Below are 72,089 nucleotides of genomic sequence, written 5' to 3'. Positions count from 1 at the left end.
GCTCTTTTCTGCCTTTTGCCAAGACATGTCTCCAACATCACTTCGGACTAAAAATCAGTCCCATGTTAAGGCCAATGCATAGAGAAGGTACAGTAAACTTTTACCCTACAGGTTGTCAGCATGTGTTGGAAACAGAGCGTGTTGACTACACAAGCACAGCTTAGACTTGTTGCTAAGCCTGCAGTCCCATGTTTGTCAGCCATCTTGGCTTCTTTGTCCAAACCGTCGGCAGTAACAGAGCCAGAGTCGAAATAGGTTCCCACAGAGAGGAGAGGGGGACAAAGTGAAAGAAGTATGGGTTTCAATACTGCAGCTGTCCTCCAGAACTGATGAATTCCCTTCTGGTATCCTGCATGGAGGCCTCGGTACTATCCTTCCTCCCTTGGGACAGGCCACATCTGGACGGTGACAGCAGGGCAGAAGGCTGGATGGAATGATCTATGTGAAATGGCCACTTTCCATTAGCTTGTAGCTGCAAAGTTAGAACTAAGAGGCTCTTGTCCATATTTGCATGCAATTTTCTGAGTTTGCTTTAATGGATATGACATTTCATTAATTCTGATTCATTGTGTACTCAAGCCAAAACACATGCAGTTTAGTTCCACTTACTGACAGAAAATAGAAACTGAAAAATTCCAAGTCAGAGTAATCGCTGAAGGTGTGTAATTACTCATTACCCAATCAGCTACCAGGTTCAAGGGGGCAAGAATGGTTTGGAGATAAATTGCAACTTTTGTGAGTGAATCTGACAGGCTGGGTCAGTAGGGATGTTTCTTTTGATTAATGACACAGGGAAGAAAAGGTTAGAAAAGGTGTTTCCTCTGGTTCTGCTACTTCTAGGCTGACCCTTAAAATGTTTCTACCAGTTACCAAGGAAAACATAAATTATTGTGAGCAAAGAGTGAGTTTCATAAAAACAAAAAACATAAAAAAATGTTATGTCCATAGTTTCCCTGCTCTAATTTAAAAAATATATATTCAAGATGATAAGTCCTAGGAAATATCAGTATGGGTCATTCAGCAACAAATCTCATCAACTTTCTCAAAAAATACACTCATTAAAATAAAATTTAAAAAAAGAGTTGGGGTTATTTATCATAGTAAACTAACATAAAAGGTTGAATATAAAAAAAAAGGTTGAATAAAGCACAGTCACTACATGGGTTTTGATGTCCTTCAACATTTTTCCGACGAATTAGATTTCTGGGGGTAGAGCCAACATGTGCAGACATACTCATGAAATGTGTCCAGAAGAACCCTTTCTAGGCCCTTGCCCTCGATGAGTTTTCTGCTTAGAAGCTATAGTAAGATACCCTCCTGGCCAACTACCACCACCACCACACAAACACACACACACACACACACACACACACACACACACACTAAAGACAGAATTGGAGGGTACCCAGTGAACTGACACAGGAAGGGCACAGACAGTGCTGATGCAGGGAAGAACAATCTAACCCAGAGATTGTTTGGGGAAATTTCACGAAGGAGGTGAGGCTTGCGTTGGGCCATGAGGATGAGCTAGGATGGGTTGCAGAGAGAGAACAGTTCGAACAAAACAATCTTGAATTGGGGCAGAGGGATTATGTCAGTGAAGTGACAATCAAAGGATTTATTCATAAAGGTCAGGTGGGGCCCCATTGGGGGGTAGAGGGAGGGGTGGAAGGAGTTCTGAATGTGAAGACATTTGTTGAATGCAGAGCTCTGGGAGGTTGGCCCCAGGTATTGATACCCTGCGTGGTTCCTCAGGAACATTGGTCCCGGGGACTCTCCATAGGGACGGGCATGGGAAAAGAATAGAGCAATGTGTGTGATAGTAGGGAGGGGATGAGAACCTGAACTAGAGGATCAGCCACAGCAAGAGAGAAATGGAAGCGAGAATAATAAATAAGAGACTTGTTAAGATGCGGGGACTAGATAGGTACTTAAGGTGAAGACGGGAAATTCTATAGATGACTTCAAATTTTTCAGCCTGCCTGGGAAGTCAGGAGAAAGAACCAGATTTCAGGAAAGGTAACAAATTCTTTGCAGGGAGATGTGCTCTAGAATGGAAGTGCGGGGCAGGCGCTCCAGCAGAAACCAGAAGCAGGAAGCTGTGGATGTAGGACTGGAGCAGAAGTGAGCACCTAGCTCTAGATCTGGGGTATAGAGCACAATTAGCTCAGCAAGGTTAAAGTCCTGCACCACGTATTCCCCCCCCCCCCCCGGTACTGTTACTGAAATAAATCTTGTGCATATTCTGCATGTGCGGGAGCTCCATCCCCAACCTTCCCTTACTATGAACCCTCCTCTTGGCCAAACATAGGACACGTGAGCTGGAAAGATGTCAGCACTTGTTTTTGCAGGGCGAGAGGAGCTACGTGTGGAGGAAAAGTGTCTCAGTCTGCCCAGGATTCTGATAGAACATATAGAAATTCATAACTGAGAAATGTCATAATAGAAATGTCATAAACTGAGTAGTTTGTAAATAACAAATAGTCATTTCTCACAGTCTGGAAGCTGAGGATTTCAGGATCACTGTGCCGGTGGATTCGGTGTCTGTGAGAACCACCTTCTCCCTGAAGAGGCAACTCTCTGGGATTCCTTTTTAAAAGCACCAGTTCCATTCATCATGGCAAAGTCCCAAAGGCTCCACCTCCTTACAGCATCACTTTGGGGGTTAAGTTTGAACATGTGCGCTTTGGGGGACACAAACACCCCATCTATGCCAGAAAGAGTTCTGAGAATACGTTCTACTGGGAAGGTCCAGCAGAAGTCCTGGGAAGCCAAGCTGTTGTCACAACAGTTGATTGTGACGAATGTAATCACGGGATCTGAGAGTCAAAGGACTTGTGACAAAGCATTCAATAGGGTGTTTTTAAAAAAAAACAAAAAAAAAAAACATTTTAGCCACGAAAGTCTTTTATTTTTAAATAAAAACATACAGAAATGTAAACAACTAAGCTGTTTGCATTGGGGTTTGGAGTGTTGGCTGGAGCCCAAGAGATACCTTCAAAAAGTACAGTGCGCTCTAGTCCAGCTGCCACATTGTCTACCCTGGCTGCTGAAGCCCAGACAGGAGAGCCCAGAAAACACCGCTAAGGCGGGACTGTCATTTCAGGTTGCAGGTTCCCAGCCGGGATGACCACATTGCTCTGGGGGAAGAGGGAGGAGCCCCAACCCTGCTCTATATTACATCATCCACGATGAATATATAATAGAATATTGTTGAAGTTCCCTTAGAATATCAATAAAAACATTTGTTTTGAGCAAAGAGGGAGGGGCTCATTCTCAGAGATGGGGCAGAAGCTGGAGGAGGGAGCTTCAGGTTAGGGGAGAGGCTCTGGCGTTGAAGCCCATGTCTAACGCCAGATCAGAGGTCAAAGCTGACACCCAGAGAATCCTCAGGCTGCCCCAGGGCAGGGGCCATGCCTTGTCTTGTTCCCATAACTGCACCAGATTGTTCTTAGCAACCAGCCTCCAAGCAGCCTTTGCACACTTTGTGGGAGATCCCTTCCTGCAGAACCCTGCTCCAAATTTCCCTCCCACAAAGGGCTCTGCAGAGCTGGCTCCGAACCGAACCACCGTGGCTTCAGGGGAGGTTGCCGGGGACTTTCTCCCAATTTAAGAAGAAAGCAAGAGTCTAATTTGTTGTGAACTGTCATGAACAATAAAACGTTCATTAACTTTAATTGCAAACACTTTAAGTCTCAATCATTGTAATGAACAAATAAATAGAAAATAAAGAGTTAGTACCTTTTAAAAATTTCATCTCTTCTGCCTTTACCAGGCCTCTTTGCCAGACAAAGTCAGATGGAACAACACACACTACCTGCCCCCAAGGCTATCAGACGAAACCTCACCCATTTTTCAAGGTCCAGCTCAAATAGCTTCTCTGAACCCCCTGAGCTGCCGAGAGTCTGCCCGCTCATGGTACCCCAAAGCTACTTCTTAGAATGGCACTAGTGTTTATAATGTTTTACTTGTCCTCAATAAACCGAGTTACTTGCCAAATGGAAGTGCATCTTAAGCATCTCAATGACTTCAGCCCCATCAATAGTGTCTCCGGCCCAGCAACTAACTGCTCCAAGGTAATCATTGCTGGATGGAATGAATGTTTAAATCTTTTTGAAAAGCTAGTAAAAATTCATTATGAGAGAATCAAAGACACTTTAGTTTGTTTAGCCTGTGTATGTGACTGGATTGTACATCATACTGAAGAATTCTAATGGCACATCATTTTGCTAGGCAATCTCACACCAAACGCTGCCTAATTATCTATATATTTACTAGCTATAATATTTACATACTCAAGTCGAGTACCTGGTTTAAGATGCCCCATTTTATATTTTAATTTAAATTCTTCCTTGTCTTTGCCTTCTAGGATAATACTATAGTGCTTTGTATAGTAAACTTAAGGGAAAGTCATTCTCTATGCCTTCTGAGGAAAGAAAAAGACTTGAGACAAAGGTTTAAAATCTATGTTTCTATCTCAAAAGTATGCATGCAGGTTGTCAGAAAAGAAATTCATTTCAGTCTCTTTCCATGAGCAAAGTTAAGTGGGAATGAATCCAGGAGCTGGGATCTTAGCCTCTCAGCCAAATCAAATGGCACAAGTCACATTTTTCCTGCTTTCTTCTTAGTGTGCTTAGAATAGTACTTGAGAACTGTCTCTTCATAGGTTGTGGTGCCTTCATTTGTGTAAATGATGACTTTGACATTTTTGTTCTGAAACTATGAAGGTTAATTGTATACAATGTCTAGACTAAATGACCCCCAACAAACCAGCTCACTATTATGCTCATGTATCTAGGCCTCTAACAGCGGAGTTGTTTTAAGAATGAAAGTTTGGCTGCTTAGAAAAAAAGGAAGGTGTGATGGTTTTGTGATGTGCCAACTTCGGCGGCCAGAGTTACATTTCCCAGGTTCCTCAGGGAGAGTTCAGAAGGAGGGTAGAAGAGAGACCAGTCATTTTGTAGCATACAGATGTTGTTACTGATATGCTGATCCACTTCAGTGATATGAAGCAGCATCAGGACCAGGTAAGCGCATTCAGGTCCATGCTGAAGGGTTTCACCTTCTGCAGGATACCCTTGTGCCAAAAGGTGGAGACAACAAAAACAAACACAGGTTTCAGGCCATCATAGTGGGATCTATCTAGCTCATGTTTGCAGGGCTTATGCTTGTGCTTATGGGATGTCACCTGTTGGTGAGCTTCCCTCCTGACTCTCTGCCCTATGGACTTCAAGATCCAGCTTTAGATGTGTAGACAGCCCCGCAGGGACTGCTTGACCAGCCTCCACTATTGTATACATCAATTCCCTATATTAAAGCTATAGGTTGATGATATGTAGATGACAAATGGGTGGGTAGATGGATAGACAGATGATCGATAGATGATAGATAGGTAGATAGATAGATAGATAGATAGATAGATAGATAGATAGATTATAGATAGAGAGATACATAAACATATGATAGATAGAAGATAGATAGATAGATAGATGATAGATAAAAGATAGATAGATAGATAGATGATAGATAGATAATAAATAAATTTGCTCTGTTTATACTCATTCTGCTTCCACTTCTCTGGTTGAAACCTGGCTGATACAGAAGCTTTCTTCAGAATCCCACACTCACAATGACCACATGGGGCTGTGTCTGTATAGTTGGTGCTGGCTTTTTCTCTCTCTCTCTCTCTCTCTTTTTAAAATAAAATCAACATATGAGACTGTGTAATCAGAGAGAGAAAAAACTGTTTAAATTCTACTTTCCTGATTGATTTCTAAATTCTACTTTATTAATGGACCCCGAAGTCAGTTCTGAATTCAAGCTCTGATTCTGCAATTGTTTAAATCTATATAACCTTATAGTCCATGCCGCTTAACTTTTAATGTTCAGGTTTCTACCAGTAAGGTGAAGGTAACCATTTTCTGCCTTATAGAACTAATACAAAGGTTATGTGCCATAATACGTATAAAATTTCAAGTGCACCACCAGCATAGCTGATGCCACCCTGACCTCCCTTTCACATCTCTCAATGTTGTCCCATTTTCTGCATAAAGCCATTCCCAACAAACCCAGCATCCAATGGCCTCCCACCTCCTTTCCTTCTAGTCTACTGTGCTGCCAATGTTAGCATCTTTATGTTGTATACTCTATGCACCCCATCTGCTAGATTATATGTTTTTAGATCAAGAAGAAAGTGCTGGCCCTGGCCGGTTGGCTCAGTGGTAGAGCGTCGGCCTGGCGTGCAGGGGACCCGGGTTCAATTCCTGGCCAGGGCACACAGGAGAAGCGCCCATTTGCTTCTCCACCCCCCCTCCTTCCTCTCTGTCTCTCTCTTCCCCTCCCGCAGCCAAGGTTCCATTGGAGCAAAGATGGCCCGGGCACTGGGAATGGCTTCTTGGCCTCTGCCCCAGGCGCTAGAGTGGCTCTGGTCACGGCAGAGCATCGCCCCCTGGTGGGCATGCCGGGTGGATCCCGGTCGGGCGCATGCGGGAGTCTGTCTGACTGTCTCTCCCCGTTTCCAGCTTCAGGAAAAAAAAAAGAAAAAAAGAAGGTGCTGTGCTTCTCTATTAATAAAAAAGAACTTCATTTTCTCAGCAGTTCGCCCTTCACCATGCACTATGACATACGTTTCCTCGTTGCATCTGCACTGCAAGCACAGTTAACACTTGTAGAAGCAGTAGACTGGCCACAGTCCATGATCTAGCCGCACTTTAAAAAGCATTAATCTTCCATTGCTTGTAGTCAGGAGCAAATTGAATGGCCATGAACAAGGTAAAACTACTAACAGATGGGCTGGTTATTAAATAAGAAATTCAGGTGATTCAGCCAGTACAAAAATTGGCCCCAGAAGTTAGCATTCATCCAGATTTTGGAAGAAAACAAATAATTAAAGGGTGTTGTAGAGAGCAGTTGGTGTAAGGCTATTGTTGAATTGCCACGGGACCTGCAGCTGCCACAGGAAAAATCCTGGGAGATGTAGAGTGCAGTGCTATTCTCCACTGACTGCATCACCAACGTGGCATCCACCCCACTGACCCGGTATTTGTTACCAACTACTGCGGCCAGAACAAACCCTTAAATAAAGATACTATGGTCATTTCAAGGCAAAGATACCAATGGTTCTGGGGAATGGACCCCTTTAAAATGCCCACTCTAGGCCCTGGCCGGTTGGCTCAGCGGTAGAGCGTTGGCCTGGCGTGCGGGGGACCCGGGTTCAATTCCCAGCCAGGGCACACAGGAGAAGCGCCCATTTGCTTCTCCACCTCCCCCCCCTCCTTCCTCTCTGTCTTTCTCTTCCCCTCCCGCAGCCAAGGCTCCATTGGAGCAAAGATGGCCCGGGCGCTGGGGATGGCTCCTTGGCCTCTGCCCCAGGCGCTAGAGTGGCTCTGGTCGCGGCAGAGCGACACCCCAGATGGGCAGAGCATCACCCCCTGGTGGGCAGAGCATCGCCCCTGGTGGGCGTGCCGGGTGGATCCCGGTCGGGCGCATGCGGGAGTCTGACTGTCTCTCCCTGTTTCCAGCTTCAGAAAAATACAAAAAATAAAAATAAAAAATAAAATAAAATGCCCTCTCTATAAAGACTTCACACCTGAGTTTTAATGTTCACTGATGTACACATTCTATTTAAACAAATCCTATGGATATCACAATTCTTTTCAAATCATTTGGATTTTAGTAATCACAAAGCCATCAACATTTACTTTTAATATCATAGTATGTGGATGTAAAAGACAAATATGTATTTCCCATCTGTAGAAAACGTCAGAGGGCACATGGATTTATAGATTCCTCACTAAATTGCCTGTGTCCTTCTGGGGGTCCTCAGCACCCACGCTGGAAACCAGTGTTCCAAAGCAAATTATCCTGACCTAAGGTGACTAAAAGGAATGATTGGAAATACACTTTTTAAGCCACTTAGAAATGTTCACATTAAAGGCCATTGAAAATGGATTAACCTCCCTGGTTTGAAAGAATTGTTTGTCAGGGATCAAAAATTGGTTTTAAGACCGAAACACAGAGTAAGGATAGATGGGCAATTCTCTCTGCATGTAGGTGTAAAGAGTAACATAGCCAAGAGACCTGTACTAGATGCAAATCTTATTTACTATTCTATGAGTGGTAATGAAAGAAGAAATTCTGCGTGAGCCTCCTATTTCAATTGGCTAGAAGTCCTTCGGTGTTAAAGTCAAATTGATAGAAAATATTTAGAGGTTTCAGGAGTGTGAACTAAAAATTCTGGAGTACAGTCAAGAAGGTGGCATAGGTAAAGGCGGTACTCGGAACCTCCCACAACCACATCAAAGTTACAACTAAATTACAGAACAACCATCATTCAGGATGCAGGAAATCTAGCTGAACAGTAAGAGGGCAGAGACACAGAATAGGCTGCTCCCATACCCACCTGTGGCAGTGAATAATCAGGGTGGGGATACATTGGTTGCAGATGGACCTACAGTCCTGTCCCATATCAGAACCCCTCGCCCAGATTCCAGTGCTAGGAAGAGAAGTCCCCATAGCTTCTGGCTATAAAAACCAGCGAGCTTGTGGCTGAGTGAGGAGGAATGCTGGAGTCCCAGGTGTTCCTCTTAAAGGGCCTGTGCCCAGACTTACTTGGACTCACTCACTCTGAGCTCCAGCGTTGGGCAGCAGCCACTCAAAAGGCACCAGAATGGGAAGGACCATAACCATCTGGCTTCAGAACGAGGGCTAAAGGGGCAGCTTTCTCTCAGACGGAAATACTGGCAGAGGTCACTGTTTCTTTGCTGAGCCCTCTTCCCACAGAACCGGCAGGGGGACATCATAACTGAGTTTCTATCTACCTGGTTCACACTGTTCCCCTTCCCTATTGATTCCAAGACCCCACCTCACCCAACTTGAGAGTCCAACCAAACCAGTTTCCAGTGACTTTTCCACACAAGCGATCTGTCTTTTCTCATGTTGCAGACTTTCCTAAAATCTCTCAAGGTTCACAAACCCCAAACTCGCAGCATCTAGCCTTGGCGTGCTCAATCCTCTTGCTAAGTGGCCCCAGGCCCAGCACTAGCAGCAGCTGGTTTCAGATCCTAGTTTGGCCTCTCCTGGACACCTCCAAGCTCAGCACAATTAGCAGCCATCTGCAGAGTGCTCTGTAGCTAATGTCAGGTGGCCCTGGGCAGGGCACAGGCAGCAGCTCATCTTGGCCATCAGCTTTTAGGAGGCCTCAGAGCCAGTGTACCTGGTGGTAGCTTCAGACCATGCCAAATACCACCTTCACACATGACATGCTGAAGGGGCAGACTCATTGGGCATCAGAGCCCAGCTGAAGTGGGTCCTGCTCTGTGGGGTCTGCCCCTACACAGCAGCCCTCCCTTGTAGTTGCAGCTTGTCCTCACAGCCAATCAACCTGGGGGTCAGTTTCTCCCAGTGACATGCCAACAGCAATCAAGACTCAACTACAACAGAGCAATGCACATAGCCAACAAAGAGGACATCAGAACTTCCAGCTTGAGTGCCTGAGGAGTCTGTGCTCCTGGGCCCCACAGGATACCTACTGCATAAGGATACCCACTACAGGGTACCTACTACATAAGGATATCTACTACAGGGTACCTACTACATAAGCATAGGCTACTCTCCCAGGTACGGAAGGTACAGCAACTCTTCCTAATAAACAGAAACTAACACAGGGAGGCAGCCAAAATTGGAGACAGACAAACATGTCTCAAATGAAAAAACAGAACTCTCCAGAAAAATAACTAAATAAAATGAAGACAAAGAAATCTACCATGTGCAGAGTTCAAAACAATAAATATAAAGATGCTCAAGGAACTTAGTGAGATCTTCAATGGCACAAGAAAAAGGACATGGAAACCACAAAAAAATAAGTAGAAAAGAAAGCTGTGATGTTGGAAGACTTGACTGGGGGTATGAACACACATACAACTTACAGGTGATGTATATACACCTAAAACCTGAATAATTTTATTAACCAATGTCACCCCAATAAATTCAGTAATTTTTTTAAAAAAAGACTATATTGGCCTTGGCCAGTTGGCTCAGTGGTAGAGCGTTGGCCTGGCGTGTGGAAGTCCCCAGATTGATTCCTGGCCAGGGCACACAGGAGAAGTGCCCATCTGCTTCTCCACCCCTCCCCCTCTCCTTTATCTCTGTTTCTCTCTTCCCCTCCTGCAGCCAAGGCTCCATTGAAGCAAAAGATGGCCCGGGCACTGGGGATGGCTCCATGGCCTCTGTCTCAGGCACTAGAGTGGCTCTGGTCGCAATAGAGCGACGCCCCAGAGGGGCAGAGCATCGCCCCCTGGTGGGCATGCCGGGTGGATCCCAGTCGGGTGCATGCAGGAGTCTGTCTGACTGCCTCCCCATTTCCAGCTTCAGAAAAATACAAATAAATAAATAAATAAATATAAATAAAAATAAAAAAGACTATATTACAGGAAATCAACAGTACTGTAGATGAAGCAGAGAATCTAATCAGTGATTTGGGATATAAGAAAGCAGAAAACATCCAATCAGAACAGTAAAAAGAAAAAATCATTTTTAAAAAATGAAGATAGTGTAAGGAGCCTCTGAGACAACTTCAAGCATACCAACATTTGTATTATGAAATGCCGGAAAGAAAAGAGAAAGACCAAGAAATTGAAAACCTATTTAAAAAAATAATGATGTAAAACTTCCCTAACCTAGTGAAGTAAATAGACATACAAGTCCAGGAAGCGCAGAGAGTCCAGAACAAGATGAACCCAAAGAGGCCCACACACAACATTATGAAAATGCCAAAGGTTAAAGACAAAGATAGAATCTTAAAAGCAGCAAGAGAAAAGCAGTTAGTTGCCTATAAGAAAGTTTCCATAGACTGTCAGCTTATTTCTCTAATTTGCAGACCGGAAGGGATTGGCAAGAAATATTCAAAGTGATGAAAAGCAAGGACCTACAACAAAGACTACTCTACACAGCAAAGTTATCATTTTAAATTGAAGAGCAGGTAAAGAGCTTTCCAGACATGAAAAAGCTAAAGGAGTTCATCAGCATCAAACTAATAAAAAATGATAAAGGGTCTTTAAAAAGAAGGGAAAAAATGATCAAAATATGAATAATAAAATGACAATAAATATATATTTATCAATAAGTACTTTAAATACAAATAGATTAAATGTTCCAATCAAAGACATAGAGTGACTTAATGGATTTTAAAAAAACAAATCCCTTATATATACTCTCTACAGGAGACTCGCTTCAGATCAAAGACTCCCACAGACTGAAAGTAAAGGAGTAAAAAAATTAATTCATGACGATGAAAATAATACAAAACAAAAAAGCTGGAGTAGCAACTCTTATACTAGACAAAATAAAATTTATAACAAGAAACAAAGAAGGACCCAGCAGCCTCACTTCTAGGTATTTCTCCAAAGAAACCCAAAACACTAAATCAAAAAGACATATACATCCATATGTTTATTGTAGCATTATTTACAATAGCCAGGATATGGAAGCAACCTAAGTGTTCATCAGCAAATAAACGAATACAGAAGAACCTGTGTGTATATACAATGGAATATGGTTCAACCATAAAAAATAACGAAACGTTGTCATGTGCAACAGCATGGATGAACCTAGAGGATAGTGTGCTGAGTGAAGTAAGTCAGATAGAGAAAGGCAAATGTCAGGTGACTTCACTTGCATGTGGAATCTAAAAAACAAAATAAACAATCAAGCAGACAGAACTGGACTCATAGATACAGAGAATATTTTGAGGGTTGCCAGATGAGAGAGGGGTTGGGGGGACGGGTGAAAAAAATGAAGCAATTTAGAAACACAAATTGGTAGTTACGAAACAGCGGTGGGGATGTGAAGTACCGCGTAGGGAATACAGCCAACAATTCTGTAAGAACAATGTATGGTGTCAGATGGGTATTAGATTTATCAGGGTGATCATGTCATAAGCTACATAAAAGTCTAATCACAGGGTCGTACTCCTGAAACTGATATAATATTGTATGTCAACTGTAATTTGAAAAGAAAAAAAACCTAAAACTTCTAGAACTAGATTAGGACAGAGAAAAAAATCCTAAAAATTTCAGTAAACTGGAAAATATCATATATACTCGCCCTTTCTCTCATCAGTGTAATATGTTGCCATGACTTCACCATCATATCAGTAGAAATATGTGTGAACTAAAGAACCAACCAGCCAAGGATGCATTTATCAAAGAGTGGCAAAAGACCTTAAATAAATTATTTGCATTTGGGCCCTTCTATTTAACATACAGGATTGGTTTTTAGCCCCCAGAGAAGACTAGACTGAAGACTAGACTATCCACTAAAACTCAGCTAAGGAAGGCAGGTCTCAGTTCTCTCCCACAGAAAGATCTGCATCGGAAAGATTATTTATAATTCCCCTGAATCTCAACTTTTTCTTTGACAAACACCCCTCACCACAGGCCATTGTTTGCATGGGAAGTACATTGTGTCTTATGGCAGACAGAGAATAAAGCCTATTCAGATATGGAAAACAATGTATATTCAAATTCCCATTGACTATAATCAGGAGGGCTTGTTTCATATTATAGGCTGATGAACCAACTCTAAGATCTCTGGCCTTCTCAAGGCATGTGTGATCTTGAGAGAGTTCATTAGATTACCCAACTTGACCTCTCAACTGTCTCAGTGCATACTCAGGCATAACATTCAATGTGACTTCTTTTTAATGCCTGCTGTTCTCTGACTGACCCGAGATAGTCATTGTAAATGTGACATTGTGTGCCAGTGACACGTTTGGCTATTCAAATCTCACACTATGGCTAAAAAAAAAAAAAAATACATTCACTGACAAAGAAATTAGGAGCTGCTGTAATTCAGACTCTGTATTTAGCACTATGCCAGGGATTAGAAAGTTTAGAGAGGAAATAGGGTGAGTGAAGATAAATATAAAACAATTAGCCATAAACTTTATATCTCTATGCCTGTGAACAGCAGGCCTCTCCACAGATTTCTGGAAGGCCCAAGAGTTGTCTAAGAGTCTAAGAAGTCTTCTCGTGTATTTTCTTAGGCATTTTCACCAGCGTCAACTATTAGCCATTTAAATGCAAAGTTCAGGGCCAGAGCCCATCAACCGAGGAGCCTGCTATCTAAGTCATGCTCAGAGAAGAAGTGACTATAAGAAGACCACCTTGCAGAATTAGAGCTCAGGAAGTCCTGGTGGTAGAAATTCAAAAGGAACTGCAAATAGTTTGATGATTCTTGCTAAGGTTTGTGTTTTCTTTTGAAAAGAACTTTCAGGAGAAAATAAAAGGGTGGGTCACCCATCTGAACAAGCACACTTGTCCCACCCGTGATTTCAGGACGATGTACTCTTGAAGGACAAGAGAAGTTAATAAAGTAGGGCCAGAAATAGCCATGGGAAGGGGTGCAGGCTTCCCTGTTCTGCCTTGGTAATGGTGAAAAGAGTAGAAATGTAAATCATTCAGAGTCTTGCCCAGCAATAAATGACACACTCAAAATGGGTAAAGGAGCAGTAAATAAAAAAGGAACTATGCACAGAAGTGCAGGCAGAGTGTAGGTAAAACACACAGGCTGGTGCAGTTCATTGGGGCGAATGGCAATGCATCTTCCCACCCCTCCATCCAGAGAAACAAAGGGACAGAGCAAGTCCTGAAACCTGGAGAAAGAGAGGCTATATGGAGAGAAAAGTCAGACGGGAGCTGTGACCTTCCCTTCCAAGACCAAGCCACCTCAGATGACCCTACAGGGCAGATGGGGAATAATATCCACATACTCTCTATCCCCTCGCAGATGCCTTCTAAGGTCCCCAGTGGCTGAACCCAACCCGAAGCTAGAGCGTGTGAAAGCCGATGGAGGGAGTCCACATAAGACAGTGTCCTACAAGCCCAGAGCAGGAACAAAGAGGATTGATATTCAACCTGGAGACTATGAAAGGACCATTTGTAAAATCCTCAGATAATAATAATCATCATATGGTTATGATGATACTTTGAGACTTGCACATGCATTAGTTTATCTAATCAAATCCATTTTTTTTTTTAGCTCAGCTGTCTGGGTAGCCACCTTCTCCCTAGCTGACTCTTTCCCTGAAGTAGCTCAGAGCCCTCAGTGCATGGGACCACATGTTTATCAGGGAGAGGCAGCTACAAATCAGAGGTGCCATCACACAGCCAGGAATGCCTACAGAAACCCAGTCTGCAATAACCATGATCCAAAGCATCTGTCATAATGCAGAGACACAGCTCTGTAAGGGAAAAGTGGTTTAAAACCTCCAAACAGCTGCTACCACTGTGAGAGAGTATTTGCTCACTTTAGCCTAAGAAAGCTGTCCTAGACCAGTCCTTTTTCATAGTCACTATTTTAAACAGTATATTCTGTGCTACAGAGCTCCAGAGAGCAGTGACAGGTTGGTTGGCCATGTCATGGGATCTTGGCTCCTGTGAAGGACACAACAGTCGTAAGCACCAAGTGCAATGCACTGTGGGAATGTTAGTCCTAGAGCCAGATCGTAGGCCCCCAGCAATGGAATCCTGATAGTTTATAGCGAGGATTGGAATAAAGTAGCAGCCCCCTTTATATCCATGCACAGTGCCCAGGACACCTCAAAGGAAGACAAGAATGACCACCACTCTGTTCCAGGCAAAGACAGAGACTCCACTTTTTGTGTAATCTGAAAAGGAAGGTCTTGGAGTGATTTAAGTAAGATTGTGCAGAAAGTCAAAGAAATGGGCCTCATAAGCCCAAGATTGCCTGTGTATTTCCTTTTTCCATGAACACATTACATTTTGGGCCCCTGCAATGGGACAGGAATGGTACCTATTATCGTGAGTAAAGATATGGATAGTATTAGCCACAGTATCTACAGCCAGAGAGAAGCACCTTACAGTCTCGACAAAAAACCCTGGGCCAGTTTGGACCTATGTTCACACTTTTAATGGCCTGCATAATCACTGAACTACAGAATATTATAAATTTCTTTTCAAACGAGAAAGGATCATAATGCATCTCAAAAGCAAATATTCAATTCTGAAATTAGACTCACTTGACAACTTATATGGATTTTCTTCATTGCTTTATGCTTTCCGTTTCCATGAAAAACTTTCTGATTCAATCTCCAGAGATTCCAGCTTTCACTATATTGCCCCCCAAATTATTAACATTTTAATCTGGCTTTAATTAACTCTTGTTCCAATGGGATGAAACTGACAAGATCTGAGTTTGCAAACTAGAAGCTGAAAATCTGGAATACTTTATTAACAGCTCCCAACAACAGCGAGGACCAGCTTCCCAGCAAATACAATGACAGTGGAAGATGTTGGAAAATCCTGTCTGTTTTCCTCCCACAGTCTCCCGACCACCACCTCCTCGAGTTCTGTCCTGCATCACTACCTATGCGAGGGCAGCCAGGATCCCAGAGTCAGAAGTCAGAAGACTTTGACCTGACCAGAGAAGAGCATCAAGATGTTACCTATCATTCAGAAGCAGAAGAGGCTAACACAGTTCTTTAAAAAAAAAAAAAAAAGTCAGTATTAAAAAATTGACACTCCAACCTCCACTCGGGTCCCAGGACACTGCATACACTTGTTTCCTACTTCACGATTTTTCCCTCTTTGTCTCCTTTGCTGGTTCTTTCAATCCTCCCTGGAGTCTTAGCTCTTAATGTTTATGTGTTCGAGGGTTCATTCCTTGGTTTTCTCATTTCTCTCTGTATAGTCACTCCCTTGGTGATCTCAATAGTCTGTGGCTTTAAATAGCATCTTTTTATCAATGATTTCTGAATTTATAGCTTCAGCCTTTACATTTCTCCTGAACTTCAGACCAATCTATCAAACTGTCTACTCAAAGACTATACCTGAGTCTCTAAGAGACATCTCAACATCCCACCTATCAGAGGCTCGTGACTTCCCTCTCCTCCACCTTGCTCCCACTGTTGTTTTTACCATCTCAGTGGACCCTTCTGGTTGCCCAGGCCTGAAAAAAAATTAGAATCATCCTGGACCTCTCACTTTCCTTCAATTTAAATTGTGTATTTAATTTTGGCTGCAAAATATATGCAGAATCTGATTACTTCTCATTGACTTCACTGCTACCAGGCAGTGCAAGCCCTTGTTGTCTCCTGCCTGGACTTCCATCACCTTCTAACTGGTCTCCCTCTTCCCATCCTGCTCTTCTGTTATCTATTCTTCAAATAGCGACCAAAGTGATTCTTTTGAGAGGTAACTTGGAGCATACCATTCCTTTGCTGAAAATCACTTAATGGATCCCCATTTTACGTAGCCAAAGTCCTCACAATGGATTCCAAAGGCCTATTCAATTTGGTTCCTCATTCATTGCCTCTTCAGCCTCTTTTTCTCTGTTCTTTCACTTACTCCATTCTAGCTACATTTCTGCTTCATATTCTATACACTGGCTGTTTCCTCCACCTGGAACACTTCCCTACTCAGATAGCTCCTATATTGATCTTTAATTTCCTTCACATTTTTTATTTATTGGAGTCTGCTCTGGCTACTTAATTTAAAATTGTATTTCCCTACTCTCCTCCCAAAGATCAGAAATAAGACAAGGATGTCCCATCACACCACTTCTATTCCAAATTGTACTTGATGTTCTTGACAGTAAAATAAGGCAAAAACAACAACAACAAAAATAACACCCATGCATACTAGAAAAGAAATAGTGTCTCTATTTGCAGGTGATATGACCTTGTATATAAAAAAACCTAGATAATTCACAAAAGAGCTTTTGGAGCTAAAAATGAGTTCAATTCTACATCTATACACTAACAATAAATGATCCAAAAACAAATTAGAAAAACAATTTCAATTGCAGTAGCATAACAAAGAGTAAAATACATAACACTAAATTTGAATTTTAAAGAAATACAAAACTTGTACACTGAAACAAAGAATGTCACTGAAAAAAATTAAAGGAGACTTAAATAAATGAAAAGTTATTCAATGTTTACGGATTGGAAAACTTGATATTGCTAAAGTGGCTGCACTCCCCAAATTGCTGCACAGATTCAACTCAATTCTATTAAAATCAAGGTCGTCCCCCTTTTTTTGAAGAAATTGGCAAGCTGGTCATAAAATGCATATAGATAAGCAATGAACTTGTGATAGCCAAAATAATCTAGAAAAGAAGAACACTTCTTAATTTCAAAATAAATTACAAAGCTATAGTAATAAAAACAGTGTAGTTCTGGCATAAGAATAGATATATAGATCAATTAAATCAATCAAGAGTCCAGAAATAAACCTGTATACCAATGGCCAATGAATTTTCAATGGAAGTGCCAAAACAACTAAATGGGGAAGGAATAGTCTTTGAAAAATGTGTCAGGACAGCAGGATATTCACAGATTCAAAAATTAACTCAGAATAAATTGAAGACCTAAATGCCACAGGTAAAACTATAAAACTCTTTGAAGAAAACATATATATTTATATAAATCTTTATGACCTTGGATTAGACAATGATCTCTTAGATATGATGCCAAAAGCACAAACAACAAAAGAAAAGAATGGATGAAGTGGACTTAATTAAATTAAAAAGTCTGTGCTTCAAAAAACACTGTCGAGAAAGTGAAAATATAACACTCCCTAAAAATGGGAGAAAATATTTGCAAGCTATATTATATCTGATAAGGAATTAGTATCTATTAAAGAACTAACTCTTACAACTCAAAAGTAAAACCATAAGCAGCAAAGGATAAAATAATCATAGTTTTTAAGTGGATAAAGGAGATGAAAAGAAATTTTTCCAAAGATATACAAATGCCAATAAGCACATGAAAAGATGTTCATCATTAGCAGTTGTCAGGGAAGTACAAATTATAATAAAATACCACTAAGATGGTTACAATAAAAAAGACAAACAATAACAAGTACTGATGAGACAAGACATCTGAACCCTTAGGCACTGCTTTTAGGAATGGAAAAGCTGTTTTCAAAAGAAGTTTGACAGTTACACAGAAAGTTAAACATAAAGTTACCATCTGATCCAGAATGCTACTGCTAGGTATATACCCAAGAAAACTGAAAATACATGGCCGTATTTCATGTTGAAATACAACACAGTTCCTTTTAAGTCTCTACCTGATTTTATTGTTGGTAAAAATAGTGCAAGACACTTATAATCCTAATATTAAACTAAACATCATGAGAGACAATGAACACATACTACAACTTGCTGATAACTGGCTAAAATTATAATAGCAATTAATATAGAAGAAACAACTGCACTTGAAAAATTTAAAAAGTAAACAAAAAACTCTACTCTTATATATGTGTGTGTATATATATTTACATGAACAGAGGTTAATCATCTATGACCTTGCCAGGAGAAGTGTTTGTTTGTTTTAATTAAAAAAAAAAAAAAAAAAAAAAAAAAAAAAGCTGTACCGCAGCTCTTTACCCACTCGCCCGCTGCTGGGCACCTGGGCTGCTTCCATATCCTGCCTGTTGTAAATAACGCTGCAGTGAACATAGGGTGCATATATTCTTTTGAATTAGTCTTTCGGTTTCTTAGAATACATTCCCAGAAGAGGAATTTCTGGGTCTAAGGCAGTTCCATTTTTAATTTCTTTCTTCTTTTTTTTTTTTTTTTTTTTTGCATTTTTCCGAAGCTGGAAACGGGGAGGCAGTCAAACAGACTCCCGCATGCGCCCGACTGGGATCCACCCGGCACGCCCACCAGGGGGTGATGCTCTGCCCATCTGGGGCGCTGCTCTGTTGCAACCAGAGCCATCCTAGCGCCTGAGGCAGAGGCCACAGAGCCATCCTCAGCGCCTGGGCCATCTTTGCTCCAATGGAGCCTTGGCTGCTGGAGGAGAAGAGAGAGACAGAGAGGAAGGAGAGGGGGAGGGGTGGAGAAGCAGATGGGTGCTTCTCCTGTGTGCCCTGGCTGGGAATCGAACCCGGAACTTAATTTTTATTTTTTTGAGGTAACTCCACACTGCTTTCCACAGTGGCTGCACCAGCCTGTATTCCCAAGCATCAGTGCACAAGTGTTCCCTTTTCTCCACACCCTTGCCAGCACTTGTTGTTTGTGGACTTATTGATGAGCGCTGTTCTGACAGGGGTGAGGAAATATCTCATTGTAGTTTTAATTTGCATGTTTCTGATGATTAGTGACATTGAACATCTTTTCATATGTCTATACTACTCAGCCATAAAAAAGAAGAAAACCTACCTTTTACAACAGCATGGATGGACCTGGAGAGTATTACGCTAAGTGGAAGACAAGTACTATATGATTTTACATATATGTGGAATCTAATGAACAAAATGCACTAAAAACCAAAATAAAAACAGACTCATAGATACAGAGAACAGACTAAGAGCTGTCAGAGGGGAAAGGAGTTTGGTTGAGGGGCTGGGTAAAAAAGGGGTAGGGATTAAGCAAAGGGAAAAAAACTCATAGAGACAGACAACAGTGTGGTGATTATAGGCGGCAAAGGGGATAGGGAAGGTAGAAGAGGGTAGGGGGATAAATGGTGATGGCAGGAGACTCACTTGGGGTGGTGTGTGTGGTACAGTGCACAGAGGATGTGTTATGAAATGGTACACCTGAAACCTATGTAATTTTATTAACCAATGTCACCCCAATAAACTCAATTTCATATATATATGGTCATACATGTATATCAATACAATGGACTATTATACAGCCATAAACATTTACAACATAGATTAACCTTGAAAGCTTTAAAAGTGAAAGAAGTCATATATAACAGGACACATATGATTCCATTAATAGGAACCGCCTGGCAACGGCAAATTCAGGAAACACATAGAGTGTGTTACTGTTTCAAGAAACTGGAGGAAACAGAGAGAATGGGTAGTGACTACTCGTGGACACTGAGTTTTCTGAGGGTATGATGAAAATTCTCTGGTATTGGATAGTGGGCGTGAATTATATACATTATTTAAAAGGGAAAACTTTATAGCATATGAATTCACTGTTGTACATTCTCTGCCTAGAGCAGTGCCTGGCATATAAGAACATCAGAAACATTTAATGAGCATATGAACTTTGTTAAGGCCTTAACAAGCAAACTTGGGTTCACTCAAAGAAGTATAGTGATCACATCCCATCACACAAAGGAGTGGAAAAAATCTCAGCTACAGAAACATGAAAGTTGAGCTCATGAATTGTTTGTACATTTTTGAATTTATATCTTAGGGGAGTTCTGAGAAATCCAGGGCACACTGCCCACTCTCCTCTGACCACACAGGCCTCAACCATCAGGCAATTACCTGAATCAGCAGTCTGGTCTGCCGTGTGCTGACTCCTGGGGATGAAGAGATGACTTCCAAACCAGAATGCCAGTGGTCATTGTGACTTAAATCACCAGTCCAGACTTTTCCCTACTTTATAAGTCTCCTCCACCTTCCTCTCTGCCTACGCTATCCATTCTTCCAAGCCTAGCCCATTGCTGCCTTTTCCAAGAAGTCCTCCTAGCTACTCAAAGCCACATTAATCCATCTCTCTCTTATCTGAAGACCAGGAGGTGTTAATGTGACCCACAGCACCTGACACCAATGTGTGCATGTGTGTGTGTGTGTATGTGTGTGTGTGTGTGCGCGCGCGTGCGCGCGCCCCGGACTCTCAGTGATTTAATAACCCCCACTAACCAACAGAGAGCTGGCATACAGTAGGTTTCTAACAGAGATGGACAGGTGAAAAGGCAGCTGAAGGTGATTCGTAAGTTTTGTGTTCAGACAACGTTGGAAATCAGTCTTTTAACAGCAGCTGAAAAAAGTACAGAAAATAAAAAGAATCTTCGTGGTCTGCATAAAAGTGTGACTATTACAGGTGGCCCAATTCCCAGTTACTTTGTTACTGACACCAGAGACCTGTTTTTCAATCAAAATTGTGGCAGCTGAGAAGCTCTGAGGCTGGGCTGGCACCTGGGTCAGAGGTTTCCCATTAGTGCTGGCAGATTTTTCATAATCAAGACACTTCTGAAATGCTGAACCCTACTCAATGTCAAAGGTTAACGATTCTGTGAGCAGGGATTGCAGCCCAAAGCAGGCAGCAGACAGCTCAGAGAGAGAAGCCACCAGTGGACCTGCCCAGGCTGCTCTCATTAGAGTCTTGCATCTATTGGACAGTTGCCTTTTTGCTGAGGAGTCATTCGCGGGAGAACATTCATTAAGCAGACTGCATCAATCCTGTTTATCTAACCCTGGTTCATGTTTACACATTGACAGTCAACGTTTTTGAGTGGTCCCTCTGTTCACCATTAAGTCTGGTCATGCACAACTAAAGAGAATTGGCAAGTGAAGGGGTCACCTGCTGGGTTCAGTATAGACAGGCAATCTGGATAATTTTGTATAACAATTATAACTTGCTTTCAGTTGCAAAATATTTGTAGTATACAAGAGGCTTCATTTCCACAGCATTCCCATGGGTTTGGATTATTTCGGATCCTAATAATTGAGCAAAATAAACTAAAGTTAATTTTGGATTAAAATCTGCTGACATTCTTTTTAAAAAAATGACAATAACTTGCAGTCTCAGAGATGAAGACAACTGTTTTAAACAGCCAACGTGTCTACAACTCATTAGACTTCTCAGTCTTACTGATTTTTCTCTCTTCGTGGAACATCCCTGAGGACATCCACTGGCTCTTGGATACCTTGCTGTGGTTTCAAACTCAACGTATTCTAAGAGGACTAACTGATTTCCTCCTTCCTCTGTTCTGTCCCATTCCCAGATGTCTATGTTTTCTCATTCATGTCAGTAATTCTTTCCATTATCCAAAAAGCCTGTTTCCTTCACCCATCTTACCAGCTCTGCCTTTTATCTAATCAACATGGGGAGGGGTGGGGGAAGGGTATAAAGAGAGACAAATACAAGGTGACAGAAAATGATTTGACTTTGGGTGATGGGTATACAACGTAATCAATGGTTCAAATGCTATAGAAATGCTTACCTGAAACCCATGTAATCTTATTGATCAATGTCACCTGTTAAATTTAATTTTCTAAAAATGTTCTCTATACTATGTGTATTAGTCAGGGTTCTTCAGAGAAAGAGAAGTGTGTGTGTGTGTGTGTGTGTGTGTGTAGAGAGAGAGAGAGAGAGAGAGAGAGAGAGAGAAATCTGTATTACCCAGTCTATCAATTTAAATGTTAATCTCATTCATAAACACCCTCATAGATACACTCAAAATAATGTTTGGCCAAATATCTGGGTACCTATGCTAGTCACAAATTGACACAAAAAAAATAAACATAAGAGCATGTGTCCAAGGACTGATCTTTCCACCCCTGCTTCCAGGTGACTCAGAGTCTCTCCTACACGACTGGAAGTGCTCCCAGCTGCTGCTCACCTCCCATCCCTCTTCCTCCCTAGTCTGCAGAACACTTCCAGACCACACTCACTCAGCCCACTTAACGACCTCGGCAGGACCTCACTGCCCACCAGATCAATCACACGGACTTTAGACATGTTTTCACCATCCTCTGCTTCAGTTTCTTGTCCTTGGGGCCCTCCCTCATTTTAGTCTACCCTGTGTTTTTCCTCTTCCCTGAAGTTTGATAACTTCTTGAAACTGTGCTAGGAACCAGGCCTTTCTTGAATTCCAATATGACCAACCTGTACATTTTGTTTTCCAAGATAAAAGCAATCTTCACTCATTGCAGCTTTGTGCATTTCTATAGAGAGAGGCTATTTCTCCCTTTTCTGTGCCCAGTCATTCACATACAGGGAGATACATCAATAGAGAGTCTGGAAACAAACAGAGAGCACTCACGTGAGAACAAGTGAAGGCCATGTGGGTCTGGCTATGGCGAAAAAGTCAGCCAGTATTTGAGCATCACAGAAACGTGAAGGCAGTCAGGTTAGTGTGAACACTGAATATGAAGGGGAAAACGAAGGTGCATGCATGCCCTTCTGTGAGGCTGCTAGCCTGGGAGAATTGGAAGCACATGAACTAAAAGTAGAACTTCCCGTGTGATTGGTTAGAGAGTAGATCTTGCTTTCTCTGGTTTGCTAAATTGGGAAAGGGGCAAAAATTAGAGTAACTGTCAGATATCAAGTCCTGGCTGTTCTAAGCCAATTGCTGCAGAAGTCATGGTTGTCTTCCTGAGCTGGCGGCTGCTGAGGGTCAGAGCTCTATCTTTTATAGATGATCTGGCCATTGTCCATTTGTACAACCAGCATCTCAAGATAGAGACAGAGACAGAGGCAGAAAAATTCTGATGAGATTAAGATGGCATTAGATCAAGACCTAAAATCACCTAATTTTGTCCTACACCACTACAATGTGAAAGGTCTCCAAGAGAATAACTACATCCAGATGACAAGTGTTGGTAGATAATAATGTTTTTAGCTGATGTTGGGTGTCAAGCCCTAATCTATGACTCTAACAAGTGAGAAGAGAATTCTTCTTACTAGGCTTGGGGGACCTGCGCTGTAAACCAAAGGCCCAACCCTCTCCGTTTCCCCTACACCCAAACTGGGAGCTTGCCTCTTACCCCTACAATACAAGGAAGAGGCTCCAACACCCTCCTCCAGCTACACACACCAGAGGAAAGGACTATGAGAAAAAGATAGTAGAAGAGACTATTTGCTCCAAACACTGTAGCCTCTGCCTTCCATGTCCACTTTCTCAGCTCTTCCCACCTCTGAGAGGAGAAAAAGGGAGTCAGCCAAAGACAAAAAGTGTCATTATGATTCAAAAGCAGGAGAAGAGTCACTCCCATTTATAATTTTATATGAGTGATTCTGCCTGCTAATATATTACTCAAGAAAAATGCCCTGATTTTACTATTGTATTCATCATTCTGCCAGAGAGTATGGGGTGGGTTTAAACTTCCCCCAGAGCCAATATACAAATTACTTTAGTGGTCTTTTCTGCCCTTTATTAACAGCACACATTTTCTCCATGTTGTTTTTCTTCAAAAAGACCATTTGTTAAAGTTTTACAGGAATATAGCATAGGGCTAAACCAAAATTGACTTAAGTAATCCGCTATTATGAACATCTTTGTTGCTTCTAACTTTCACTATAAAAATAATGCTTTGCTGAGCATCTTTATACAACAATCATTACACAAGCCTCTGATTACATCCAGGAGAAAAATTTCTAGAAATAAAATTACTTACTGAAAGGTTCTAGACATTTAGAGAAAGCATATCTTAGACTCTTAATATGTGTTTACAAATTTCCTGTAAAAATGATTATACCAATTTACATCCTGGACAGTAGAGCAGCAGAGAGGCCAATTTAACACAACCTCTACATAATATTTCTCTTTGCAAAGTTAATAAATGTAAAACATGTTGTGTTTAGTTTTGTGTTTTTGATATTTGGTAAAGTTGAACATTGCTCACATTCCTATTGGTCAATTACATTTCTTTCATTAATGATTCTTAAACTATATTTTTTCTCCTGAGGGACTTATCTTTTTCTGTTGACTTATAAGAGGACATTTAATTTAATTGAGATGAAACTAATTGTGTTATATTACACCTGGTAAAAATTTAATCTATGTATTTTTCCAAAGATTAATCAATTATTCTGATTCTAATGATTGAATAATTTTCCTCAGGAATCTGAAATACTATCAATAGCATATCATGAATTTATATGTGCTATATGTGTTTTTTTGTGTGTGTTTTTCATTTGTTCTTCTCTTTTGTCATCAGTGTCCTTTTTTCTTCTTGAAATGTAACCCTCTGCATTTTTTTAGTTTTGCACATTTTTATAAATGGTAATGCATGTGACACATGTAGTTTTTTTCACAATAGTATTAAATAATTGTCCTTCATAATTCTGCTAAATAGGCTTTAGAATAGTTTTATTCATTTTTAAAATAAACAAACATTGTGACTTTTGTAATTATTAAAACTCGAAAGTAATTTGCAGAAAACTAACATCATTACAAATCACTGTTTCTTATTTATGAATCAAGTGACTTCATTTATATGATACATTTTAGGTTGCTCATTCACATTTTGTAGTTTTCTTATAGAACTTTTGATTTCGTAATAAGGTTTCATTTCATTGCTAATGTAAATTATATCATCATCTTATTTTTTTCAAATTGGTTAATGATAAAATATGGGAGACTTTTAAAATTTTTGTTTTATATCTTAGCAACTTGCTAAGCATTCCTATCAGTTATATTTTAGGGTCACTAGGCAAAAAATATATCATCAGAAAATAATGATATTTTTTTGCTAATCTGTTTCACTAGTTCTGTCTTTCTTTTTTTGTCTTGCTTTATATCATTAGTTAAAAACTAGAGAACAAAGTTTTAATAATAGTGAACATGCTTGTCATGTTCCTGTTTTAAATGAAATGCACCTAGTGTATAATCCTTGTGTATCTTAGAAAAGATCTGTCTGCCACAGATTTGCAGGACTTCCCTTTGTTTCATATTTGTATCATTTGTTTAATAACCTCAGGAATGGAAATTTGTGTGACCAGTAAGCCAGAAGGATGGATTCTCTGTCCACATAGTTGCTGTAGGGATTTTTCATTCACATTTTATGCTTACTAGTTTATTAATATACATGTAGCCTCCAATGGAGTGGTTCTTAATCCTAGCAGCAAAGTGGATTTATTGGGCAGCTTTTAAACTTGCTGATCCCTGGGACCTCTACCTGACCAATTAAATGGAAATTTCTAGAAGGAGGGGCAAGATATCAGGTTTGTTTTTAAAGCTCTCCAGGTAATTCAAATAGGTAGCTAGGGCTGCCATCCATTAATGTTAGTTTTTAGACTTCAGTTAGCATCAAAAACAGCCTGAAAGCTTGTTAAAAATGCAGATTCTCAAGATCCAAGCCCAGCCTCTTCCAGAGGTTGTGATTTGGTATGTCTTGGGTGAGGGTCCATTATCTGTATTTTTAACAAGCATTTTGAGAAACACTGCTTGGTTGTTGTCTTTCTAGAGTAGACACTGGTGTGAAAAATTATGTGATTCTCTGATCTAAAGGAAAATTTATTCCTGGGTAACCTGAAATAGTGCATGGCAACCCTAGCTACATATCAGACTCACCTGGAGAACCTTAGTCAACTCCTGCCTCCTGAGGCCTCTCTTCTAGTCATTCGTATTCAATAGCTCATCAAAAACTCCCGCTCCTAAGTGCACCCCCTTTGCCATGACACCTCCTCGAATGTTTCACTCATTTCAAAGCCCCTCTCTCAGTCTGCTGCTGCATCTAAACTATAAAATAGAAGTGGCATTTATATGCTATGACCAGATGGAGAAAAATAGGTCCTGATCAAGAGAAATAACCATTCTCAGTCCTTTAGAAAGCAGTTTGCTATGGTTTCCACTTGCTGCAGTCTTCTTCCTCAGCATGTCTCTCTCCCAACCTCACTTCTGAGCCATCAGGGTGCCATCTGTCCTTCCAGTGGCAAAGGCACCCACTCTAGCTGGTGATCAGAATTTCCATTTAGATGTTATTTTTGTCATAATTAATGTAAATCCATCTCAGATGCCATCATGACACATCTAGGCTGTTAGGACTTTTTAACATTTTTTCATAATGCATAGATATTTTACCAGACCACCCTGCGCCTGAATCACTGACTTTTCACCCAACATCACATATAAGGGAAAACCAGCCTGACTGGGCAGTGGCGCAGTGGATAGAGTGCCGGACTGGGATGCAGAGGACTCAGGTTCGAGACCCCAAGGTCGCCAGATTGAGCATGGGCTCATCTGGTTTGAGCAAAGCTCACCAGCTTGGACCCAAGGTCGCTGGCTCGAGCAAGGGGTTACTCAGCCTGCTATAACCTCACAGTCAAGGCACATGTGAGAAAGCAATCAATGAACAACTAAGGTGTCGCAACGAAAAAACTGATGATTGATGCTTCTCGTCTCTCTCCATACCTGTCTGTCTGTCCCTCTCTCTGACTCTCTGTCTCTGAAAGAAAAAGGGGGGGAAGGATCACAATTTATTTTTGTAAAAACTATTTATTGAGGAGTAAGAACTCTGTGCCAGATACTGTGGTATTTCATCATTAACATTATTTCTCACCAATGAATCCTGTATTGTTATTAATAGGTAAATTAGAAAGCCAGGACTAGACCAAACCCTCCTATTCCAGTCCAACAGTCACATGCCTCTGTGGCTCAGTGCAGAATGTACAAATGGGCCAGGGTCCCTCATCCTGTGGTTCGACTGTACGTGGAAAATCTTACCTGCCTGCTGAGCTAAATGGAGTGAAGAAGAAACCTATCTGAGCAATTCAGACAAAGTGAAATTTGTTTTGCTGCAAATGATTCAAATCATTAAATTCAACAAATATCCATTAAGCCTCTATTATGTGCAAAGCTCCACAACCCTTTGCAAGCGCCTATGATAAATTAGATTTGCTTAATGTGAAATCCTCCCCTGTTATTGCTAGTCTGTCGTAGCATATTTTTACTTCTGCTCCACTTACTCAATCTTTTAAAAGAGAGATAGACATTTCTAATCCACGTCAGGGTGAGACACCCCCGATGAACCAACTGCTATTTCAGGAAGAAAGAATAAGGGCTAAGTGCTGGTTTCATGAAGCTGGAGAAGGCTCCTCAGTAATGATTCCTCCTTTCTTCCCTCATCCTTTTCTAAGCATCCATCAGTTGACTGGATGGAAACCCTCCTAAGATCTTCACTATCTGGAAGTGCTAACTTCTCATTAGCCTGCAGTGGAGTAGACTCCATCCCTTCTGTTCAACCTCAGTGTTTTTCATTTCTACTTCAATTTAAAGGTTTAAAAATTCAGAGAAAGTCCTCCTGCACCTTTGAAGCCAGCACAAGGCCTCCTGGTTATTGTGCCCTGTTTAGCAGACCAAGCCACATACATAGCTCCAAAAAAACATGCCCTACTGCTGGCACTGGTCAGCGCTTGCCTGCCAATGTGCTAATACTGAGATTAGAGTTTAATCAGAGCTGATCTGAATTCCTCTCTTGATCTCCCTTTTGAATATGCTCCATTGAGACCTTGGTTTTATGACTTAATATGTAGGAAGATAATAAGGAGCTTATGATAGATACATATCTAAGTCCCCTCTGAAATTGGGAAATCAAAATTGCATCAAATGCCTCCCAACCCTAGGGAGTCTGAGGTCAATGGAGCCAGACCATGGAGGATGATTTGTTCTGCGTTCTCTCAGATGCCCTGTGCAGGCTGTAAATAATAAGAACTTGCCTTCTACCCCCCACCATGTCCTGAGAGGAAGGAGATAGACCGGAAGGAGGTGGCCCAGGGCAGTGCATTGTCACCTAGATCCCAGCTCACTTTATCCAGGCATCAGAAATCATATACGTGAATTTTCACTCTGAGAGACATGAATTGCCAGGGAAGAAAATAGAAGCCCTAGGCTCTGTTCATTTATTTATTTAATAGTTATTTCTTGACTGTCTACCCTCTGTTCTATTGTATGCTAAGGCTAAGTCAGAGAACCTTCCTGAACACAGAGAGAAAGATCAGGAACAACTCCTGTGCACCCAGAGCTTCCCCTATCACAGTGAATAACTGAATACAAGACCGTCTAAGTCAAGAGTCATATGAATTAAACCCTAAAATAGAGTTAAAGGAGTTTGAGGCAAATGAGACCTCAATAAGGTGGCAGATCAGAAGAAGCTTCCTAGTGAAAAGGGTTTGATGTGGTGGAGAAGGATGGGTGGAAGAGCAGGATGCATAGAGAAGAAAACTTTTGGATGATTAATTTGTCCAGCAATCTGGCACCCGGATTGAACCACTAATGATGAACCACTGATGATGAACATCTAAAAAAAAAAGGCTAATTTTAATTCATTTAATTTATTGGTTTAGTACAAATAGTCAAGAAATGAAATAATTTCAAACCAGAGAATAAGTGAATAAACAACCTTCAGATTTAATTATATTCACTGAAGCCAAGTTTAGCTTTAAAAGCATTGACTAAATCGAGCAAACATAAATATCAGATATATCAATACAGTGGAATGAAGTACTGGTATATGCTACAACACATATGAATTCTGGAAAGCATTATGCTGAGTGAAAGAAAATAGGCACAAAAGACAATTTACTATATAACTCATCAACTGAAATGTCCAGAATAGGCCAATTTACAAAGGTAGAAAATAAATTAGTGGTTGAAAGAAGCTGGGGGTGGGGAGGAAAGCGGGATAACTGCTGATGCATAGATTTATTTTTAGGGGGGTGAGGAGAATGTTCTGGAATTAGACTTGGTGATAGTTGTACCACTCTGTGAATATACTAAAAATCACTGACTTGTACACTTCAAGTGGGCAAATTGTATGGTATGCAAATTATATCTCAAAGCTGTTCACCAAAAAAAAAAAAAAAAAAGAACTAGAAGTGGGATGAAGTAATTTATGGAGTCACTGCTGAGGATAAAGGTCAAAATATTAATTAACCTTAGACTTCAAGTAATGCATGCATATGAAAATTTCTAAGGAAATCACAAAACAAAGAAAAATAAAGTATATTTCTAAAATAATACAGACAAATGTAATAAGAAAATATAAAATTACTCACAAGTAAGGTCAGAGGGAAAAAAATATGGACTATCATTTTATAATTAGATTTTTTTAACATAGTTATGTTGGTAACTGTTAGCTCATCCAGGAGGATCATTAAGAATGCCAATTGAAGGACAAGATGGCGATGGAGTAGGCAGATGTACCAACTTCCACCTCCCAGAACCAAAGTGGATTACAACTTAATTTTAAGAACCATCATCAGGAAAAACAACTTTGGACTAAACTAAAAGGACTCTTCAATCAAAGAACATTGAAGAGGCCACACTGAGACTGGTAGGAAAAGCGGAAACGCAGAGAGGGCTGCCCAGCTCCCCGGAGCAAATGGTAGAGCCCAAAGAGACTCCCATAGCAAGAAGTGAGTTAAGCAGAGAGGGGAGGGTCCTGAGCCCCAAGAAAAGCCCCAGCCTGCAGCCACAGAGCCTAGAAGAGGCATATGGACAGTATTTAGCTGGAAACAAGTCAGGATACTGTTTGTGAGAAAAAGACTGATTTCTCAGACCCAGGATTCTTCTTAAAGGGACCGCACAAAAAACCTCTCTCACAACCACTCACCCAGGGGTTCGGGGGATGGGAAGAGAGGAGAGGACTGGAGTAGTGGGAAGAGAGTGTAATCTAGGAGGCACAGGGAGAAACACTTTGAGAGACAGCAACCCTAACCCCTGGGACAAGTCACTCCCCAAATCTGAAGTGAATATTTCCCCTGGAAAAAGTAATATCAGTAAAGGGAAGCAGGACACCAGCCAAAAAAGCTCTCCCACGATACTTAGAGCAGAGTCACTTAGAAGGAGGGAGCTTTCAGGACTATAGTAGTGAGTCTTAGGGTCTGAACTTCAGCACCTCCACCCACACGGCTGAGGGCTCGCCCAAGGGTGGGTAATGGTGGGATGTGGAAGCGTGGTTCTGTCGGCAAGGGCAGAAGCCAGCTGGCCACAACTGAGGCCCAGGTGTGAGCTCGGTCTTGCCCAGCTGGAGAAGAGGGGACTGGCAAAAGTGGTCAAGCCCAGCTGTGGGCTGCCTGCAATCCAGCCTATGGGGGAAGGGCAGGAGCCCTGGAAGGAGCAGAGACCTGCCCTTGAGAAAGGGCTCAGGAGTGCAGCCTCACCCCGCCCACAGAACTGAGGCCTGTGGCCTGACATAGGAGCCGGCTCCTCCTGCTGGGGTGGAGCAAAAGCCCAGAAGAGGTGGAGTCCTGTGACTGAGCATGGGCACACAGCCCCACCCGGCCTGTGATGCCTACACTTCCAGCCATCCAGCAAGTGGGCTCCTCCTGCAGGGGCATGACGAAAGCCCAGAATCAGGCAGAGACCTGTAGCTGAGCAAAAGTGTTCACCCCTACCCTCAGGGCCAAGCATAACCCCACCCACAGGTGTGGCATGAAGGCCAAGGCCACTGAGGCTTGTAACCCAAGCACTTGATCACAGCACCTCCCATGAAGGAGAGGCAGAAACTACAGCAACAGCCCCAACACCCATACTTGAATGCCTTAGGCAGCAGCAGCAGAGGAGGTGGAGGGCCTGCAGACAGACCACACCTAGGGAATACAGAGGACACAACCAGTGGACTCCAGTGGCCAAAACCTTCTTTTACACAGACAAAATGAGAAGGCAGAGAAATGCAACACAAATAAATCAAGAGAAATTCCCAGAAAAAGACATGAATGAGTAAGATATAACCAAATTACCAGATGCAGAGTTTAAAATAATGATTGTTAGGATGCTTAAAGATCTTATAACAACAATAGATGGTCATTACGAACTCCTAAATAAAGAGATAGCAAATATAAAAAAGGACATTGAAATAATAAAAAAGAATCAGTCAGAAATGACAAATACAATATCAGAAATGAAGAACACAATGGAAGGAACTAAAAGCAGGATGGAGCCTGAACAGGTGGTGGTGTAGTGGATAGAGCATCGGACTGCGATGAGGAAGGACCAATTCTCAAGACCCCGAGGTCGTCAGCTTGAGCATGGCTCATATGGCTTGAGCAAGGCTCACCAGCTTGGACCCAAGGTCACTGGCTCAACCAAGGGGTTACTTGGTCTGCTGAAGGCCTGCGGTCAAGGCACATATGAGAAAGCAATCAATGAACAACTAAGGTGTCACAATGCGCAACAAAAAACTGATGATTAATACTTCTCATCTCTCTGTTCCTGTCTGTCTCTCCTTGTCTATCCCTCTCTCTGACTCGCTGTCTCTCAAAAAAAAGTAGGATGGATGAAGCTGAGGATTGAATCAACGAGTTAGAGGACAGATAAATGAAGGCATGGAAGTGGAGCAGAAAAAAGAAAAGAGACTCAAAAAGTCTGAGGAAACTCTAAGGGAGCTCTGTGATAACATGAAGAGAAATAACATCCACATCATAGGGGTTCCTGAAGAAGAGGAGAAAGAACAAGGGATAGAGAATTTGTTCAAACATAACATAGCTGAAAACTTCCCTAAATTAAAGCAGGAAAATGTCTCACAAGTTCAAGAAGCATAGAGAACTCCATTAAAGAGAAACCCAAAGAAATCTACACCAACACACATCATAATTAAAATACAAAAGCTCAGTGATAAAGAGAAAATATTAAAAGCTGCTAGAGAAAAAAAGGCTATCACCTACAAAGGACCAACATAGGATAACTTCCGACTTCTCAACAGAAACACTTGAGGCCAGAAGGGAATGGCAAGAAATATTCAAAGTAATGCAGAACAAGAGCCTACAACCAAGACTACTTTATCCAGCAAGGCTATCGTTTAAAACTGAAGGAGAAATAAAAAGCTTTTCAGACCAAAAAAAAAAAAAACTTAAGGAATTCACTACAACCAAACCAATGCTGCAAGAAATGCTAAGGGGTCTGTTGTAAACAGATCAAAGGGAAAAAAATATATAGCAAAAGAGAAATACAGTTATAAAAAATAAAATGGCAATAAACAACTACATATCAATAATAACCTTAAATGTGAATGGATTAAATGATCTGATCAAAAGACATAGGGTAGCTGTGTGGATAAGAAAACAGGACCCATACATGTGCTGTCTACAAGAGAGAAACCCTATAACAAAAGATGCACATAGACTGAAGATAAAAGCATGGAAAAAATATTTCACGCAAAAGGAAATGAAAAAAAAGCTGAGGTAGCAATACTAATATCAGACAAAATGAACATTAAAACAAAAGTTATAGTAAGAGATAAAGAAGGTCACTACATAATGATAAGGGAAGCAATACAACAGGAAGATATAACCATTATAAATATCTATGTACCTAATATAGGAGCACCTAAATACATAAAGCAGACTTTGATGGACTTAAAGGGCAAGATCAACAGCAATACTATAATAGTAGGGGATTTCAATACCCCACTAACATCACTAGATAGATCCTTAAAAAATAAAATTAACAAAGAAACAGCAGACTTAAAGGACACACTAGATAACTTGATTTAATAGATATCTTCAGAACCTTTCACCCTAAAACAGCAGAATATACATTCCTTTTAAGTGCTCATGCTACATTCTCTAGGATAGACCATATGTTAGGGCACAAAAGCGGCCTCAACAAATTTAAGAAGATTGAAATCATATCAAGCACTTTCTCTGATCACAATGGCATGAAACTAGAAATCAACCATGACAAAAAAACTGAAAAATACTCAAACACTTGGAAACTAAATAGCATGTTATTAAATAAAAATGGGTTAACAATGAGATCAAAGAAGAAATTAAAAAATTCCTAGAAATGATTAATACATCAACTCAAAATTTATAGGACACAGCAAAAGCTGTCCTGAGAGGGAAGTTCATAGCATTACAGGCATACCTTAAAAAGCTAGAAAAAGCTCAAATGAAAAACTTGACCCTGCATCTAAAAGAACTAGAAAAAGAAAAGCAAGTAAAGCCCAGAGGTAGTAGAAGGAAGGAAATAATAAAGATCAGAGCAGAAATAAATGACATAGAGGCTAAAGAAACAATACAGAGGATCCATGAAACCAGGAGCTAGATTTGAAAAGATAAACAAGATCAATGAACCTTTAACCAGACTCAACAAGAAAAAAATACAATTAGAAATGAGAGTGGAGAAATAACAACTGACACAACAGAAATACAAAATATTGTAAGAAAATATTATGAAGAACTGTATGCCAAAAAACTAGACAACCTAGAGGAAATGGACAAATTCCTTGAAACATATAATCTTCCCAAAATTAATCTGGAAGAATCAGAAAACCTAAACAGACCGATTACAACAAATGAGATTGAAACAGTTATTCAAAAAACTCCCCCAAAAGAAAAGTCCTGGGCCTGATGGCTTCACAAGTGAATTCTACCAAATATTCAAAGAAGAACTAACTCCTATCCTTCTCAAGCTATTTCAAAAAATTCAAGAGGAAGGAAGACTTCCAAGCTCCTTTTATGAGGCGAACATAATACTGATTCCAAAACCAGGCAAAGACAACACAAAGAAATAAAATTATAGGCCAATATCCCTGATGAATTTAGATGTTAAAATCCTCAACAAAATATTAGCAATCAGGATCTAGTAATATATGAAAAAAATCATACACCATGATCAAGTGGGATTTATTCTTGGGAGGCAAGGCTGGTACAATATTTGCAAATCAATCAATGTGATTCATCACATAAACAAGAAGAAGAAGAAATACCACATGATAATTTCAATAGATGCAGAAAAAGCATTTAATAAAATTCAGCACCCATTCATTATCAAAACTCTCAACAAAGTGGGAATACAGGGAACATACCTCAACATGATAAAGGCCATCTATGACAAACCCACAGCCAATATCATACTCGATAGCCAAAAATTAAAAGCAATTCCCTTAAGATCAGGAACAAGGCAAGGGTGCCCCCTTTCACCACTTTTATTCAATATAGTTCTGGATGTCCTAGCCACAGCATTCAGACAAGAAGAAAAAATAAAAGGCATCCAAATTGGAAACGAAGAAGTAAAACTATCATTATTTGCAGATGATATGATATTGTATATAGAAAACCCTAAAGTCACAGTCAAAAAACTACTGGACCTGATAAATGAATTCAGCAAGGTGGCAGGATATAAAATTAATACTCAGAAATCAGAGGTATTTTTATACACTAACAGTGAACTGTCAGAAAGAGAAATTAAAGAAGCAATCCCCTTTACCATTGCAACCAAAAAAATTAAGTACCTAGGAATAAATTTAAACCAGGGAGATTAAAGACTTGTACTCAGAAAATTATAAAACATTGATAAAAAAATCAGGGAAGATACAAACAAGTGGAAGCATATACCATGCTCATGTTAGGAAGAATATACATCATTAAAAATGTCTATATTACCCAAAGCAATGTATAAATTCAATGCAATACCAATTAATATACCAATGACATACTTCAAAGATATAGAACACATATTCCAAATATTTATATGGAACCAAAAGAGAACACAAATAGCCTCAGCAATCTTGAAAGGGGAGAATAAAGTGGGAAGTATCACACTTCCGGATATCAAGTTATATACTACAAGGCCATTGTACTCAAAACAGCCTGGTACTGGCATAAGAACAGGCATATAGATCAATGGAACAGAACAAAGAACCCAGAAATAAACCCACACTTTTATGGACAACTGATATTTGACAAAGGAGGTAAGAGCATATAATGGAGTAAAGACAGCCTCTTCAACAAATGGTGTTGGGAAAATTGAACAGCAACCTACAAAAAAATGAAACTAGACCACCAACTTACACCATTCACAAAAATAAACTCAAAATGGATAAAAGACTTAAATGTAAGCTGTAAAACCTTAAGTATCTTAGAAGAAAACATAGGCAGTAAGCTCTCTGACATCTCTCACAGCAATATATTTACCAATTTATCTCCACAAGCAAGGGAAATAAAAGACAGGATAAACACATGGGACTATATCAAACTACAAAGCTTTTGCACAGCTAAAGACAACAAGAACAGAATAAAAAGACAAACTACACAATGGGAGAACATATTTGACAATACGTCTGATAAGGGGTTAATAACCAAAATTTATAAAGAACTTGTAAATCTCAACATCAGGAAGACAAACAATCCAATCAAAAAATAGGTGAAAGAAATGAATAGACACTTCTCCAAAGAGGACATACAGATGGCCAATAGGCATATGAAAAAATGCTCAACTTCACTAATTATTAGAGAAATACAAATTAAAACTGCAATGAGGTATCACCTCACACCAGTCAGAATGGCACTCATCAACAAAACAACACAGAATAAGTGCTGGCAAGGATGTGGAGAAAAGGGAACCCTCCTGCACTGCTGGTGGGAATGCAGACTGGTGCCGCCATGTGTAAAACAATATGGAGATTCCTCAAAAAATTAAAAATGGAACTGCCTTTTGACCCAGCTATCCCACTTATAGGAATATACTCCAAGAACACCATAACACTGTTTCAAAAGAAGAAATGCACCCCCATTTTTATGGCAGCATTGTTCACAATAGCGAAGATCTGAAAACAGCCCAAGTGTCCGTCAGTGGACGAGTCAATTAAAAATCTTTGGTACATATATACTATGGAATACTACTCAGCCATAAGAAATGATGACATCGGATCATTTACAACAACATGGATGGACCTTGATAACATTACACTGAGCAAAATAAGTAAATCAGAAAAAACTAAGAACTATATGATTCCATACATAGGTGGGACATAAAAAGTGAGACTCAGAGACATGGACAAGGGTGTGGTGGTTATGATGTGGAGTGGAGGAGAGGGAGGGGGTTGAGGGAGGAAAGGGGCACAAAGAAAATCAGTTAGAAGGTGATGGAAGACAATTTGACTTTGGGTGATGGGAATACAGCATAATCAAATGTCAAAATAACCTTGAGATGTTCTTTCTGAACATATGCACCCTGATTTATCAATGTCGCTGCATTAAAATAATTAAAAAAAGAATACCAACTGAAATCAGACTGTTAACTGTATAACCCAATATACATTTATAGAACATTCCACCCAACAGTTAAAGATGACAAAGTCTTTTCAGCCAAAACCAGCAATATATTGGGCCATAAAGAAAGTCCCAACAAATTTCAAAAGTATCACACTAAGTTGTCTGAGTACAAAGCAAAAAGGTAAGAAATAGCACCTAAAAGATAACTAGGAACAATATGACATTTGGAAATGTAAAAGCACACTCTTAAATCACTCACACGACAAAGAAGAAATATTATATTAGAAAATATCTACAACTAAACAATAATGCTACATAACAATTTCCCAAGCTGTGAAATACAATTAACACAGTACTGATTGTGAAATGTGTAACCTCAAGCGCTTGTATTAGAAAAGAAAAAAAGGCTGAAAATGATTGAACTAAGCATCTCTCTTAGAGAGTCTAAAAAAATAATAAGAGAGAGAACAGCAAATTAAACCCAGAGAAAGTAGAAGGGGAAAATAATAAAGATAAGAGAAGAAGAAACTAATAAAATAGAACACTAACACAATAGAGAAGATAAAACAAAAGCCAGAAGTTGGTTCTTTACAAAGAGTAATGAAACTAACAAATCTCTCGCAAGACTGATCAAGATAAAAGATAGAGAACATATGAATAAACAATATTAGAAATGAAAATGGGAACTTAATTATACATGCCACAAAATTAATAAGATAAGAAAATATTATGAAGAGTTTTGTGCCAATGAATGGAAAATCTTAGATAAAAAATAACTTGAGTTTACCTAAATTAGCAAACATTTTAAAGTCAACAGAGAGCATACCAAGCAGAGAGCATTCTATGAGGGAAAAGCCGACGGTAGAAATGGCAATGGCCTTGTGGAATATACTCACTGATTTGTTCTACAAATACACACGCAGAAGCACCGTGTTGCACTCTGGGCTAGCAACTATGTAAGAGACAGAGCACCTTGGCATTATTACTGCCCCTAACGAGCCTGCAGCATTTTGGGCGGAAATTAAAGTTCTCTGGAAGTTCATGAAAGAAATTCGTGATGACGGGGCCTAGATTTTGTGCTGAAATGCATCAGGATGAGGATGAAGAATTTCAGAAGCAGGCTGAAGGGACCTGGATTTGAGACTGAAAAATCTGAACTTCATTCTGAACCAAAAGAAAACACTGAATTTTTTTTAAACAGGGGGAAACTGTGACCAGAATTTAAGAAGCTCAAACAGATTATACATGTAGGATGAACGGGGATTTTGGGATGTTGAAAGGTGAACCACAGAGACAATTTTGGAAGCTATTGCAGGAGTCCAGATAAGCTGTGACACAACCTTGCATTGGGGTAAACAGAGAAGAACATTATGGAGAAGCACCAACAGGCTTAGTTACTGATTAGATATTAGGCCGAAGGCAGAGAGGAGATTTAAGGGTGTCCTAAGATGTCCAACCAGAGCAAATAGGAATTAGATAAATTAATAACTAGTCATCCAATCATTTCTTTGTTTTAAAGCAATAGCTGAGAAGTAAGATCTTCTAAAAATTAGAAATGAGTTCTAATTTTTCATTTCTGGTAGCATATGTCCTATAGGAGAACATAAAGGCTATTCAGATGTGAATGGCTTACCAAGACTGTCATCTGAATCTTGGCTAAGAAACCTTCGAAACTATCAAGCAAGCAGTATGAAGGGAATAATCGTAGTCAAAGACATATGAGAACAAACAGGCCCCCCAATCCCTCCCTCAGGTCCTCACCAAAGTATACTCCATGGTGGGAACACGAAGTCAGAGAAACAGAACCCCAGAGGCCACTGCTTTTCATGATCTTGTAAAATAGGGATGTTGCGGAGCTTTAGCAAGCTGGGGTCTGCTGTGTTACCATAGACAGAAGTCCGTGCTGCGTATTTACTGCTTTGTTCTGCTTATGGTAGATGTCAGTGAGCGAGACTCTGCTGTGGACTACAATAACACAGCCAGAGGATGGCCAGGAAAACCCTGCAGAGGGCGTGAGTTCAGCTTTCTTGTTTTTCAGATGGGGAAACCGAAATCCCAAAAGGGAGTATGTCGCCCAAAGCTTGTAGCTTTCCAAGCACAACTGATAGCCAGGTCATTCCCTACCAAATGCCTCTCTCCATCCTACACTTGACCTCCCATGAGGTCAAGATTCTTCTTGTAGTTTTATGGGCCATTGTGGGCCCTGGGGAACAATGCTCTTTGATGGAATCTTTTTAAGTGGGTTGAGGATGATTCTGGTACCCTTCCAAGCTCTTCTCTGGGTCCCAGGGTGGACTTTATTTTTTTAGCCCTGAGGAACAGAGCCATGGAACTTCACCTTATGACAATGGCCCTTGGTGGCACAGCAATATATATTCTGACTGAAGAACAGGGCAGGAATCACAAAAAGTCTCCTCGGGTGCCCCCAGAGAAGCATCAGTACACACCCCCACTTTCTGTGAGATGCAAATGGTTTTCACTGGAGTAATCCACTGGACACTGCAAGCACTTGAGGACAGGTTCTATGTCTTAACTTCTCTGTGGGCCTGATGCAGAAGTAGTACACAGTAGGTGTTCAATAACTCCTCATTGATATTCGCTGGGAGTGCCACCGTAAAGCAAAACTGCACCTCCATTTTGGATCTACTACTGTGAATGAGGAAGTTTCACAGTGCATGACACCCTCACGTTCGTCTCTTCTATAGTCATCCAACTTTTCTTTATCGATTTGTGTTCATCAACTTGTGTATTTCTGTAAAGGAGCCTGACTCTAGTATAGGAGGAAAACTGAAAGGTTTCAGACTGTTTATTTATGCAATAGTCGCTGACTGCTGCACTTTGGGGGGTTTTATTACTGCATTTGAAGGTTCCTGTCTCTTTTGAAATCTGGCTTTCAGCTGTCACCACTTGGTGGCCTTTTTAATTTTCTTATCCATGGACCCCCAATCCCAAGAACCTCGCACTTTATTTTGCAAGAGGTAGTGGGCTGATCAGAAAATACAATAAATGAGGCCATTTCTGTGGGTCAGGGTAGGGTTACTCCCCATCACAGGCAGTTCTGCCTCTGGACAAGAGCGGCCCTAAGCAACAGGAGGCCAAACATGCACAATGGTGAAGTTGAACTTAGGGCAGCATAGAGATACAGCCATGTTTTGTTTGTTTGTTTGTTTGTTTTCTTCAGGGGTTTTCTGCATGACTGTTTTGTTTTTCCAAGTTGTCAAAGCGAACTGTTTTCCTACAGTTGATAGACACAGACCAGACAAGCATCTTTACCCAAGCATTAGTTCTCCCAGTCTTCTCCTTTTGTACTCTGTCGTACCAACACTGCCATGCTGGGGCGTGATACTATGGCAGTAGATTGACATTCAGGATACCTTGATCATCCAAAACACAATTTTTTAAAAGAAGCAGAACGCTCTCTCTAACCTGGGTTAGGAAAAACCTAGGATTGCTTTCATCCTAAAAACTATATATACTGCTCAAAAAAATTAGGGGATGTTTTATTGTTTCATATGAAGTGATATAAGTAAAGATATCCATTTCTCATAGCTATTTATTAAGCTCCTATTATACAGCAGGCACAGCATTATCTACAAAGATGCTTCCATCTAAAAGGGACTAAAGTGGTGTGGCCGAGTTGGCACTGAGTATTGTGCTGCCAGTGTCACAGGCTGAGGGAATGGGGTGCGGTTTTTAAAAAAATTCATTTGGCTTGACATACGCCAACTCTTCCTTCTTTCATGTCCCACATCCTAGTGGCACACAAAGGAGACCTTCTCCTGGAGGAACCAAGCAGAGGGCTGGGAGGCGATCCCTGTGGCAAATGCAGAGGGAAAGCACAATGGACAAGCATCGACCAGCCCCTGGGACCCAGGACAGTGAGCAGATGTTCAGAAAGAGTCAGGCATCTGAAGCTAAGAGAAGCTTGGGCTGAGGAGCTCAGAGACAGGCAGCAGGAAGACAAACTATCATTTCATTTGATGTAAGTTATTTCTTCAGAGATTAGCTGCTGCAACTGATTTTCAAATTTGAACATATTCACCTCTGGGGTCTGACTTCATTAGGCATTGCAGACGCTGGGTAAGAAAGCGGTAGGGTCTGCACTAGCTCTGCACGCACTGAGTCTGGTACATCATTTCTCAAGAGACCCTCCCAGTCCCATGGGAGACACTAGGCTAACCAGGCCAAGGGGGGACCCCTCTACAGTCACTTGCTGAGGGCACTCAGTGTGGAGGAGCAGCCGAAAACTCCCTCAGTCTGTGCTCTTCTCCTACTTTCAGAGCACTGTTTGTCAAAGAAATGAACCTGTTCCCGGGATCCTGAAGACTGTGAAAAGTTTACTTTTAATATTGTTTGAAAACACATAATCTAAAAAAAGAGAAATAACTCACATTATTGAACAACTTCAGCAAATCTTCTGCACTACCTGCCAAGGTTATGGTTTCGATCTTTCTTTCAATCATTGATAAATAACCTGATAGTTTGAGAAAAAAAGAAACAGGACTTTTTCAAGCCTTGGAAAAAGGAAGTCCTTTTAATAAGAGATTCCATCCTGATTCCCCACAGCTCTTATCAGGAAATCCCTTGCAGCTGCATTCCAGAAGGTGACTACAGGGAAATGCCATTGAAAGGCTGGAAGTTATCTGCTTACACAGTTTAGAACAGACCCCGGAGGGATTATATGTTTGGTGCAAAATAGAGCTAAAGATTGTTCTTGTGGCCAGAACTGGACTGGGATTTTTTAACTACCTTTGCCCTTACAACTAAACCTCCTTTCAAGTTCACTAGAAAATGTTCCATGAAGCAGATAAGATGGCCATTTTTGACTAAGGTAGTCCAAGTGCCATTCATGATTTTACCAGTTAAGATTTGCAACAGGAGCGGATCAAATCATATGCTAGAGGAAGAGGAGGCTTGAGCCCAGCGGCACTCAGTGGGCAGGCAGCACTTGGACACAGCACTTGGACAAAAGACAAGGAAAAGAGGTAACAAAGCAGAAGCCCACAAATCCTGGACATGGAGTTATTTTTTAAACAAAGTCCCAGTCATGAAAGGCCTAAGGCCAGGGTTAGTGCTCCAAAGTAGGACTCAAGATGTTGAGCAGGAGAAGCCAAGTGGCCTAAACCCCACAGTTACTTATTCATGATATAGGGAATCAGAGACACCTGTGAACTTCTATCAACAAGGTTCAAACTAACCACATTAGCCTTGAAAATGGCTCAAAATATCACCTGACATAGGACTGATTATTTTTGACACTTCTACCATGCATTCTGATTTAAAATATTTTCAGGAACTCTTTCAAACACAAGACCAGTGGTTGCAGATCGTAGGAAATAAACATTGATTTACCTGTGCTGTTCCACCTCCCACCTTTACAGAATGTTGACTTTCATCTCCCTTCATAAGCACTTTTGACTACATGATGGCTCACTTCCAGGCGTTCGAGCGGAACTTGGAGAAGTCACGGTCTCGCTGGAACACACAAGAGACACTGACAGAACAAGTGAAGGCCGAGCAGCAAAGTGACCTTGTTACTTTCTCTTATCTACTTTGCCTGCCACTCAACCATTGAAACAGGGAAAAGGAGCCCCAGCAGGACCCGTTAGTCACAGAGTCATGCTGGTTCTACCTAGTACCTTGGGACTCCTCAGTGATTAAAAATGATGAAAAATATGTCTAATGTCTTTACTAAGCATTGAGATTAAGCTACAAATCAGGAAATATTACAATCTCTTGCTTCCTGCTATTAAGTACATTAACTACTATTTTAATATCTTGTTCAGAAGAACCATTTAAACTAACTATGAATATGGATTTTATCTAGGATTAATGAAGAATATTTTAAACTGTGCTGTCAGAATAAAATTTTGCCTTTGGGACAGTAAAACAAAGGAGTCAGATTCTGGATGTACTTTCTCTCACACTGAATCAAGAGCTCAGTGAAAGAAAGCTCTATATAAATATACACACATTAATATTTTCTTTCTGCTAAAATATATATTTACCATATATGTATTCATTATTGTTCATGTGGGCTGTCAAATGTGAGAAATTAGCTTTTGCCTTTACTAACTCCTCTATGGGAAAGAGGTCCTCCATATGTGTTTAACAAAAAGGAACTTTGTTGTTTATGAGACTGGAAAATAAAGGTTGCCATGGCTTTAAGATCTGGTGATTGCTAATCAGTTTTTATAAATGACCATGAATCACTTTGTGCTGGCCGGGCTTTGTTTAGAATATGAGATGACTGTTCTGTCTTACAAGTAAGGGATTATTAATGCACCCTCCCTGGAGGGCTTCAATTTCACCCGTACAAATAGCTGTATATCTACCAAGTATATGTTCAGTGTGCCTATCTATGAAATTTAAAATTATATGCTTTGTGTAAAACAGAATACATAATAGACTCTGAAATTGAATAAAACTTATTGGATTCATTTTTTATCCTTTGTGACATTTTTCTAGTAAGGGAGTTCAGACAAAAGGCATTGCCACCAAGGAGCCAAGAATGCCAAGTCCTGTCCAATTTAAATAATCACTCCTTTCTGTCATGTTTTACAAAGAGATGTAGTCAAACATGCTCTTTGAGCATTTCCATATGCTGTGCTTAGTTTTACAAATATGAGCAAGCAAGGATCCCCTCCCTACCCCATTTGTATGTTTTTGTTACTTGAAAAAAATTATAATCTTGACAACTGTCTCATTCCAAAAACAAGAGGGCTTTCTTCTGTGACAAACAGGACGTGAGACTAATTTCATTCAGAACTTCACCTTCCTCGTCTCAATAAGTAAGGTATAATAAGGATCCAGGATAATAAGGGATTTGTGGCAAATCTGATCATGTCGCTCTCTTTTTTTAAACCCTTCGTTGGCTACCCGTTCCATCTGGCCCTAAGGTTTCTCACCATCTGTTCTTGATGACCTCCCAATTTCATCTCCTGACTCCTCTTTGCTAACTTCTTCTCCTGTTCTCCAGCCATCTGAACCTTTCAATTCTGGGAATATAGCATTCTCAAGCATTTTAATAATGATCTGCTCTCTTTGTCTTTCTTTTTCTCTCTCTCTGATCCCATGTTGTTGGATCTAAGACTACGTGAACAGTGGTGCTGGCTGAAGCCCTGCAGGCAGACAAGCTGTACCTGTCTATGTTACATGTGCCTATTTCTATAAAAGTGACCTTCCAACCTTCCAGGATGAAAGGGGCCCAATATCATCATATTGCCATTAAATAATGGCAACTTGATATTTTCAAGGAATGGTGCTCAGTTGGGAGCTCAGTTTCGCTCTCCATTGTGGGCAAGCTAGACGGGAAGCAGTGGCTAAAATAGGTCAATCTTGATAGGCCAGAACTACTGTTGTTGAACCCACGGGGAGCCTCCATCTCTGCCATAGTGGATATTCTATTCACGTATCTATCATGCCAACATTGAGGTGGCTAATGACAGAGGCTGACTGACATCAACAAGCTGAAAAATTTTGCCCACTTGGCTGTTCAGTGTCTCTTCTGTGGTGGGTGTTTTATGGTGGAAATACATGTACTATAAATATTCATACATCATAACAATTCCCGTTTTTCTATTCACATGTTAACCCAGAATCCCTTCCTCCTAATCATTCAACTGTTCTCATTGAACACTGTCCATTACTTCATACATATTTAACCATGGGGGCCATTTTGCTTTTCATGCAAAATGGATGACCACATTCATAATCCAAAGCTCACTATTAGAAGAATCTCCCTCACTGCTGACTTTCAAGGCCACGCGGAAGCCAACGTGTAGGTGCTGTCTGCTTTGGCTTCACCCACATAACAAGTAAACCATTCTCAAACCAAGATTGGTCATTTTGTACCTTCAACTGCCTGTGTGAAATTCCCAGACAACCACAGGCAATACCTGAGGGAAGGTCACTCGTGCAACAGCGGTGGGTGTCAGTGGGGGCGGGCGACCCACTCATGTACTTGCCTGTGCCCTCCGGTCCTTCCATCTTGCAATGAAGTGTGGCCTACCCAACCTAAGACTTCAGGGGTCTGACAGGACTCAGCTGATAATGAATTGTTTCAGCCACATGGTCACTTGGACCCATTGTCAGGAATTCTGCTTCTACGAGGACCCCATAGTAATCCAAGAGCTTTTACTATTGTTGTCATTGTTGTTTTAAAGCATGTAACTCTCCACCTCAGATTGCATGGCCCTACTCTAGAACCCTGGGGGCCTGTGTTGTGATTCTCCTACTAAAGTTTGTCAGAAACCCCAGACAGGATCTTTTCCCCCTAATACCTCCAACACCATGGGGTACACTGGATCATATAACCCAAGTGGCAAGGTTGCATCACCCAGTACATGGGCCAGAGTAACATCTCTATGTACAGAATATGTTATCAACTGAACTGAAGAGTCCCAGCAGGCATTACTGCGCTCACTTCTCCAAGATAGAAAGTGCATGACATAACAGTTTATTGTTTTCTTTCAGAGGGATGTCATGCCATGCCTCTGACCATGGAAATTCAAAAATTTTAGGAATATGGTAGGTTCCTGAATATTTGTAAGGTTTCTATCCCATTCCCTGGAATATGTGTCCTATCAAGGTTTCTAGTGTGCTAGCTAGCTTATCCTCATTCAGCCCAAAAAACATAATGTCATTAGTGTAATGGATGAATGTGATGGTCTGTAAGATGTCCAGAAGGTCTAGATCTGTGTCATCTATTATAGTAGCCACTAGCCTCACGTAGTTATTGAGCATATAAAATGTGGCTAATGCAACTGAGAAACTGTATTATTCATATTAATGAATTTAAATACAAATATTGAAGCAGTGCAAAATACCTTTTCTGTTAAACATAAATTCATTTTTTTGGTAGGATTGCATGTTATATTAAAGATTACATGGAATAATGTAATATTATAGAGCATGTTTCAGGGACATGCATCATTTCTAGTATTAACCCACCTCTGCCTCTGGGACCTCATTCATGCCAGAAGCATGGGGAATGCCCCATCCCACCTTTTTAAGACTAGTCATGGGGGCCAAGGAGCTGGTGCAAGAGGCTCAGGTGGAGAGTCTTAGGTCTCAGGAGGGGAAAGGGAGGCAGGACCCAGTTCAGGCAGGAGACCGAGGACCATTTCACACCATGACCCAGATTCTAGTATTACATGGAAACATATGACTGATCAACCAGACAGCAACAAATTGATTTAGTACAAACACCTTTCTCCAGGCATCAGTGTAATACTGCGTTAACATGAATATTTCCTGTAATCGGTATACATTACAGCAATACCTATGAAAATGTAATTAATAATTAAAGTGTTTATTATTTTAATTGTAATATAATTAAACTGTTTTTCCAGTTTAAAGAAATAAATATGAATAAATTTTAAAAGTCAAAATGAAAGGCACATTACGGGTAGAAATGAAATGAAAATGCACAAGCCAGTACTATAACTAGGAAGGGAAGGAAAAACAGACTCTAGAAGAAAAGATATCACAAAGTTCATGCTGAATGGCAATTTACGTTGATACAGCAAAGGAAAGCAAAAAAGTTGTTTGTTGTGTAAAAAAATTTATGATAAGTGAGCAATATTGAGTCATTTTAGCCAACAATATATAGTAAATTTGATTTAAAAAGAAAAAAAAGACTCTTCCTACCAGAGAAAAAGGAATGACATAATAAAATTAGTTACCTGAAATCAGAATAAAATATTCAAAAAGAATTTTTATAAGAGTGTTAACAGGATCTGACCTTGAAATGTTGGCCAGCTATAAAATGCTTTGGATTCTTAAACAAAGTAGAAAATGTTTTTTTAGCTGCAGAGATAGTAAAATAAACTATTCCAGTTATAAAACGTTTGTTATAGAATAATAAGAAAAATATAACAAAGAAGTTTCACAGTTGAAAGATCTTCAATTAAGCAACCAAACAATCATCACCAGAATAACAGGCATTTTTCATAATATCAAAAATCAGTTGATTCATAATCTGAAAAAATGCAAGCACTTTCAGTACTTTTCATTAGCTTTAGATGAGTCATGCAATGTTAAGAGACACAGCCCAATTAATATTTTGGTATATTTTTTCTCAATTTGACTTGAAAATTTATAAAGAAACAATTTGCAAACTAAAGTAAACAAGACTCATGGTATAGATACTTTTTAATGTCTTACATACATCTCAAAGAAAATTTTCATCTAGATATGAGGAAGTAGTTTCTATGACTATGGATGGTGCTCCAAGCCAAAATTGGATTTACTAATATTTTAAAACAATCCCTTGTTGATTTATTCCACTATGCAATACATATTGTAAAAATTCATATTTAGTTTTCTGAAGCAAAGTCTAGGAAAAGCACTAATAATATACCATAGTTGTTAAAATTATGAAGTATATATGTGCAAAAAAGCATTACCAGTTTATCAACTTTTGAAAAAAAAGACAATGAATTTAATGATCTTATTGTCATTGGTTGAGTTATGGAAGAACTGTATAAAGCAGGGGTCCCCAAACTTTTTACACAGGGGGCCAGTTCACTGTCCCTCAGACCACTGGAGGGCCGGACTATAAAAAAAAACTATGAACAAATCCCTATGCACACTGCACATATCTTATTTTAAAGTAAAAAAACAAAACGGGAACAAATACAATATTTAAAATAAAAAACAAGTAAATTTAAATCAAGAAACTGACCAGTATTTCAATGGGAACTATGGGCCTGCTTTTGGCTAATGAGATGGTCAATGTGCTCCTTTCATTGACCACCAATGAAAGAGGTGCCCCTTCCGGAAGTGCAGCGGGGGCCAGATAAATGGCCTCAGGGGGCCGCATGTGGCCCGCGGGCCGTAGTTTGGGGACCCCTGGTATAAAGATTTCAGAGACAGGGCCTGCTCCATCTAGTGGGGTGATGCAGGTGGTCAGCTGAGGAGCACAGCCTGCCTGCCCGAGCCTCCTGCAGCCACAGAGGGGGAGGAAGAACAGCCTCGTAGGCTGGCCAACAGAACCCGCTGTGACCTCAGGAGCTTGGGGAGTGGAGCCCAGGGTGCTTATATATATGTATAAACTCTAATTCTAATAAACTATAAACTCCTTAGACAAAAGAAATTCTTGTCAAGTACTTAGTAAGCCAAGGTATAACGAGAGTGCAAGCTACAATTTCTTACAACATCACAATGTATATGAATAAACTAACTTCAAAGCCCTGAGGAAAGAAAACATGTATTTGTGGCCTAGCTCTCCTTGTGTGCGAATTCATGCTGAAATTAAAACTTTTTGTAATATAAATCAATAGCAATGATTTTACATATTTTTCCAACATGAATCGACATGAAAACTTTAATTGCAATTGACAGTGTTATGTAAATGGATTGCAAAAATAGAAAGAAAAATATGAAGAACACTTTTTAATATTAATAAACTTAGTCGCTTTGCAATTTTTCAATTTATGTATTATCCCTTTGAATTCAATTTTAATAGTGAGTTGACAAAAGAATTAATTTACTTAATTTTAATAGCTGTAGATTTGGAACTGGCACAAGTTTGCTTCAAAGTCCAATCAATTCTTTCAAAAAGATTGATTGGACTTTGAGGCACAGGAGACGAGATTTGAGTGGCAAGCGCACAATGCAATAGACAGATGACATGTTATAGAACTGTACACCTGACCTGACACCTAGGTAATATCATTAACCAACATCACACCAATAATAAAAAACAAAAATAAATAAAGTAATATGGGTCAGTTTTGTCAGTGTGGATAAAATACTTAAGGAAAATGATTTTTTTTTTTTGGTATTTGATTCAGTAATCAGTCAAGTTTTAAGTATGTTCGGAACAACTTGGGACTGTGAATCTGTATATTCAACTGAAATTTTATGAGACCATGAATCTTTAACATCTGAATTGAGATATACTATATATTTAAAACACATTAAAAGTACAGAAAGCTTTGTACAAAAAAATTTTCCATTAATAATTTCATATGGTTACATGTTAAAGTTATAATATTTGAGAAATCTTGTGTTAAATAAAATATGTTTATTAAAATTACCTGTTTCCTTTTACTTTTTAATGTGGCTATTAGAAAATTTAAGTTACATGTGTGGCTCACATTTTATTTACATTGGACAGAACTGGTCTGGAGCTTCTCAGCACATGTTATGATAGAGATTAGGAAAGTCTCCACAGTCCTTCAGCAAAGTGAGAAAGACATGCAGCTACCCTCTGCACATGATGAGACCGTGAGCTGTTTCTGAACCTTCTTCATGGTAGTGAGAGCGAAGAGCCGGTCATCAAACCAATGACTGGATGCCATGTACCTGAGGCTACATTCATCTGCTCAGGCAAAGATAACACATCTGGCAAGGCAGCCGTGACTGGGGCTACTACTCTGTTGAGCTTGTGTTAATTTACCATCATTCTCCAAGTTTCATCCAGTGTTTGCAAGGACTGGACTCATACATTAAATGAAAATGTGATGAGGGCAGTGACCTGCATCCTTTAGATCCTTTAAATTTGACACTAATCTCAACCATCCTCTCTGGAACTCAGTGTTGGTTTTGATCCACTACCTTGGCCACAGGGGAATAGAAGGGTGATGGGCAGGTCAGAGTTTTCTCTGTGGCCACTTTGACCCCACCAACTAATGACCGAATATAGTGGTTGCACCAACTGCCAAGTATGTCAAACCCAACTGTATGTTTGGGAATGGGGAAATGACCAGCAGCCCTTGTACAAGGTCCCTACACACCTGCTCTAACAGGAGGATCATCTGCTTTGGGGCCTGGATGTCCAGGATGATAATGGCGCTCCTAATAGAGAATGAAAGATTGGGAAGAAGGATAATATTCCAAATAAATCTGCTAAGGTGATGTTGCCTGTGCAGCCCAGGAAAAGTGCTCTATGGACATGTACGTGTGTAGAAGCAGAGTCTTGACCCTGGTCAGAGAAAGAAATAAGCTATACTATAAGGTTTGGAAATAACTAGCAAAGGCCTTGAAGGACAGGTGTTTGAAAAAATTCACAAGCTTGAGAATTGGGGCTGAAGGAATGCTCGCTTAGGGGATGAAAGAAGGAAACCAGAAGGAGCTGAGAGGGGTAAGAGGACCTAGTGGCCCCTAGGGAATTTCACACGGACAGCTAGCTGTCAGTGAGGCGGGCCTACCACAACTCCCATGAGCCAATTTGCACAAGTACTACACTGATACTTAATTTTTAGATGCTTTTTTCATTCATTATTTATGATGAATGTTGCTAGATCTTTGATTCTGCCTTCCCTCAAGGTTAGAGCTCATTCCGTTAAATACACAAAGGAAGAGAATATGTCTGTGCTGAGGAAGTCTCTGAGAAGATCTGGAGATAAAAGCCCTCACAGGGTGAGTTTTCCTGGCTACTGCAGCTCATATTGAGCTAGCTCGTCATTATACACCAATGTAAGGGTCAGGAATACAGCCAACAGCTCGTGCCCTGGACACAGATCTCCAGAGATGCCCTCTGGATTCGCATCCTTGATCGGTGTTTAGATATAGGGCCAACTGGCAGCACCGTAAAGCTACGGCTCCAGTCTAAATCCACAAAGTCCACTTAGGGAAACTGATAGCCTCTTATTCTTGCATTTAATGGAAGTATGCACAGCTAATCCTCTCTAAAAGCTTGAGCAGACCTCTCCCTCCCATATTTTCAGCAACATTACAAACATCAAAACCCACACATGTCACATTCAGCTTAAATCCAGCTACCTAATCTGCATAGCTGCCCCTTCCCTTCCTAAGTTTGTGTCCTCCAGACCCTGGTTTAGGTTGACACATTCTATGTCTTTTCAATAACGGCTCCTTTCACCTTCTTCTTAACCTAAAATGTGGCTTTTTCCTGAGAAATTGCTTCTGCTTCCTTCTCACTTTGAGAAAGCATTCTTGCACGCTCTTAGCTAGCTTCTCAATGCTATTTCTGGACCACTTCTCCACTGTTTGCTTGTAAAAACCCTCTGCCCCTTGTAGACTCCTCTTGTTCTATTTGTGGACTATCATCTGTCCACTCCCAAACATTTCTTAGTCAATAGAGACTATAGCAGCTGGCCCACAGTCCTCTTCTCCCCCTGGACCTCTCCTCTTCCTTTCCTTCTCATTCTTTCCTTTCCCTCTCCTCCCTTCCTCTGTCCTCCCCATCACTCCTCCCCAACTCATCTCTTTCTACAGGACGGTCCCTCTTCCTGAGTTTGCTTCCCACCTTGTTTCCCCTGGCTTCTCCCATTTGTCCTTCAGGTATCAACCCTCCCACAAAGTCTTTCCTGGCCCCTAGTTAGGATAACTTGTACTTGTCCTCCACAAATACTAGTCTAGCTCTAGAAAATGTCTTGTTACCAGAATTAGAATTGCTGTGATTTCATAGTATTGCTCTCTCCACAGGATATTTCCCAAAGACTTCCTTAGCTGTTTTCCTCTCCCACTTCAGGCTGCTCCATAGCTCAGAGCAAACCACTTCTCTCCCTCATCTTCCATCTTTCTCATAAACTGCCCTGTTCACCTTTTCATGAGCTCGCCATGTCTCTCCAACCACAATACAGTCCTGGACGTGCCTCAGTACACCAAGCTCTTTGATACCCTCGTGTCTGTATATCTTTTGCTTTCTGCTTTAACAATCCTGTTCCCTCTTCTCTACCTAGAGACTTCCAACTCAGCTGTGCAGCCATAGCTCAGATGTCAGCTCTGACATGAATCCAGTAATCCCCTGTGTTGCCTCAACAGTCCATCCAAAATTCTCTCAGTGCACAGGGTACTGTGATTCCAGGTTTGTTCCCACTGAGACAGGGGTCTCCGAGGGCAGTCACTATCTACTTTACTTTGCATCCATTATGTTTTGTATGCTAATGAAAAGAGAAAGGGTTTCAAAACCATTAGACAAGTACATTATGGTTCAAAATTTTTTCCTCAAGTCCCACAATGTTCATTATTCCCCTAAATTCAGCTATGTTTTTTAAGCAATCACAATTGTCTGCAAATCACTCTTTAAAATTTATGTGCCATACATTTTGCTTCTAACTAGTCAGTATTTATAGACACATAGTCTAAACTGTGTTGATTGTTTTCTTGCAGCCACAGAATTTGCTAAAGGCAAACTTGGTTGTTTTGACCAATACATTTCCATATTTCACAAGAAGATGATGATACAATTTTATTCTGAAATAAACCTCAAGCCTAAGTAAATATTTATTAGAACAAAATTGTTTTGTGTGTTTATTCTTTCTTCTCATCCTACCAAAACTACTGTCATCTGAATGAAAAGTGTGAAAGAGAAACAGAAAAAAAAATTGGCTTGTTCTCTAGAATTTTATTAACAACTCTAACTTTCTTGAAAATAGTGTTATTTCACTAAAATATTAAAGGTTTTGGATTATTATTTATCAAACCTCAAAACAACACACTTCTTTGTTTTCTGTCTCACTGGCATTTGAAGTGAAATAAGTTTAATGAAATCACAAATCCTACTGAGTAGTAGGCAAATATACATTCTTGGTGGATCTAATTTAACCCGCACTCTGACTTATACTGGGTTCATAAAATATGGGGGTCAAAGAATATGAAACAAGCATTATTGGCAAATTCTGCTTTACTTTTGTTGGAATTGATCAGAAGGTCAAAGTCAATAAAGCACTTATTTTTTAATAAGTATTTACTAGTTGCTTACCACATACCTAGAAATGTATGGAAGCTTTAGGGAAACCACGATTAAAAAGGAGACAACATCATTGCCCTCATAGAGCCTCTCGTCTAGTAAGGGTGATAGGTAATTAATTAAAAAACAACAGTGTAATATCATAAGTGTTACTTTAGGAAAGAATTGGGTGCAGAGTAACTGGCGTCATAGGTAACACAGAGCAGGATGTCAGATATAAGGAGTCATAAAACTGGACAGTCCCTACTTGTCAAACCAATAGACACCCATAGGTGTGTTAAACTTACTTTTAGGAGTAAAAGAGAAGAATTAGGTTTTCAGATTCTATGGCATGTGTTCAAAAACACCTATTGGATAAACAAGTGAAAAATGCAAGGTTTTCAGTAAAGGCAAAGGCAGTCTCCTTGGGTCACTCACGACAATGCCTGACCTTGGGCCCAGTACTATAGAATGCCTTGGCCCAGAATCCAGCAGAGTGAATGTCAAGCTTTGGGGGAAGGCTCGGACCTCCCAGTCACCACCACAGGGTAAAAGACCCCACTAGAGCAACGAGAGCAACAAAGTCAGCGTCCCGTCTTTGTCATTTCTGGAGACAGGGCTTACAGAGCTGACCTCGCAGTGTCCCCTTCACTTACGCAGCTCAGGCCTGGGAGATCTCCTACCACGCTCACAGACAGATTATCCACAACAACCCAAATGTGTCTGTCTTGCATTTTCCTGAATTTCCTTGTATGCTTTATTTCCCAAAACAAAGATGCCTTGAAATCCTGAAAAAGATTCATTTTCCATGGAAACAGCTAGAAAACCTGTCAGTTGTGTGGTGCTTTTTTTATCATCTCCAAATCAGCTAGGCCCTAAGAATGAAGCTGTTCAACAATGGATTTGAGATTTGTAGTTTCTAGACTTCCTTGGCAAAAGGATCTGTGTCTTTGCCAAACTATTTAGCAAGTGTTCACAGCACTTCAATCTGTCATGAGTTCTGTTTAATAAGGCGTGTGCTTCCACAGCTACCCCCGCCAGGCTGATTGGAGGTTGTCACCTGCTGGGTGGCTGCCATCACTCTTTTTCAATGGGAGAGAAATGTGCGTGTAATGACCAGAGCGAGAGAGAGCCCTGTTCCAGCAGCGCATTCCTGCTCCCTCTGGAGCAGAGACGGTTCCCGGAGGCCGATACGGTTCCCTGGAGACCAAAGGCAGTGGAAACACTCGGGTGCCCGGAGTACAGAAGTGGACCACACCCCATGTGTTATGAGAGCCCTTTCTTCTTCTTGAGACCAGTGAGAATTAAAGAGACAAGAGCTCAGAAACGCTCAGAGATCATTTGGTTCAGCCTGAAGCATCTAGACAAATAAAACTTGATTATAATTTTATAAACAAGGTGCAGATAAAGAGAGGACAGGTGTGTTGCTTAGGTCCAGACAGCAAATCAACAAAATGTTTGAATCTAGAAATCAGCCTGCAACCATTCTGCATCAGAGCTCTCAAACTTTTCCAACTATATGTCTTCAATTACAAAGATGATATATACATACCCCAAAGGAAGGATGCTGACTACAAGCATGAAATTTCTTTGAACTCACATGTTGCAATTTTTAATGTTTTTATACATTTTATATCTAACTTAGTAAAGCATCTGTCAGGGTTAATATAAAAATGTTTTTTTCCCCAAAATTACTAGACAGAATTAGTGCTTCAAGAAGAAGCCATGCTCGTTCTTTATCTTCACCTACCCCTGGGCTATTCGCACTCAAGTTCCAGAATCATGCCTTTTTTCTTGAAAATACAATTGCTTGTCATCTTGCTTCCTTTACTCCATCCTAACAGTCCTATTAGACAAAAGCCACTTTGCCACCGAAGCCATCTAGGCCCATCTCTTGAGATGCATTCATGGTGGAATAAGACAAGGAAAGATTCACTCCTCTTCACATAATTTTTGCTTTTTAATCTCAATGCTCTAACCTGTAAAGTTATTTTCTAGGCTTACACTATAACCCCCTGGCTTGGCAGATAAGAATGATGAAAGCATGTCATTATGCTCTGAAAAATCTATCCAAATAGACTGAAACAGGTCCTCCTGTTTCGGATGTGTACATAAGAACTACAGCAGCATGGGAGTCTCATAGCGACTCTGTGAGTTGGTCCAGAACACAGAATCAGGAGGTTATTGTGGATCCTCATTGCATTTGCTGAGCCTTTTCTCCTGGGAAAAGCAATATTCTCTAATAGGAATCAAAGCCCTTCTTCCAGTAGAAATTCATCTTTCTTTTGAGATATATTTTTAATATGAATGAAATCCAGGCATCTAGAAGAAAGATTCATTAGGTGCCAAGTGTTGGACAAAAAAAAAAAAATATGTGGTAAGTTAAGCCATGAATGCCAAGTGCATACCTTCTGTTTAGCGCCAAGAGTCATTACTCTGATGTTTGAATGCTGTGGTATTGTACAGACACCACACACCCACCCCTGCAAACTCAGATGGCTCTTCCTGGGCTGGAGTGCTTTAGGACATCTCACCTATGGTGGTTAATTTTATGGGTCAACTTGAGTAGGCCACAGGGTGTCATATATCTGTTAAAATATGATTTCTAGGTGTACCTGTGAGCATGTTTCTGGATGAGATTAACATTCAAATTGGTAGACTGACTAAAGCAGATTGCCCTCCTTAATGTGGTGGGCCTCATCCAATCAGTTGATGGCCTAAATAGAATTAAAAGGTTGAGTAACAAAGAATTTCTCTCTTTCTCTCTGCCTCAGTATCTTCAAGTTGAGACATCTGTCTCCTGCTGCCTTGATGCTGGGGTTCAACATGGACTGGAACTGACACCAGTAATTCTCCTGGCTCTGTAGCTTGCAGACTATAGATCTGGGGACCTCGCAACCTCCGTAATCATGTAAGCATGTAAGTCATTTCTTATCTATACAGAGCACACACACACACTATAGCATCGCTACATAGCACATACACACAAACACCCACACACATGCACAATTGTATATAATTGGTTCTGAAACCCACCGTAACACACTCACATGCTACTGCTGCCACTAGATCTGGAACTGCCCAGAAATGCTCATGGCCACCAACTACATCGCTGTTATTTTCTCAGTTGCAATTATATAGTAAATGTCTTTTTTCTCTTATTCTGAAATGTCTCCTTTAAAACGGCAGCATTTGCTTGGTCTTTTATGACTCTTGAATAACTGGATTTTATGGTATGTCTATTACTAATATATATATTTGGGTCCCACAGAGAAATTTATATATGTTTCTTAAGTTTAATAAAATACTATGCATATGCTTTTTTTAAAATGTTTTTGGCAAGATTTCCATCACCCTGGTTTGGCACAGTATATGTATTTATAAATTTTCTTTTTTAATCTAGGCAGTATTTCTGTTAGTAATACTGGAGGACTTGGAGCAGACTTTCAGAAGTAAAAGTTGTTATTTAAGCCCTTCCGCAATGCATAATTAAGTGCATGGCGGTGGCGGCTGATACATTTATAATAGATTAGGCCTATCGCAGTAGCAACTTTAAAGAAAACAGTTGACATTCTAACCCTGGCATCAAAAGCCCATGATCTCATAAATAACAAATGACAATAGAGCTGTCTGTCCAAGGGACCCATCCCAACATTAAAAATAAAGGGATATCCCCAAATAACTTGAGGAGATGTCAAATCTCCCATAGATCATAAGGGTTTACCAATGTCACCAAGCACACCCAATGATCAGCAGCCCTTTGATTGCTGTTGGGGGGCAGAGGGAGGTGGGGACTTTGTCTCAGCTCCCTGCCACCATCTGCCTTCCCCTTGCCCAATCCATGGGCTTGGGGACATGCCCCTTCTGGTGCTATGGCTGCCCACACAAACCTAAAGGATCAGGCTGGACCCATGAACCAAAATAGCCCTTCCCTTTTCTTTTTTGGCATTCTATACCAAAGACCCAGAAAAAAAATATCACTTGAAAAAAATCCTTTGCCTTTTGCTCCCTGCAGTCTATGACTATGAAAACCTCATTGAAGTTCTGTCAAGAGGCCTCCCCTGGATACCAAGCCCTGAGCCCATGTCAGATTCCAGGGTCATGTAGTAACTATCGATTGAACCAGGCCCTGTGCCACGTGCCAGGGGTGCCCAGTGTAGGATGACAGAGCTCCTGCCTTGGAAAGGAAATCGAACAGAAGCAGGTCATTTCAATGCAATGTCATAGGTGCTAGGAGGCACAAGGTGCTGAGAGCTTAGGTCAGGGTCACTAATTCAGCCTAGCATTGAGAAATGACTTTCCGGACAGCACAGAACCTGAACAGAGTCTTGAAGAAAGTTGGAAATGTTGGTGAGTCCAGTGGAAGTCTTCCTTAACTATCTCATAGAACACTATCTCCCACTTCTAATTTGCTTTTCCCAATGATATAAAAATCCAGGCCCCAAAGCCACCAGACACGGCATTCTAGCTTACCTCTGGACACGGTCCGGAGGGCTACCTGCTTGATGACGCTCACACCACTCACACTCTCCAGCCACGTGTCCCCGAGGCTCAGTCTCCAGCATCTCATAAGGGTGAAGTGGTCCCTCAGCTTCCAAAGTGATAAAGCTTACAAATGCCTTCCGCCTTTTGTGGGGGAAGCAGGGATATTGAGCAAATATCTAGCCACCTCAGAGGAATTTCTAGGAACACAAAATAAATGAGGCTCATGTGTTTTGACTTAAGGGGGACATTTTCCAATCTTTAGTAAATGGTTACCACCTCCAATTCCAATTTTCAATCCCACAGCCGAACCTGGCGTGGGAAGACAAAAGGGCCTCAATTTCCAGGTTTACAAATGTTGAAAATTGGGTATTCTCCCTAAAATGGTAGTGAGCCTTAATGTGTTCATTAAATGTGATTGCTGCAATGAGGGTATATACCGAAAACTCCTTTAAGCATTTAAGAGCAAATTTAGGCTCCAACAAAACCCCGTGGCACAGCAGTAAGACCCAAGGCTTTGCTTTTCCCCCCCTTTCCCTATTTAGCAAGCCAATTCCAGTGCTGGGATGGGGAGCACCCCAAGGAATAGGTCTATAAGATCATAGTAATTGGACCCATTTACAGAAGGTAACTGAGAAATGCTTAAAACTGTCATTTCTCTTGGTTAGGGCTGAATAGAAAAAATGTGATTAATAAACAGCTTAAGCAGCAAACAGAAGGTACTTACAATGCACAGATGCTGTGGGGAGATGAGCTACTGAGAAATCATCACGATAAACTGCAGGCCGGCCTGGGGCTTAAAGAGGTGGGAACAGCTTTTCAACACATCACAGTAGGGGGATATTGGGGCTGGAATTGCTTATGAAGATTTTTCTTTAAGTGGCCATTCAATTATAAGGTCAAAAATCCCATTGAGTTCAGGTGAGTGGAAATCAAAGAGAATGTTTCTGAGTGGATGACAATCCAGGGTCCTGGAGCCAGGACCAGGTCTTTGGTTTCTCCTTCAAGCTTCTGTCTGGACATTATCTCAGCAGCCTGTTGACATAATCCAGGAGGGAGAAGGGGCATCACCTGGGCAGCAATGGGCAGTCAGAATGTCCCTGGACATCATCTATCCTGGGCAAAACCTCGGGCTCCCAGGGCTCTGCTTTTCCACAGAAAAGAGACACACCTGCCGCTGTGTGGATGCTATTCTCCAAGCAGGAGAGTTAAAGGCTTCAAGGAGATGGACCTCTGGCATTTAAAAACCAAGCTCTTTCAATGACCGCAATATCATGAGGTGTAAGGATAGGTGTATCTTGCATTCCTTCAGTCACCCTCTTCTACATTTGCTTCTTCCTCAGACAATCTCTACAGGGAACGTCATTGATGGTAACTAGCAGGCATCCTTTCCCACTTCTGGAAACAACCATTCTTTCCTGGGAGGCCTGCCTCTCCTCCACTCCTGACAGTCCTGAAGGGCTCCCAACCACAGGGCTCCCCACCTCTCCTGCTCCCAGCTACAGAGACATCAGACAAGGCGGTGTCACTTGCTATGATAACCCCCAGTACACCCAGTCACAGTGAGTGGCTCAGGCATAATGTCATAACCCAAGGTGCACCCCTCAGAAGCTTTCTTTCAGGATTTATATTTGGGTGCCTCTTACCAAACAGTTCCAGAGCTGGGGTGACAGCAGCCTACAGCTGACTGCACACAGCCCTGCTCTCTCTCCATTGCTGGCTGTACTGCAGAAGCCAGGCGGCCATGGGAGAGGCATCCTGTATGCTCACCCCTCTACCCCACCTCCTTTCACCTCAATTCCTACCCTGTGGATTCCTGTCTCATGCTCCTTTCTCTCAGAGCTTTGCCCTCAGTTAATCCCCACTTATAAATAAATACGCAGTGATTTCTAAGAATGCTAAATGCCCTAGTTAGAGTCAGCGGTGGTCCCGCAATAAAGAGAAGTACAGCAGGTCCTCAAATTATGTTTTGTTCAATGTCATTTTGTTGTAACATTGATGAGATGCTGGAGGAACTAACTCACATCAGTTAGCCTACAGTAAAACTGGCTTTACAATACGTCGTTCTGCTTACAATCACAGGACCTACCAATGACATTAAGCGAGGACTCGCTTTATAGCAAAGAAAGGTGAAAATGGTAGAGAGATCGGAAAGCACGTAATTTGGGAAATAATGCCAGTTGTGGAGGACGCTCACCCTCAAGAAGAAAGTTCTTCCATGAAAGATAATGAGTCCCCCACTGATGGACTTGTTCCTATGGTAGATGTTAGCAAGGATATTTTGGAGAAATTTTCACAGTAAGGTATAAAAGAAATCACTGGTCATAGATTCTAAAATCTGAGGAAGAATCAAAGAAATGGCTTTAAACACAGGGCTGCATGATAAACGAATTTTATAGATGTCCCCACCCCCCTAGAGAAAGCAGAGAATCGCAGTGGGTATCCACGCCTAACAAGGAGCATGTCAGATGCAGTTTTAGTGGCTCTGGTGTCTCTCTACGCAAGTCCAGCTGGAGACGTAGGCATGCCTGCCTGTCAGGCATGTCGGGCATGTTGGGTGAGCAGCTCTGGGGAGTTAGTGAGACAGAACACCTGCAGCTCAGCCCTGAAAGTCACCTGGATCAGAGCCGTGAGAGGCCTTAGGAACAAACAACCGTGGCACCCAGTAATATTTAGCATTTGGTGATGCTAGGGGCCCGGAAAGGCCTGTCCTCTGTTGAACTTCTGCTCCACTCACTTTCAACTCCTGAGATTTTACCATTGAGGTTAAGCATTGATCATGAAGCTTTGATCACTGTGAGAGAGCGAGAAGGAGACATAGTATATGTCCCGGAATGAAATCGCAAACACCTCCGTAGAAATGACTAGCAGAGCTCCTGCCGAGTGAGCAGCATCCCTTCCTCTCCATCCCAGAGCTCTGGGTCAGGCCGCAGTGGCTCTCTATGACTTTCTGCCTCAGTTTTCTGAACTAATTCCTCAGACCCTCACTTTCAAATCCCTTCTCCACGTTGCAATCAGAGTGAGCGCCCTTTCACCACTAGAGATATGACCGTATTGCCCACCACTTAGAGCCCTCCAAGTCTCCGCATTGACTTCACAGCAAAGTGCAGGATCATCAGCACCTCCCAGCAGGTCCGCAATAGCCACAATCCTCTATTCTCAATTCTAGCCACTCCTGCCTCACATGGATTCTGTGGAATGCTCCACACACTCCATTATTTCTCTTCTCCTTGCCTGGGTTTAAGTCGGTGCTTCTACCTAAACCATCTTTCTTCATCTTTTTTGACCCCTTTCTTCTCTCTTCAAGGCTCAGCTCAGACATCACAGTTTTGGAGTCTTCCTTGGTTTCCTGCTAGCCCCATCTTACAACCAAAAGCCAGGAGGCATCACCAAAGGGACAAAGTGCCACAGATCCAGAAGCAAGGTGACAAAATGGTATAAAAGGGCACTGACATTATCCTGCACTTTCCCTGCACAGGGAATATGCTAGTTCCCGTATGTATAACTACTGCCAATCGCATGGCCACAACCCAAGCCAGCTGGTCTCAGACCCTCTCAGGGCCCATGTTCCAACTTGAGGGCATTAGAAATGTGGGGGTTTTTTAGGAGAAAGGTACATTTGATATTCTAAAGTCATCCCATCCTCCAGTGTTTGCAGAAGACCAACAGCTCTCCCAGCACCACAGCAGAACCTGAACCGGCCAGCACAGACTGACTGGCTGACGCCAAAGGTACAGTAGCTCTGAGCACCGACGTAGGGGCACCCGGCACACAGGGCTTCTGACACAGCAGCACCCCATTCCGGGGCTCCCAGGAGGCAATGCCCCATGCAGGCCAGCTCCGGTGCTTATCTGCATCAGTCTTGAACTGACAGCATAAACTAGCAGATTATAAAAGTCAAAAAATAAAAAAATAGAATAAATAGAAGTATTTCTTTACTCACACATAAGAGTTACTGAGCATCCATTTTGTGCTTGGAGCTGGGGGCTGGAGACCGGGGTAGCAGCCATGCAAGGTCAGTGCATCCAACAGTGTCCCAGACCCCGACAAGAGGAGAAGCACAGGGGATGCTGTGCTTGTGGTTCTCACTTGAGTTCACAAGGCCAGGGGTCAGTGGGACCCAAAACACTGGTAAAAGCAAGGCTTCCTCCTTGACCAGGATTCATGGGTGTATGGGTGCTGGCTTCGAAGCAAGGCAGGTTAGGGAGGGGCTGCTATTGACCAAGAAGTCTGTCTCCTCCACAGTTACTGGAATACAAAAATTAGGATCTGGGGACAGATGCTGAGACCAAGGGGGCATAAAACAGGAAAAAAATAAGGTGGGGAGAGCAGGATTACTACAATAAAATCTGAAAATTATTTTATTATGCAGAGAAAAAGAGAAAAATGCATCAATATCAAATTTTTGCAAACCAAAATCCATTGCGTGTTTCTCACAGATGCAGATGTAGACCCAGGTATTGAACACAGATTGATTACTGGGCATTTTTATTATGCCTTAACTGTATATGTTTTGAAGAAAGCTTTCTTTATAACTCAATAAATGTAATGTTTAAAAATGAAAGACCTTTTATAAGATGAACTCAGGTTAAACCAGGCTCTTAGAGTCATTACAAACACTGTCACAAGGATGAATTAAGAAGGTTTTTCTGGTCTCCAATTTAATAACACTTTTGACTGCCTCGTAAATTGTGTGATATATGGTAATTTGGCAACCAGTATTTGATTGGCTTGCTCCTTCAACCCTTCCTTATAAATTAATGTCATCATGAAACAGGAAAGTTTTTTCCTACTTTCTCTGGGTCTTTCTTAAATAGCTATTAACCCCTGCTTACCACCAAGATAATATTAATGTAACAACAACAAAAACTATAGCAATTAAAACATTCAATATTATCTCAGTTATCTCTAATAATCTATATGACTAGTTACAAACTTTTAACATTGGAAATACCTATTCTCTTCTCAAATAAACAAAAAAAATAAGTTAGTATTTTTTCTGTACACTAGGTTTTATGGAGGTTTATAATTATATGGAGCCCCAAATTCCATGGATATCTAGATTTAATGTCTGTGTTTTAATCAATACTTTAGTGAGGGATAAAGAACATTTAAAGCAATAATTCCAGCATTTGTTGTGATGGAGGAGCAGAGGGAGTTACAGAAGATAGTAGAGACCACCAAACCTGGTCTTTATGAGGTCAGAGAAAGGTTCTCATATGTAATATCAAGATTGAGATTGAGAGAAGGAGCAGCCAGGCAAAAATGTGTGCACTGGGGAGAGGTTGAAGGAATGTATCCTTGGAAGCAAAGAAAACAATATGTGGGAATGAGCATTGCTTATCTGGAGAGCTGAAAGGGGTTTAGGATGGCCAATGCATAAACGGCAAGGGGAAGAAATAGTAAAAGATATGGCTAGAGAAGTATAAGAGTCACACGATATAACGTACAGATCCCGCACCATAGAGATGTACTCCTGAAACCTGTGTGATTCTATTAACCAATGTCGCCCTATTACATTTAATTTAAAAATAATTATTTTCAAGAGTCATCCAAAAAAGAGTCATGTAAACCATTTGTTCAGATTTTGTCCTAAGGGCAATCTCTGAACAGGAAAGTTTTCTGAGCAGGAAAGTGATGTGCTTAGATTTTTTTTTAAGGCTCTCTCTGACTCTAGTAGTGAGAATCTTTGGGATGAGGCAAATGTGGAAGTCTGGAAGCCAGTGAGAAGGTAGGCTGCTGTGGTAATCTGAGTGACAAAGGATGGTCACCTAGACTTGGGATACTCCAGTGAAATCCACAATAAATTATTAGATGTGAAAAGTATCTAAGAATTAGAAGCAATGAGATTAGATAATTGAATGGATGTGACAAGTGATGGAGACAAGAGTGGTCAGTGATGACACCACTGACTTGATCAAATGGGTGCAGAAGGGTCACAGAGATGAGCAGCCCCAGAGGAGGCATAGTCTGAGAGGGAGTCAAGACTTCCATTCTGCTGTGTGGGTTGAGACACTTGTAGAATCCCCGAGGATGTCATTAGATTTACATGTTTAGTGGCCAGGAGGCAACAGGAATCCAGAGCACAAGAAAGATCTGGGATTCTGGGACAACTGGCATGATGGCAGAGTGCAGTCAGGCCCTTCACATACAGGAGCAGAACCGTCACGTCAAAGAGAAGGAAAGTTCACGTTCAGTTGTGAGAACTAGGAAAGGCTTCAGGGAAGTAATATTTGATTTGAGACCTTTAAAGACAGGTTGGATTTTCGTTGGCTGTCAGAGAAAAAGTGGGCTGTATGAAGCTGGGGGTGCCGGAGCGAAAACACAAAGAAAAATTGATGGCGCTACAGGGAATTATGAATATTTACATTTGGCTAAGGTGTGCGGTCTGTTTGTGGGTGAACAGAAGGGAATGTAGCTGGAGAGAAGAATTTACTGAAAGGCAGGAAGACTGGACTTTATTCTGTGATATGAATTCTTCTGAGGTGTTTGAACTAGGAAATGACAGTCTTTGTGAATTTCAAAGACCACTTCTCATCTTGCTGAGCCTTCATAAAGAAAGTAGGATTAGAGAGGCATCAGCACCAGATGGGAAAGTTTTGAACTCACACAGCTCTGGGTTACAGTCCCTGCTTTGGTGCTCAGAAGCTATGTGATCTTGCCGAGCTAGTTCCCGTTTCCTTAGCTGTATGGTGGGCAGTATGATACCCACTTCTCCTGGTTGCTGTGAACTGGAAAGATCATAGATTTCAGGCAGTCGGTCCACAGGAGACAATTACCACATGAAGAGGTGCTGCCGGACTGGTGATGATGGAGATGGTTGTAGTTCTGTGTGTTGTCTCCTCCTTGACCAGGTGGGCCCCTCGGGAGCAGGACGTAGGAATAACAGCTACCCCTTCAGCTAGGGAAGCACAAGCTCATTTAGGGAAGAATCACACCCTTTCTCAAAACAAACACAACTTGCAAGGCAGGAGTGAAGTCTCAGAACTCAAGGGAGAGCTGCAGCTGCTCATTGGCTTGCCCCCAGTATGTCCACATGCACCTGTAAAACAGCAGCTTGGGCTGCAAGTCAGTGCCTAAGACCTCGCCATCCAAGTGACTTCCAAAGGCACAGCTTCCAGAGTAATCTGAATCCAACTTTAGGACCAGGACCCAGATGTAGACATTTAAATAATGCACCTGAACTTCTCCAGAATGCGCGATGGATCTTGTTTGGTTCACTTTGCCATCAGGAGTCACTGTGGTGCTCTTCACAGACGTACATGCCTTGCCTAGACAGATTTCAGTTTCCATTTGAACACACACACCTTCAATTTTAAGAAAAGCTGTGTGTTCCCTCTGGTTTCGGGTCCCTTACTTATAGCCAGCAAAAGTGGCCTTGGGTCACAGCTTCCAGACATGTTTGTCCTTATAGAAGTCCTCTTCTCAGCAGGCCCACAGGCTCCAAGATGGCAGAAAGAGCCTTGAGATCTTAATAAAGAAGGCTTCTGCTCAGATTTCAGCCTGTTTACAAGGACTGTGTGCAACAGAATAGGATATTCTAAACAGAAGAACTCTAGCTTTGGGATAGACTGCAAAAGGAGAAGCAACCACAGTATGACATGTTAACTGTCAGGGTCTGTGAAAGGCCTCAGCTGTTACCCTCCTTTCAAGCTAACAGGTGAACTTGCCACAATTTCATGGATGCTCCCTTGAGTCAGAGACAAAAGACTTTTATACAACACATGCAGCATCCAGAGGGTCAGCAGGATCACTGCACCCTGCCTCCCTCAGGGACAGCACAGGTGCACCTGGACGGATGCCCAGGAAATGGGCTGCGTTATAGGAGAGGAATGCTGAGCCTCAGGAAGCCATCACTTCCCAGCAGTGTATATGAAAGGCCGCTCTCCGACGTGAAGGAGATGCTACCTCATCCCTCACAGTTACTTGCTACAAACAAATCTGGAAAAATGGCCCAGATAAAGAGTGGTCAGTGCCCTTGATCTCCGCACACCCAGCAAAACATATGGGAGCAGCAGAGCACCTTAAAAGACAGCCTCTCCACACTAAGCCCTATCCGGGGGCTGGCCTCTAGCCAGCTCAGCATCCCAACACATCCTTTCTCTTTTGAAACAAAGATCTTGTTCTGCAAGGTAAGGCAGGGGGGCTTTAAGGAGCACCAAGGTGGTGCCATTCTGAAGGTGCCTTTATTTAATCAGCCTCCTTAATGATACCTTACTGACTGTGAAATAATAACCAAGGGACACACACACACACACACACATGCACGTACACATGCACATAATAAAGGGAAAAGAAAAAGAAAAATGATTTAGCTCCTTTTCAAAGCCATCCCTGGCTTCATAATGCTGAAATCAGAATATTCCAGCCCTGGGGAAGAAACTTCTAATTCTCAAGGAGTTCACAATCTGTCACATAAATCAGAGTAATACGGTAAGCTGTGATAAGCACGGTGACACATGTGGAGTTCGATTAAGTCTTTTGTTCTCCCTGGGGAAAGGAAGAAAGGCTTCTCTGTACATGATATAGCAATATCAAATTATCTGCTATTTTTTAATATCGCACATCTTAAAGTCATATCTTGGGCTGTGTGGTGGTGAAGAGTGAACGGATGAATAATTTAGAATGGTATCTTAGCACCTCTTCCGGCATAGGAAAAAAAAATGTAATCTGACTTAATTGTATGTTACCATGATAACATTAAGAAAGTCCCCAAGGGGTATTTGGGACATGCCCGGCTTAATGAAAAGTCACAGGACATTACTTGAATTTGCATGAACTTCTCATCTGTGCCCGCGCGCCCCGTGTATTGCCGGGTGCGGCGCGGTCAGCCTCTCCTGGGAATGTGGAGAGCACAGCCGCTGCGGCCGTGGCTCGCCTTCACTTAAAGAGCTAATTAACTGCTTATCATGATTCTATCATTTGGAAATCAAGAGGCTTATGGAAATCCTTTGGAACCACAAGTTGGAATTCATGCAACTTCATTATTCATTGAAGTCGGAGCGCTTTTGATTGTGACGGTTTTTGTGTTGTTGTTGTTTTCTTCTTAGTGCATCCATAACACTGAAAGCCATCCCGGCATCGAAACAGCATGCCTGCATAACTACAAAGGAAGTGCCTGGAGGGGAAAACATGCAGCAGAAGTGGGAACTACCAAGGCAAAATATGTCTATGTGTTTGAAGGCAAACTCCACGCGGGGCTGGCTGGAGCACAGAAGGATTAGGTCACACTGTGACGCCAATGACGGCGGAGAACAAGATACCGTAAAATTGATCAGGATCAGCAACCCAAAAAAAAACTGGAGACTAGGAAGGGTCAGATAGGTCACATCATTGGGGTTCAACAAGTGCAAAAAAAGACAGGGTGAACATTCAGAATGCCGAGAGAAAAGGATGGTCAGAAGCAATGCAAGCAATGGGGAATTTACCGTCATGGGCAGTGCTGGGTCCACTCACAGCCTCTAGATATGTGTGGCTTCTATTTCCTGGCATGCACATTACCCACTGTACCTTCCTTCCTCTCTCAGAGGTTAACCCTGTGCTTTGCACAACTACTGGCATTTATTGAATGAGTGATTAACCTGAGGCCTATTCAGCTTACCTTGGCTGCCTCACTTCACTCTAGCCCTCCCATTTTAAATACATATACTCCACATTCCAGTCCCGCCCCAGAGACCTACCCATAGCCTCTTTTCTATGTCATTGCCACTCCTCTACTCCCTCCTTTTTTTCTTTCTATCTGTATATACATGACTCAAGTGTATGCTAAATAGTAAGTTGAATTTTAGTGAGCACTGGCCATCTCATTTTGGAATGGGGAAATCACTCTGAATTTCCCAGAATACTATAGTATGAAAACCCACAAGGAGAGTCGTGCCCTCCAGCTGAGCACTGGGGTTCCCTGAAAGAGCTGAAGGCACATCAGTAGCAGACCCATATCCTGTTGGCCACAGTATGAAGAATGTGTCACAGGCAATGCTGGTGGAAGGAATTACTACAAATAAAATATGAGAAACTCAGATACCAGGATCTGAAGAAACAAGTCGGGGGACTCAGGTCAGCTCTGTCACTTCCTACAGTTAATCACCTGGGGCTCCGCGGTGGGCACAGAGCAGTCCATTATGGTGATATGCAGTGACACATGTGGCCCAAAGTAAATGCTCTTTTTGCTTCTTAAATGTCACAATGTTTATTTCACTTGAGCTGCCTCTTTTTGAGTTGGGGTACTTAAATCTTTCGACCTTTCCAGGTGGCAGTCATAATAAATCCCTGCTAAGGTCTCCACAACTGACAGTGGTATCTCAGATTGGATAGTTTAAAAAACAAAACACTCAGACATATGGGATCACACCACACAAAATTGTTCCAAAGACATATAGCTCCCCCAAATTTAACCTTTCCTTGAGATATGGGTCTGCTTGGTTCATTGACTTTCTTTCATCGGCTTCATAGAGATAGTACTCTGTAAGGAAGAAGATGGCACGGCAGACTGAAAGGAAGATAATGTACACGGGAGTCTTGGTTGTTGATTGGAGAACACAACCAAGACACAAATAATGATGGAATTCAGACAATATAGGCGTTCAGGTAAATTCAAAGTGGACTCAATGTTATTTGAAGAGTGGAAGCTATTGACAAGCCCAACAAAAGAAGAAGAAAGTTCAGTTGGGTATGAAAGTGGGGAAGAAGGAAAAGCTACATAGGTTATGGGTTCAAGGTGTTAGATTTGTCTAGTGATAGTGAAGATCTGAAAATGGTCATACCTATGGGTAAATTTTAGGGACAGCAGACAAAAGAAACAGTTCAAACACTAGGATATCATACAGTTGTTAAAATCAAAGAGGAGATAAAAGCCTAGGGCAAAAAAATTTATTCAGGTCATTAATAATTGAAGAACATGGCAATCATTTTTGAGGCAGTAGAGGATGGAAGCATGGCTGTAGGAATAAAGAGGTAGACAGAAAGCATGAATTAAGAGGTAGAAAAAAGTGAAGAGATACTGATCTGTGAGGGACACTGTCACACTGTTCAATTGCAAATATCCTTAAAAAAAGGTCATGCTTTTAAATGATATATGTCATTTACCTTCATGAGGAGGATTTGCATGTTGATCTTTGATAGCAGCTTTGGAAAGAAAATTGAGAAACAGGGGATAAAACTGGACTCTGCTGTTCAAGGTAGAAAGGGAGAGTTAGGGGAGGGAAGCAGACTGGAAAGAACCTGAGTCCAGACCCTTTATTGTGGTATGGTAGAAAGAGAGACAAGACTGAGCTAATAGGAGGTATTTGAAGGTCATGACCCTGACTGGAATAGACAGGAAGACAGGCACCTTCCTTTGTTCTCTATGTACTGTAACATAAAAGAATAGCAAATTGGTTTCCTAAACTGAGCATGTCACATTAGGATCTGACTGTTGCCTACAGATGGTCCATGACAGAGCAAAGCCCAAAGCAAAAGAACAGCATGAAAATATAAGATGATTCATTTTGTCACTGGCTCTCCACCAGCATTAGGACATGCGCAGCAGCCAGAAACAACTGCTGTCTCCTGACCAGTGACACACAGAACGTGTCTTCATTACTGGGTTGGTGGGCTCAAGAAAAAGCCCAGAATGGTGGGCCAACCTTTGAGCACCATTATCGTTCCAACAACTGAGCAGCATTTGGATCATGACCAAATTTCTGAGCAGCCTCCAACTCCCTAAGGGACAATCCCTCTTCCTCAGACAACAAGCTTTAGCCATCAGAAAGCCTCACAACTCCCTCTCCACTGCTGCTTCCCACCCCTGGCTGGTCCACAGGCTCCCCAGTCCCAGACACAAACAAACTCTCATTTGAAGCCTTACTCTAATTTGTGATATCTCTCTCAGAGCTAATGCTTCTCAGTACTTCCTCACCTAAGATTCAATTTCTGACTTGTTTTCCACCAGTACTAGTGAGTCTCTTCCCACTTTTGATCCTTCCGCACAAGTTACTTGTCTGAGAGAGCCTAACCCCAGCCATCTCCTTTGGTGTCATCTGTGAGACCAGCGATAGACCCGGGAGAAGCCTTGAGCTTGTGGAAACTCCAAGTTAAAGACCTGGGTTTTTCCCAACCTCACTGGTCAGTTACAGCTTTCTGTTCCTTCCTTTACCCACTTCTACTCAACTCTGGCTAATTTTGCTGCACAAACTTCTCTGAGGCATTAGAAAGCAAAATGTTTCCTTAAACATGAATGGTAGAAGGTGTTCGCCACTGCACCTTCATCAATTCAACGACGTTTGCTTGGAAGGGCATCTTTGAAAACTGCGTGTACCTTTTCTACCATCCCAGCACAGCTGTCTCTCTGCTTCTGAGCTCTCTTCACTATTAACATGAGTCCCTTTGAGGAGTTGAAAGCCACAATGTGTCTCTCCCTAAATGAGAGGGGCAGGAAGGACAGCAGAGCAAATTGAAATTTCTAAGGATTTGAGTTAGGGGCAAGACCCAATTTCCCCTCAAGGCCTCACTGTGTTCACAGTAGACCCCTTTTTAGTAACGTGGAACACTGAAGAGCCAGTGCCTCTGCATAGGACAGTGGTGACCTTGGGGGTGTTTGGCAGGCAATGATGAAAAAGAAATAGCCCTCTGGTGGCAGGTACAAAAGCTACATTTCTCTCCTGCACCTTACATTGGACAAGAATGCAAAGTGCTAACTAAGTATTGAAAACAGCAAAGCTGAGTATTTTGAGTGACAAGAAATAATAACAATAGTGATAAAATCCAGTGACTCCTATGTACTGTACATATCTAACCCTCCTTAGCAATTCTATAAGTAGATACCATAACTTAGCTCGTTATCCACATGAAGAAACAGGCTCATGGGGACTGAGTCGTTGTTACAAATGTGCACAGCAGCCCAGTGGCCCATTCTGAATAGGAACCCACGGCTCTGGTGTCCAGAGCTGCCACCCCTACCAGGATACCAACCTGTCTCTTACTTGCTGTCCCTTGACCAATAATCAAAACCTCTAGCTGAGTCCCAGCAATGCTGCAGTCTCTTGGCAGGTCAGTGTGGACTGCTTTTGGAAGAGCAGAACACTTTTAATCTCAAGTATAGATGTGACCATTCATAGGTTTTCCTGTTTAAAAAATTCTGGCATCACTGGTCTCACTGCAAATTCAACTTGTGTTCTAAGTAAAAGCCAAAATAGGATCTCCTACCCAGGAATTAATGATGGAGCCAAAAAAAAGGTCCCATGTTTTAGTTACTTTTAGGATATCTCTGAACCCAGGAGCAAGTCAATGACCTATTAGAGAAATGTGAATGTCCATGCTGGCCAGCCTAGTGATGCTGAGCTCGGTGAGGCGCTGGTCTGGAACAGAACAGAGTGAAAAGGCACCCACTTCCCGGTGACACAGATGCGCATGCACATCTTGGCTCCCTCACAGAGGACTTCCATGGCCTTAGGCATGTCACAAAGGCCTCTAGACCTCAGTTTCCTTCCCCGTAAAGTGATGATACTATTACCTTCCTTGCAGTGTGACCCTAGAATTAAATAAGTGAACGTGCAATATACTGGGAACACATAAGGCTTTGAACGTTAAAACCCTTAATACTGTGCCCTTTCCAAAATAAATGTAAAGAAAATAATTTTTTTTACTAAATCAATATAATATTTACAACATTGAAGTTTACTATAAACAACTGGTTTTTGACTCGATCTATTATGGTGAAGCAAAATGAGGATCCATCAAAGTTTTTAGATGGACTGTGTTTTTACAGTGTTTTTTTTCAGATGTCATTCAGATATCATTCAGATATTTGCCACATGAGGCTATCTGCTCTTTTCCAGGGCTACAGGTAAAACCATATCCTTGAAGACACAATCCCAAGGTGTCTCATAAACCTAGTTCTGGATCAGTGTCAGAGAAATAAAATTAATTCAGAGAGTCAATCAACTACCTACAATGCAATGAAATGAAAAATACCACGCTTTGTGTAGCATGTTTTGGCTGTAACAATTGGGTTCAGCTTCTTACCCATGATGTCACAATGTCACTTTTATCCTTGACCACACAACGGGTCCACCCAGAGATGAAGGTGTACGAATAAATGAGGTTGTCAGAGTATAGATGGCATAATTCCATTTGCAAACCACTGCAGGGTAAGCACGGCCTTTGTTCCCTGTTCAAGTACATACGACCATTCCTAGGTTTTCCTGTTTGAAAAGTTCGGACATCACTAGTCTGACTGCAAATTCAACTTGTGTTCTCCATGCGGGGAGTCTGTCACGAACTCACCCAAACCCCTTTTCCTCCATGGATCCCTAAACAGAGCTGGAGAAGGGAGGAATAAGAAGAAGTTTTCTTTTTGCAGTAAAGAGTGACTCAGTTTCTTGGGATTGTTTCATTTCATCAAAAAATGGACTTTGATCTTTTGTTTCCTGCTCTTATGCTATAAAGAAAATGGGTTAGACTGCCTTTTACTCTCAGATATCCACTGATATCACATTTTCTTCTAACAGTTCTTGTTTATTTCAGTTCCAATTTGCCGTCATCTACCATTCTTGCTTCAAAAACCTAGGCTAAGCCATGATATATGTGGTTTACCTTTAAATTCAGTTCTAGAAATAATACATACAAGTGCTTTTTTCCCCTTAAAGAATGTATTTATTTCCTGATCTCAATAAAATTTGATTGACTTTGGTTACAGTTATAAGAAAATTTCTAAGAGAGACAATCATATCAGATAGAGAATGTGTTAATATAATCAGGGTTTCTAAGAAAAAGCAATTTGACAGATTAGAAATTGTATCCTCGTGTGAACACTGCCCAAGTTGTCAAACCCTCTTCCCCCAGTGACAGCAGGCTTCCTCAAACTTCAGGGACGCCCTGTCTTCCCATCACATTATGGAAAGCCAGCCTGAAGCTATATTTGAACCATTCTGTCAGAGAAGACTAAGAAACAGGAAGTAAAACTCCCTGCTTAAAGTTTCCAGCAGCTGCTGCTGCTGCTTCTAGATGTTACCATAAAGGTTCCATTTTGCAGAGCTAGAAGCTGAGGTGTAAAGAGAAGAAATAACTCTAGCTACCCTTTGGATGAAGGGATCTCTGTTCTTTTCCATACAGAAATCTGGCAGCTCTGTCTCAATTTGGAAAATCCACCAGCCGCCAACACAGTCTTCACATTAGCTTGAAATGGAAAATCGCCAGTGAGTGAGTCCCATCAGGGGACTAGAAGCCCAGCTCACGGCTGTGGGACAGGTTGGAAGGCAGATGCATTTAGCCTTTCCCTCTCTCTTGCACAGCCATTAGAGACCCTTATGAGAAACTAGCCACCACCAGCCCAGGGAGAAAGGGCAAAGCAGTGCTGAGTGAACAAAGCAGCTATTTAGTGCTTATAGATAATATCCAACTCCGCATCAGCGGAGAGCTTGGCTGGTGAGGGCATCTCCTAGGAAACCATCAGATAACACTGGAAGAGACAGGCTTTAACATAAAAAGAGCTGCAGGGGAAACAAGGCAGGTAGCTAGAAATGAGCCATGTCTCATAATGCAGCAATCACCT

Source organism: Saccopteryx bilineata, chromosome 6 (assembly GCF_036850765.1).
Source record: "Saccopteryx bilineata isolate mSacBil1 chromosome 6, mSacBil1_pri_phased_curated, whole genome shotgun sequence".
Taxonomy (NCBI): Eukaryota; Metazoa; Chordata; class Mammalia; order Chiroptera; family Emballonuridae; genus Saccopteryx; species Saccopteryx bilineata.
The sequence above is the reverse complement of the archived record's forward strand: the minus strand, read 5'-3'. Positions refer to the sequence as shown.